At 37.8% G+C, this 72089-nt stretch overlaps 2 protein-coding genes, 2 long non-coding RNA genes and 1 pseudogene across 4 annotated transcripts; all 5 read right to left on the reverse strand.

Moving 5' to 3' along the window:
- Positions 1-5593: 5593 nt before the first annotated feature.
- LOC118479636 lies at positions 5594-7460 on the reverse strand. The gene is made up of 5 exons (XR_004859760.1): positions 7086-7460; positions 6676-6732; positions 6330-6399; positions 6040-6235; positions 5594-5748 (listed from the first exon to the last, which is right to left on the reverse strand). It is a non-coding gene; the product is annotated as an uncharacterized LOC118479636 (long non-coding RNA).
- Positions 7461-7812: 352 nt separating this feature from the next.
- On the reverse strand, positions 7813-8974 carry LOC110869880 (VIN3-like protein 1). The gene is made up of 3 exons (XM_022119087.2): positions 8877-8974; positions 8722-8806; positions 7813-8601 (listed from the first exon to the last, which is right to left on the reverse strand). Exons 1-3 carry the CDS (start codon positions 8877-8879, stop codon positions 8168-8170), a joined length of 522 nt encoding a protein of 173 aa, XP_021974779.1. The 5' UTR covers positions 8880-8974; the 3' UTR covers positions 7813-8167.
- Positions 8975-24216: 15242 nt separating this feature from the next.
- LOC118479638 lies at positions 24217-26166 on the reverse strand. The gene is made up of 5 exons (XR_004859761.1): positions 25792-26166; positions 25382-25438; positions 25036-25105; positions 24746-24941; positions 24217-24454 (listed from the first exon to the last, which is right to left on the reverse strand). It is a non-coding gene; the product is annotated as an uncharacterized LOC118479638 (long non-coding RNA).
- Positions 26167-26518: 352 nt separating this feature from the next.
- On the reverse strand, positions 26519-27680 carry LOC110869887 (VIN3-like protein 1). Its single transcript, XM_022119092.2, has 3 exons — positions 27583-27680; positions 27428-27512; positions 26519-27307 (listed from the first exon to the last, which is right to left on the reverse strand). Exons 1-3 carry the CDS (start codon positions 27583-27585, stop codon positions 26874-26876), a joined length of 522 nt encoding a protein of 173 aa, XP_021974784.1. The 5' UTR covers positions 27586-27680; the 3' UTR covers positions 26519-26873.
- Positions 27681-70765: 43085 nt separating this feature from the next.
- Positions 70766-72089, reverse strand: part of LOC110916485 — a 2226-nt pseudogene continuing 902 nt past the window's right edge.

Here is a 72089-nt window from a genome sequence, read left to right on the forward strand (position 1 = left end):
CGCCCGTTGGTTAACTCAACTGCTCCAGTGACTTGTCTACTTTCAAAGGCAACTGAAGATCAATCGTATCTCTGGCATAGGAGAATGGGCCACGTGCATCTGCGAAAAATGAACCACTTAGTGAAAAACAACTTAGTGTTGGGGTTCCTCTACGTAGTTTCAATATGCACAACAAATGTGAATCATGTGAAAAAGGAAAAATCAAACGAAAGCCTCAGAAACCGAAAACAGTTAACTCAATCCAAAAACCACTTGAGTTGCTTCACATGGATCTTTTCGGCCCGATCCATGTTGCTAGCATTGGTGGGATGTCTTATTTCTTAGTTGTCACTGACGATTTCTCACGTTACTCTTGGGTATTTTTCTTAAAAACAAAGGATCAAACCGCTGGTATTTTAAGAGACTTATTCAAACAACTTGAGAAAAATTATTCACTTCCTATTAATAAAATCCGAAGTGACAACGGCACTGAGTTTAAAAATCATTATATGGATGAGTTATGTCGGGAAATGGGAATAATTCATCAGTTCAGTGCTCCTTATGTTCCTCAACAGAACGGAGTTGCAGAACAGAAGAATCGTACCCTGATTGAGGCGGCCCGCACTATGCTTTCTGAATCAAAATTGCCAATTTTCTTATGGGCCGAGGCGGTAAACACTGTATGTTATGTGTTAAATCATGTGCTTACTGTCAAAAGAGAAGATAAAACGTGTTATGAATTGCTTGAAAACAGGAAACCGAACTTATCTGGTTTTCAACCTTTTGGGATTAAGTGTGTTATCAAACGCACCAAAGATACTCCTAAAATGGGGGAAGTTGGTGAAGTTGGGTTCTTTTTGGGATATGCCAATGGAACTCCAAACAAACGCGTTTATAACATCAAGAAGCGAACAGTGGAGATCGTGTTTGATATAACTCCTTTGAGTTTCGATCCTCCACCGTCCGAATTTGGTCTCAAAAGTGGTTATGATTATGATAAATTATTTGATTCATTTGATCTTTCTAATGTTTCAGAAGAAGATTCGGAGGTTGTATACACACATCTTGTGAACAAAGATGAAGTGGATGCGAGCTGGAGAGCAAGTATTCCTACTAATGTGTCTTCGAATGTTCCAGTCGCTGATTCTTCGACCTTAAATGATGTTGTTGTTGAGCAGATCCCCAATGCAGCTGCTCAAACTACAAGTGGAGATCTATACGTTGACTTTTCAGCATATCCAAATGTTGATGCGTCTTCTGGTAAGGGTGAAGCTTCTAGTAGTAATGCAAATGCTGAGGGGGAGATTCAATCGAATTTGGGAAACAATCTTCAAGCTCCGGCATCTACTGGAGGAGTACCCTCTGAAGTACCATGAACTGCTGTTGTTGGGGCTTCTTGATCTGCATCCACAAATTCATCATCCTCTGAAGATTCGTTCAATTCGTTTGCATCATGAAAATCCTCATTGTTGAGAGTATTGTTGTTCACCGAAGAAGATGGTTCTTGATTAACAAGAATTGGACGAACCACCGGTGAAACTGTTGCATTGTCACTCTCGAAAAACGTCCTAGCCGCAGCATTTTCTTCAACGGCTTCAACATTGATCGAATTGAAGAAGTCATCATACTCTTCTTGCAAAGCGTCATGCTTACTTTGCAAGTCACTCAAATTCTCATTCACAGTAGTATGTTTGTCTTGCAAGTCAAACAAACTAGCTTGTAAAGCATCATGTTTGCCTTGCAACTCAGACATACTTTTCTCCATTTCAGCATATCTAGCATGCAGCCTAGTACATTCATCACAATTAACAGCAGTGGGTTCATCGACACATACCTGACTTGATGAACCGTCGACATTAGCCATAAAGGCTGAATGGAGAGAAGACGAAGTATAAGCAGCTTGATCCACCAGAATAGATCTTCTTTGAGTTTCTGCTGCAGCTTCCTCCAAAAGTTCATCAAAGTCAACATCATCTGAAACATTAGATGTCTCACCCACATGATCATCACCAGAGTTGGATGATTCTTCATCAACACTCCTGCTGTATCCAGAGGAGTCTTCATCTTCAGACGATTCACCACCACTGGCAGAAGATTCTCCACCACTGGTGTGAACTAGCTTCTTCACAACCTGAGCAAAACATGCTGTTCCATCGGGAGCATCACCACCCAACTGGATTGACCAGTCACAACCTTCATCTACCTGAACCGCAAGTGCCCGGTTGGTTTGGTTGTTGACAGGTACCATGGTACGATCATTGTTTCTGTTCTGCCGGTTGCCTTGGTTTCTGAAGGGGTTTTGATTCCCGTGCTGTGCTGGCTTTGTACATTCCCGTTTAAAGTGACCCCGTTCACCACAGTTGAAGCACTTTACAGCTTGCTTATCGAACCCATACTTGGTGTCTCGCTTACTTTCCAAGCTGGTTCTTCCAGTACTTTCCATCCAATCCTTTGCTCTTCTCACAGCACTAGCAAAGGCCCACTTGATGTCCATCAAGTCCATTTCCTCTTTATCAATCTGCCTGTAATCTTCTTGTGTCAGATTAATGTTGCCAATCTGACCTTCTATCAATCCACAGTATGCGCTCACTACAGTGTTAAGCAGCTCCATGTGTTCCTTAGCTACTTCTACACTGATTTTAGAGAAACTTGACGTGTCAAGCTGTACGGTACCTGTCTTCGATTGTTGACCAGCAGATGATGTTCCTCCATAACATGCACGCTGTTGTTGAGCAGGAGGCGGAGGAGGAGGTGGTTGTATTGGATTTCCGTACATATCTGTGGTGGGAGGTGGCTTAACAGGAACTTGTATTGGGTTGCCAAAACAATCTGTGCTTGTGACAAACGCTGTTTGAAGTGGAGCATGTGGACCGGTTCTTGCAGACGAAGAATTGGAAGTTCCACAGTACATTTCTGGATTCTGTGGCAATGGAACTCTCTTCGCCTTCAATGTTTCCTCCTGATCCTTGTTTTCCAAAAGTTGAACGAATTCGTTGATATTAGTGGTTCTCAACACTCCGTTGTACTTCAGGATTTCCAAGAAACTACTCCATTGAGGAGGCAAAGCATCAGCAAACTTCTTCACAACTTCAGCTTGAGTTGTCACTACACTATAATTATCCAATTCCGTAAGCAGATGATAAAATCGGCTTGTCATATCTCCCAAGGACTCCTTATCCATACAAGTGAAACCTTCAAATTCTTTCTTGAGAAGATCATGACGCATTTGACGTGTTGCTGCATTTCCCACTCCTCTGTTTTTCAATCCGTCCCACAACTTCTTTGTTGTCTTGAAGCTGACAAACTGATGGTAGATATCCTTGCTCAACGCCTGAGTGAGAATGGCGTATGCCTTCTTTTCCAGATCATAGGTTTTCTTTTTATCTTCTGGAAGATCAGCAAACGTAGCAGAATCTGAAGCAGCAACCTCTATGGCTTGATCGAAATCTGTGGTGAAACGTATCCACAGTTCGGTATTTTGACCAAGAACATATGTTTTAAATCTCTCAACCCATCCTGGATATTCATTCAAATGCATCAACTTTGGAGGTCGATTCAAACTTCCTGTTTCACTTTCGCTTAGTAGAATACTTTGAATGCTCGGAGTTTGATTCGATACCAAAGCCCATTGATTTCCCTGAGAAGAAGTTGATACCGGCGATTCAGCCCATAAAGGAGATGACCTTGTATTCGTGTATTTTCCATCGTCTGGAGCCGATGTACCCCACCATGAGGGAGTGACATTTGATCTTGTATATTCACCATTATCTGGAGCAGGATTCCACCAACTCGGATTCATGATTGATAAGCAAAATAAATGCTAAGTGAGTAATCCGAAAGATCACACAGCAGAAGGATCCTGGTCGAAAGATCTGAAATCACAGAAATTTGTTAACAATAAACTGACCACAATCGAAAGATCGACTATTGTTCGAAGGATCAACAGTACTCGAAAGGTCACTGTTGTATCTCGAACAATGGTTTCGAAAGATTCACAAGCTCGAAGGATTCACTAATTGAAAGATCCTTATCTTTCGAGTATGTATCCTTATCTTTCGTATGGCTGACTTTCGAAAGATCACACTAGTTCGAATGATCAACAGTGTTCGAAAGATCACTGTTGACTTTCGAGCACTGGCTTCGAAAGATTCAAAATCTCGAAAGATTCACACTTGAAAGATCCTTATCTTTCGAGATAAATCCCTATCTTTCGGACACTGTCTGTCGAATAGATTCCTTTATCGAAAGATATGTTTCAGACTTCGAAGGATGGGTCGAAGGATGATGATCTTTCGAGCCTTCCTTGATCGAAAGATGGTCTTTCGATGTCGAAAGATATCTTTCGAGAGGTTCTGACACAACTGACGTTGATGTGATAGGTTGGTGAAAAGGTGATGGGTTGGTAAGTCAACTTTCGGCAAAAGGGTATGGCAGGCTGTACTTTCTCACCAACCAAGATTTTCAAAGATAATTTACCCAAAAAGGAAAACCTTATCTTCAAACCAGTCACCGGAATATTGACCGGAATATGGCCGGAAATTACCAACACACTCAAAAACAAGTTTTTAAGTTACCCAACCCACTTACGAACACTCCCGGTAAGTTTAAAACACGTTTTCCAGTTTAAAAGTGTAGAAAAACCAACAAAAACGGGTGTTAAACCAAGAACTTGAATAACCCGGTTTTAAACATGGTAAAGAGCCAAACTCTGATACCACTTGTAGGTCCCTTTTTGTCGGAGGATGACGAACCTCAAACCTTGTTATACTAACCCACTAGCGAGTGCGGAATCCAAGCTAGCAAGCAAACCGGGATGAGACAAGTAAAAGAACAAACACACACGGGTTCACCGATTAACACAACTTGTATTAATGCAAATGAAGGTTTCGGTTACAAGCACAATGTTTACAAATCTAACATGTAAACTCTCAAAGTGTGTGTGTGAGTTCCGGACAGAATGCTCTCAAGAAACTCTCTATCTCTCGGTATCTTTCTGTCTGTGTGTCTCTAACAAGTCTAATGAACTCAACACAATGCATGGGTATTTATACCCATACACAGTAGGTCTTGTCCGAAGGATCCGATAGATGGTCCGAAGGATCATCTTTCGAATGCAATGCTCTCGAAGGATCAGCAAGGACCTCGAAGGATGATCCTTCGAGGTCTAACAATCGAAGCATATCTTTCGAGTACCTCGAAGGATCAACAGTATCCTTCGAGGAGCTATCCTTCGAGACAGACAACTACTTTCTAACTGTTTGACCAAGTCAAACCGGAGGATGGTTGACTTGGTCAACTTACGGACTTAGAACATCGTTTATATACAGACCGAATACAGACAAAGTACAGACACAAGTGCACCAACAGAATATACTTCCAGTTGTCCGCGAGAAGATTGAATTCAGTTGTGGTTTCCGCACAAATTCCATGTAAATAGATGCCATAGAGCATGATAATATGGTTTATAAAATTCTCTGTGTTTTAATATTTACAAATAAATAAAGTATATCATCAAAATTTTAGAATAAATTGCTTTTGTACATAACTTTTTAACATACTAAACTAGTAAACTTACTAAAGAGAATGTTGGTATGCCTCTCAGGACAACTTTGATAAACCAGTTTACAATTTATATAAACAAACCTCACATAGAGTAAGACCAGTTTCTCCATCAATATTAAACGCTGAAATGCAATTATCAACCTATAAAAGTCTTACCAGCAGAGACCTGTTTTTGAGCAACTTCAACACTTCCAGATAATCCAAATACTACAATAAGAAAGTAAATCATGACGTAAATGGTTAACATTATGAAGACAACTTGGAAGAACTAAAAGTATTCCACAAATATCATCAAAGTACTGTTATTCTAGGCTATGACCCTATTCTTATGTCAAACATTATATTAGAATCCTACTAGTTGGTTTCTTTTTTTTCAACATTTGTTAATTTGTAACAAACACAGTGATCTCTGTTGGATTAAAGTCCATTAATACTAGCATATGGACATGATTTAGAGGAAGTCTATAAGTTGTTTTTGCTTTACACCTGCAAACCTACCTTTTCATTAATTCTATGTCAAGAAAACTCATTTGTCAACAGACAGGGTATCTACTAAAAAACAGAGACAACCCAATCAATCTGCATATCAGCATATATCACACAACCCACTGATTGGCTCATCTCAATTGACTGAAATTAGAAATTTTGCCTTCTCATATGTCCAGTTCTTGTTCTCACTTTTGGACACATTTAACTGCAATAATAAAAATAGTACCAAGAACACTAATATGTGAAATTAGAAGGGGTTCTTAATTGATGAAATGAAGTCAAATGTTCGAACCACTAACCCATTAGAGCAGTCTTACCAAGCAAAGCTAATGATGACGGTCCAATTTTCATTTTTGATAATACCTACACCTGCGGAAGACGATAAAGAACTGATTACTAGCACAAATATGTTACTGATCAAATTACCTACTGTAACATCGACTCTTCACTTTAGAGCCACAACTTAAAATGGGAAGATATACCTCGCCACTTATCAACAATGAGCTTCACCCCTCATCAATTAATACAAAATCAACTTTATCAACTATTGCAAACGATTTAGGCCTAATGAACAGATTAATCAGATTACATCTAAAATAAATAACTAAACCCTAACTATACAAACTTAAGTAGGAATATGAATACCTTGCTGTTAATGACGAGGTGTTGTTCGACATCTGAAAGTCTTCTATTTCAACAACACTGCATGATACACACATATTTCAGTTTTCATAAACCTAAACATCTTAATTTCACATAACACACTATAATTTCAACATCTCCACGCTTAAATCCTAACTCACTCAATATCGCGAGAATCCAGATAACAGTAGACGAAAACACTCAAGCACTATGTCACACACACGGATTTCAGTTTCCATAAACTATACAACATCTTAATTTCACATAAAACACAATAACTTCAACATTCTAAACCTAACTCACTCAACATCATGATAATGCAGATAACACCAAATCAAAACACTAACACATATTATTATCATCAAGTACACAAAATTGCGCTTCAATTCCAACGATCGAGAAAGAAAACACACCTGAGATTCGAATCACCACTTTTCTCACCGGAAACAGTGACAAAAACTGCCAAAATCAACATAAATACTAAACAGCAGCAGAAAAGCGCATCGAATCATAGATTCCTTACACATCGTCATTGCCATTGCAAAAACTCCTTTAATTTTCTCTTCATTATGAAAACAGATTCCGAAACAAGCTTTGATTCGAACGACAGTTTGAGATAGATCTGGAATGAGAATGACAATTTGGTGCTTGAAAGTGAGAACGACGGTTTGATGGTACGGTTTGGCGATGGCGGTGGTAGTGATACGGTGGTGGTGGTGGTGGCGGAATTCAGAACGACTGGATGTCTGGATGAGCATGGTTTGGTGTTTGATCGTATGAAACCCTAACATATTACGCGGTCTAAATAAAAACTTATAAAAAGAAACTTAAAAAATCAAATTTCTACCTATATTGCTACCAAATCATAGAAAAATGTACTTTATTGAAATTAAGTTGGAAGTAGATTGCTAAATTTGCTACCGTTTTTTTCTTTTCGGTTGTTAATTTTGGTAGCTATTGCTTATTCTAGTAGTAGTGCCACCCGTAGTTGCATATTGTTGTTATTATTTCTGTTGCATTGCATTAAGTTGCAAAAGTCCCCTTGGATGGCCTTTAATCCATAGAACACGTCATATTTAGCACTTGAGCAGCACCAGAAAGAAAACAAAAAATAAATAAAAGCCAGGTTTACAAAGCCAAGAAAGAATAACGGGATCCTGGTTCATAAATTTCCCAGGAATCTAATGAAATTGGAATTTACATTTCATTCTTTAGCATGTTTGATTGGGACATATAATTAGTAACTGTAATTGAAATTACTTGAACTCATGTTCTCTCTCACTTCTGATCTCTCTCATCAATCAAAAACCACCTTCCGCTATCAAATTTCCATCACCGATCACACCCTTCTTCATCTCTCTCTCTCTCTTGCAACACCCACCGCAACACTTATGCAAAATCACAGAAACCAGAAACTGAAGCCCATAACTCAACTCAAGCCATCGATCCATATACGAATGGATGCCCTTCCCACAACTCAAGTCCACCAGTGACATTAAGTTCTGGGTCTTTTGTTGTTCACAATATCACCAAATGAGTCAACCAATTGTTCACCTAAGCTTTCAGGGTCATCAGCGAGTATCCGGATGAAAGTGTTAACCGTTCTACGTTCATGCTCGGTTGAACTCAGACAAAACCACGTGAACAGTTTCCGTCTAAATTCTTTCGTGATGTGCCCTTCACGCTCAAGCTTCCGGAACACCACACAGTATTCATAGTTCGGATCCAAGTTACCAGGTCCTTCCCTGTGTGCCAAAAAGGGTGTAATACGTACAAATGTACTATCAGAATCATGGGCCTCCGTACTAGCTGGCCTCTTTCTTGACATCCTAGCCTGGGAGTTAACAGCTGCCACTTCCACATTGGGCCCATGTTGGGCCGAATTTTCTGCTTCATCCCTAGGGGTTTCATTTGAAGCAACTTCGTCATCTACATCAGGAACTAATGATTTAAAAAAAAGTACAATTTGGACATAAAACGTGCACCCAATTGAACCCAACCCCACCCAACCAATTTTTTAAACGAAAGAAGCCAGGTTGGAGTAGATACCTTTACCACCCAGGGCACTACAATGTTCGCAGATTTCATCTTCTTCATGGTGATACATTCCTATTAACACGCATTCTTGACTTCCCTGCAGCATCAGGAATCAGTCAGTCAGTATAATTATTAACAATATAAACCAAGAATTAAAGATAACTAACCATTCGTCTGTCTAGGATCGGCAAGTGGAGGCAGAAGATGCGTCTGAAGCGGCAGTGGTGAACTAGGGTTTACAGACAGTGCAGTCAGAAGCGGCGCTGAATATAAAATGGAGAATTAGCGTTTGATTTATAATGCTGGTTCATGTGAAATTTTGCATTTTAACCCCTCCTTTTTACACTCTATTTATCTATTAATTATCCCTCTGGCCCTTTCATTTAGTATGTTTGCTAACACTAAAAAATTTATTTAGTTTTGCTTACGATAGATAAACTTCAAACTACACATGTTTACATTAGTTTTCACATTACACAGTCGTGTATCTCTATGTCACATTTCATCGAATTAGGTTTCAAGCATTCATCCACGTACATATACGAATTACATGGGTGGGTGGGATAGCCACTCTCATCACACGATTATGCATGTGCTTCTAAATCACACATCAATATGTGACTTGTTGGGAGTAATATGGCATGTGTGCTAAGTAGAGTTAGTGGAACTTTATTCTAGCAATTATAACAAATACCTGTGAATTCTTAGATGCTTGGTAAATCTTAGGAATATAACCTTAAATATACTCAAGATTCTTGCGTTCATCTTACAAAGCCAAGTTTGGCTCTTTCACTTTTGCTTAGATATCGAGGTTCATATTTACAAGAAGGAAATGCAATCATGATGTGTTATACATTGCAAAAGAAACACATGTGTAAAATCAATTTGTTCTTGAAAATAAACTAATAACCCTTCATTTGAAGTTACTAGTGAAAAATGAGTCTCACTGTATTATACACATGAAGTTTTTAAAGGGTTTGAGAAGGAGAAATCAAGTATTTCCATTAAACCTATTCTCATTTTTCATATCACATAGTTGTCTAACTCTATGTCACTTTTAACCAACTTCATTAAAACACACATCCACATATATAAGGGAGCCCATTGTTATGACAACTACTTCTTCCACATATGATTTTTTTCCAACTCACGTTGAAATATGTATCTTGTTGAGTAATAATATAACACATGCTAAGTGGAGACTGAGGCACTTTACTATAGTCACAACCATGAAATTAAGAAGCACACAAGTGATTTCTTAGATTCTTCATAGATTTTGTGGTGCATTTTAATAGGAGAGTATTATGTTCATGATGTGCTTTGACGTTGTGAACATATAATCATGGATGTTCTCGCAAAAATATGACAACAAACGAGTACATTTTAACAACTTCTTTCCTTTAAAAAATATGTTCTTAATTTACTATAAAAACGTGTACAAAAAGATAAAATGTCCTAACTTGAAGATATGATTTATGATCACATATCTTTGACAGTTTTCGAAACGTAGTCTAGTAACAACCCTAAAATAAGCACTCCAGTGATTACTTAGATTCTTTTTAGATTTTAAGATTTATTTTAGATCCTATCGGGATTCATGCTTTGTCTTGAGAGTGACGGTGGGTAAAGATTACAAAGCCAAGTTTTGGCGCTTTTGGCCATTGTTTAGTTTTCAAGGTTCATATTTACAAGAATGAGATACAATCTGTTGTGTTATACCTGGCGGTAGAAATTCACATATGCAAAATCAGATGTTTTAAAAAACTAAAAATTAATAATATAACATGTGCTAGGTGGAGGAGACCGAAGCACTTCACTATATAGACAACCATGAAATTAAGAAGCACACAAGCAATTTCTTAGATTCTTAATAGATTTAATGATTGTTTTAGATCCGACTAAGATTCATGCTTTCATTTTTAGAGTGATAACGTGTAAAGATTGCATAGCCACGTTTGGAACTTTTTTTGCTTTTGTCTTGATTTGAAGGTACATTTTGCATGAAGGTAATATATATGTTTGTGATATGTTTCAACATTGTGATGGTAGAAAAACATATGCACAATCAAGATGTTTTCAAGAAATATCTAGTAACACTTAATTCAAAGTCCTTGTGAAAAATGAGTGCCATCTCTTTATGTTGTACACATGAAGTTTTTAACGGATTATGAATTCACAATAATCAACACAAATTGTATTGCACTTGCTGGCTATTTGCTTCTTATCTTCAATCTGCTAACTAGCCTCCTTGTTCTTGTATTTTATGTATCTTAGACTTAAAGTTCAACTTGTTCAATAACCTATCCACATTTGGACTATTTTCCATGAACTCTACAAAAGGGGAGGGGGGATATCTGAATCCTTGTCTAAGGATTTTATATATATTTCAACATATTGTATCTTGGTAATGCTTATACATGTAATGAGTTCCGCTAGCGAAATAGGAAGGTAAGATGGTTTTTTTTCGACTGTTGGATTCAATATCATATAGTCTACCAAATATTATTGTAACAGGCGTCCACGTTGTAGCAAAACTGAATAAATGTTTATGTTGATACACTTTTGTGTGGATGTAGCTCGGTTCGGTTCGATTCAACGCCGAAGTCGACGACATTCCTCTGTTGTGTGAATGGGTGAACGAGATACAAATGACGACATGGTTGCATTGTGGCACGGGTACATCTCACACTTCGAAAGGATGGCTTGAAATTTATGTAAAATACAATGCACTCAAAAGAAACTTTACCGAAAAACACAATGCTTTTGAAAATGCTTGCCCTGTAGCCATGGTCGTGTTAAAGGAAATTTAAGTAAAACACAATGCACTCAAAAGAAGGAATGAAGTTTTTCATAGTTCATAACTCCTAAAACTCCATGTAGATATAACCAAGTTAGTGAAAAAGTGTAAAAACCTTAGATACGCAAAAGGCTGGAGGGACAAAAATGGAATTTTTCAATGATTCGTAATGTTGCAAAGTGTTTATATGGTTATAGGAAAAACACGAAGTATGAGAGCTTAGGCCAAACACCAATGTAAAAACCCATGAGAACGGAAACTGGCTAAAACCATATGTATAAACGCAAACACAGTTCCTAAAACACCACACAAATATAACCATGTGAAAATGCTAATTATAAAAGTTGAAGGGTTAAAGGAGCAAATTATAAAAGTTAAGGAGAGAGAAATTAAAAGTGTTAATTGTGAAAGTGGAGGGGTGTTGGAGGGAAATCCCACAGGCATTTATGTTTATTGTACTATATTATATTAGATTGTAATGTAATGCATGGTGCTTATTATGTTATGTTGTAATATTACATATTTTATTCCTTTTGATATAATAAGATATAATATTAAATTATATGATACGATTGGATAGAGACAATATGATATATATGATATATGATATGATATCTCTACACATAACATTATATCATGTCATCACTACTTCCTAAATGAGTATTTTTAACCGAAAGAAAGCCATCGACGTCTAGAAATCCAAATCCAAAAACCAAAAACTATTTTCTTAGTTTTTGTTCCATAACCTACTAGTTGATTCCTATAATAAATAAAAGAGTAAGTTACTTTTTAAGTGTCTGTGTTTTAGTGGTTTTAACCACGCTATTCCAAAATAAAAAGGTTTAACTGCTCATTTTATAAAGTTTTGAATACAACTTTTTAACACATGTACTTTTGATTTTGTTCTCAAGTGGTTAAAACTTAATACGTGTACTTTTGATTTTATACTCAACTGGTTAAAACTAATAAAATACTGGACTCAAAACGTTATAAAATGAGCCGTAAGGGACTCGGGGCCTTCAACATTTTGATTTTGTACTTAGCTAGTTAAAACCACTAAAACATGGACTCAAAAAGTAGTTTACTCTAGTGTAAATATCATATCATATCATTACATATCACATAATATTATATTAAATCATTACACTGCTACAAAAATGAGTATGAACAGCGTACTACTCGAGTAATACTCGACAAAGCTCACGAAAGACAATATAATAAAAATAATATTTAATTATTGTTAGATAACAAATTGACGTATCTAATTTATATATAGGATGAAATTCTAGAATGAACTGTAGTGTATTTGTGAACTGAGTGAATAAATCATGGCCATTAATTTACATCATCAAATCATAAAATACACTAGTGTATTTTCATCATAAAATAAATTCTGATCAAATCCTACTATTGGTTAACACTTGTGTATTGATAATCAAGTGCTAGTATTAGTTCAAATAGTTCACTATTAAGGGATTGTTCACAAATGACCCAGATCCTATATATATATATATATATATATATATATATATATATATATTGTTAATGCACTTTAGGTGATAAGTGCATGTCTCCCAAGTTATAGGGTCTTTATTGTACATTCATTGAAAGTTTGTCCCAACTTTATCCTAGGACAATTTGTCCAAGTTTTGGCCAAGCCTTTTGTCTGAGTTTTGTAGTCCCAAGTTTATCCTTGGACATTTTGTCCATGTTTTAGGTTAGTCATTTGTCTGAGTTTTGTATAGGACACAAAGGTCAGAGTTTTGTTAGTGTTGTATGTTTTGTCTGGGCTTTCTAGTTTGTCTTGAAAGTCCGGGTTTTGCCTTGTATATATATCTTTATGTGGAATAGACAAGGTAACGATTCTGTGTGAAATTCTGTGCACCTAACCCTAATCATTGTTTTTTGTCTGGCGGCTGCTTTGTGTGAGTGACGTCATTCATATTCATCTTCTTCATCAAGAATACTCAGTGTATTCTTGATTTCTCTCTCAAATCCTTGAATACTAGTGTTTCATCTGCAGTGGTTAATCATCAGGTGGATTCCGCACACCTTTTGGTTGCTTTAGCTGAGTGAGATCTTGGATTAGGAGGCCTAACAAGTGTTATCAGAGCAGTGTGCTCATACTACTGTAGGTGTTCTTAGTTTGAAGGTTTTGGTGAGAAAAGTTCATACTTTGATAGGGTTTAGTGAGAGTTTAGTGAGTTTTTTGTGTTTTATTCATGATTCTTCATTCATATCTAGTGATTTGATGATGGATTTTGAGTAGTTGGTGATTTTTAGTGTTGTTTTTCATCTGGGTTTTACAGGGGTTTTTGGTTCTTCTTCATATAGAGTTTGAAGGTTGAAAAAAGATTCTGAGTTTGATCTTTGGAAACTTTGTCCGTAGTTTAAATTATGTGTTTGTGTCTCCAGGTTATTGTTGAACCAGTGTGAAGTCACATTGGGGAGATAGTCTGGGGATTGGTTCTTCTGAGTTTTGAACCTGTTCTGAGTTTCAAAATCTCTGTCCGTATTTTACCCAGGTCCGAATTTTTAGTCTAGCACTTGTACTTGAGTCCAAGTTTATTAATTATCTTGAGTCTTTTATTAGGTTCTCCTTGTCCGACTTTTAGTCATTTAACATTGTGTGTCCGACTTTTAGTCCTTAACATTGAGTCAGACTTTTAGTCATCAACATAGTCCGAATTTTTAATAGTCCCTCCTTAGTCTGAATTTTAGTTTAGGTTTGTCCGACTTTTATTTAGTTAGTTAAGTCATATATCCGACTTTTTATTTAGATAGTTAGGTCCGACTTTATAACTGTCTTTATAGAGGTCCGAGTTTTAATTGTCTTTATTTAGTTAATTAGTCCGAAATTTTATAGTAGTTAATTAGTTGTCCGAATTTTTATATAGGTTAGGTGTCCGACTTTTATCTTTTATTTTAGTCTGAGTCTTCATTAAGTAGAGTCCGAGTTTCATCTAGCTAGTAGAGTCCGAGTTTCATCTAGCTAATTAGTCCGAATTTTCTTTTCTTTATTAGGAGTCCGAATTTTTTTAATCTACCTAGTCCGACTTTTCTTTTATTTAGGAGTCCGAATTCTAAAAGGTGTAGTTAGTCCGAATTTTTACAGTATTTTTAAGAGTTTAGTGTCCGAATTTTATAGAGTTCATTAGAGTCTGAATTTTATACTCTTAGGGTGTCTGAGTTTAAATTTCTAACAGTGTAGTCCGAGTTTTTCTGTTGTTTGTGTTTTATTTCAGGTTTGTGTGATCCGGGTTTCGCAACTCTGTTTAAAGCTCAGACATTTCACTCCGTGTTTCTCTCCAGGTTTTGGACTTAGAAAATCTTTTCAGTAACACAGTTCTTACTTGGAAACATACTGTTGTTTTCTGAAATGGCAAACAACAATCTGACTGCAATGGTGCAAAACCTCAAGCACAATGCTGAGCTAGGAAGTAGCGACAAACCTCCTTTGTTGATAAACGAGCTTGATTTTCCTGAGTGGCAAGAGCGTTTCGAAAGGTATGTACGAGCGAAAGACATCAAAATCTGGTTGTGTATTGTCAAAGGATGTGGAGCTACTCCAGTACGTACGTTGACGATTGATACATATTTGGCACTCACTGACGACCAAAAGAGATTTTTTCACTGTGAAGAGAAAGTTATGTCAATGATAACGATGGCAATGTCGCAATCTATACTTCATACGTTCCGTAAGAGAAATAGCTCAAAGGAATTGTGGGATAGTATGGTCCAGCGATATGAAGGAAACGAAATGTACAAGAAGCGACGTCTCGAACGTTTGAAGACTCAATTCGTTGTGTTCAAGGCTTTAAGAAATGAATCATTTGATGACACAGTGAACCGATTTTATCATCTGCTGAGCGAACTTGACAGAAGTCAAGAGGGTATCTACACTGAATTTGAGAAGGTTGAGAAGTTTCTGAATTGTCTTTCAAGAGAATGGAACATGTACACCGCATTGATTAGAGAGGGTATTCTCTATGAGGAGCTTTCATTGGAAGAAGCTGTTCAAAAACTAAGGGGTTATGCTTGGAATATGGAAGATCAAGCATCGGATTTCGAGAAGATCCAAGATCCTCAGTTATATAAGGCTTCGAAACCAATGGAGAAGAGTAGTAACAGTGGAGTCGGTGTTGCTTTGTATTCGGAGAATGAAGGTTCTACAAGTGAACACGCCTTTATAAGCAACAATTTTAGTCCAAGTGGAACAACCAATTCCAATCAATGGATGTACTCTTCTAGTGGAGCTCAGAAATCTCAAGGAACAAGTTTGAACATTCCTAAGATAGATGCAAGTTGTTTGAAGTTGATTGAAGAAAATATGAGTCTGTTGGCGTCCTTCATGACTGCCTACGAGAACTTCTGTCTTGGAAAGCTCGTTGAACCGTCAAGTCTCGATGAGGACTTTGATCAGATAGATCAAGACGAAATGGAAGAACTTGATCTACAACTCAATATGGCACTGTTAGTCCGTAGAGCGAAGAAGTTTTTGTTGAAGACAGGTAGGAAGTTCATAGGAGGTCAGACAAAGACTCGAATGGGAGTCAACATGTCAAAGGTAAAATGTTACAACTGCGGTATCTATGGGCATTTCGCACCGGATTGTCGAAAGCCGAAAATGGAAAGATCTGATAGAGACAACAACTCCCGAGGAAATAATTCAAGACCTCACAACAATGCATCAACTGCTACCTCTAACTCAAGTGCTCGTTCAAGTGGGTCTGAAAATCCTACACCTTCGACAAACAATGCTATGGTGGCTCAACCTCTACAGAGTGTGACTGAGCCTTATGACTGGGGTTGTGCTTTGGAAGACATCTCAGGAGCAATTGTGTCACAAGCATTTATAGCTGAAATTGTGAACGAAGAAGTGTATGAAGAGGTTGTCGAAGAGACTAGCATTGAGGAGCTTGTGGTTGTAGCTGAAGTTTTTGGGGAAGAGTTGGATTCGGGGAATGTTGCTGAGAATGAAGACTCCTCGATTGAAGAGACCGTTGAAAAGTCTAACAAGACAGAAGATGGAGAACAGGGAGAACGTTTGGAATTCAACATCTCCACAACCGAAATGCAGCAATTTGCGGATGCAGAAGCTAAAAGGTTGGAAGAAAACTCCGTTGAAAACAAGGCTTGTGCATTCATGGCTGGCATTGAGGTAAAATCATCTTCTGTAGATAAGCGATGTGCTAGATGTGTTGAGTTTGTTACTAAGATTGATAGATATGCACTTCATAACACAAACTTAATTGCAGATTTAGAAAAATCCAGAGAACTCATTGCTGTTTTGTCTAATTCGGATAAAGAACACCGAATTAAGATAAAAGCGCTGAAAATGATATCTCTGAATTCGAGAGACTTGTGGCTCAGGGAAATCTTAGAAATCAGGAATTAAAATCTGAACTTGAAATGAATCAAAATTGTGTTTTGGAAAAAGATAATCTGATTTTAGATTTGCAATGAAAGATTGAAAAGTTCAGGGATTCATCCGAAGTGATGAATTTCTGTATTAACAGCCAACGTCTCAAAGAATCTGAGGAAGAAATGTTCGGCATTTGTTATACTAAGGTGCCCCCTCCAGTAAACCATAACTATACATCGATGCCAAGCATTGATCCTGAATTGGCAAATTTTGTGCCAACGACCTCTCTGACGGTTGAACCGCAAAGTAAGTCAGAATCTCAGCCAGATGAAGTTACTGACTCAGATCAGTCGAAGATGAGTGGAGTTTCAAAGAAAAATGAGGTGAATCTTGAAAACATTGAAAATTTGACAAGCAATAAGATTTTGGAAATTTTCAATCAAGTTCAAAATGTGAAGTCAAAACCAAAGTTACGTGGGAAAACTAAAAAAGCTTTGAAAAATGTCCCTAAAACTGAGTTTGTTAAAGGGGAGGATTTTGTCAAAGAAGAAGTAAAAATCGAAACAGGTTCCAACTCTCAGTTTGTGAACCAAATTTTGAAAAATTCCACCAACGCCTCATCATCTCGACTGATCATGAGGAACGTCCAAAGAATGGTGCAAAAATTCACAAATTCTATAAGTGTCGTGGGAAAGGACACTTAGCGGCAGACTGTCCAGATGACAAGGGTAAATCTCTTGTTGATCCTGATCAAAAGAAACCTTTTGTTGAAAAACCACAAAATGAAAAAGTTAATGTTGAAAAGAAAAATGGTAAAAATCAGAAGGTTGAGAAAAACAAAGTGATTAAACAAGAAGTAAAACCAGTTGTCAAACCAAATGTTAAATCACAACAAAATTAGGATCAAGAGGAAAAACCCGTTGTTACTAACCATGGGGACAGATCGGAAAATGTATCTCAAAGACATGATACTCGTGAGAAAACCCCTCACAGACGACAAAATCATGTTACCTTTCAAGTAGTTGAGAATGACCAACGCTCTGGAGGTTCGAACAACAACTATGTTAGACCTCATGCACAGAACAGATTCGTGAATGACCGAAATGCGTCACCCCCCCGATTTCCAAGTCAAAGACCGCATTCGGATAATCATCCACGATCATTCTCAAGACACGAAGATGCTCCTAGATTTGGTAGGAATTTTGAGCCACCCAGGAATCAAAATTACAGTTACCAAAACTATGGAAGCCGAGGGTATGGAAACTCTGGTTATACCAACAGATCGTCAACTCCGTATAATCCACGATTTGCGGGGACTCATTCCAACAATTTCCGAAATGGAAATGGTGGAAACAGAGGCGATGATGGTTATTTCAAAGAGTTTTCTTATGTTAACGAATCAGGACGACCCAAGACCATCATGGCTTGGGTCCCACACTCTAACTAAATTTTTGTTGGGGAGTGTAGGAGCAGCTGAAGAGGGCTATCTATATTTGGTATATCGATAGTGGCTGTTCCAGACACATGACAGGAAATAAAGAGTTATTGAACAATATTAAACAAATTCGTGGTGGTTATGTGAATTTTGCCGGTGAAAGGGTGGTTACATCACCGGTGAAGGCTCTGTGTCAAATGGAAAAATCACGCTGCATAAAGTGAACTACGTTGAAGAACTGAAGCATAACTTGATGTCGGTTTCTCAAATCTGTGATAACAAATACACGATGCTTTTCACTGATAAAGCTTGCTTCGTTTTGCATCCGGGATTTGTTGTTCCTAAAGATTGGATCGTTATGAGGGCTCCAAGGGTGAATAACACATATGTCATGGACATGCGCCCGTTGGTTAACTCAACTGCTCCAGTGACTTGTCTACTTTCAAAGGCAACTGAAGATCAATCGTATCTCTGGCATAGGAGAATGGGCCACGTGCATCTGCGAAAAATGAACCACTTAGTGAAAAACAACTTAGTGTTGGGGTTCCTCTACGTAGTTTCAATATGCACAACAAATGTGAATCATGTGAAAAAGGAAAAATCAAACGAAAGCCTCAGAAACCGAAAACAGTTAACTCAATCCAAAAACCACTTGAGTTGCTTCACATGGATCTTTTCGGCCCGATCCATGTTGCTAGCATTGGTGGGATGTCTTATTTCTTAGTTGTCACTGACGATTTCTCACGTTACTCTTGGGTATTTTTCTTAAAAACAAAGGATCAAACCGCTGGTATTTTAAGAGACTTATTCAAACAACTTGAGAAAAATTATTCACTTCCTATTAAGAAAATCCGAAGTGACAACGGCACTGAGTTTAAAAATCATTATATGGATGAGTTATGTCGGGAAATGGGAATAATTCATCAGTTCAGTGCTCCTTATGTTCCTCAACAGAACGGAGTTGCAGAACAGAAGAATCGTACCCTGATTGAGGCGGCCCGCACTATGCTTTCTGAATCAAAATTGCCAATTTTCTTATGGGCCGAGGCGGTAAACACTGTATGTTATGTGTTAAATCATGTGCTTACTGTCAAAAGAGAAGATAAAACGTGTTATGAATTGCTTGAAAACAGGAAACCGAACTTATCTGGTTTTCAACCTTTTGGGATTAAGTGTGTTATCAAACGCACCAAAGATACTCCTAAAATGGGGGAAGTTGGTGAAGTTGGGTTCTTTTTGGGATATGCCAATGGAACTCCAAACAAACGCGTTTATAACATCAAGAAGCGAACAGTGGAGATCGTGTTTGATATAACTCCTTTGAGTTTCGATCCTCCACCGTCCGAATTTGGTCTCAAAAGTGGTTATGATTATGATAAATTATTTGATTCATTTGATCTTTCTGATGTTTCAGAAGAAGATTCGGAGGTTGTATACACACATCTTGTGAACAAAGATGAAGTGGATGCGAGCTGGAGAGCAAGTATTCCTACTAATGTGTCTTCGAATGTTCCAGTCGCTGATTCTTCGACCTTAAATGATGTTGTTGTTGAGCAGATCCCCAATGCAGCTGCTCAAACTACAAGTGGAGATCTATACGTTGACTTTTCAGCATATCCAAATGTTGATGCGTCTTCTGGTAAGGGTGAAGCTTCTAGTAGTAATGCAAATGCTGAGGGGGAGATTCAATCGAATATGGGAATCAATCTTCAAGCTCCGACATCTACTGGAGGAGTACCCTCTGAAGTACCATGAACTGCTGTTGTTGGGGCTTCTTGATCTGCATCCACAAATTCATCATCCTCTGAAGATTCGTTCAATTCGTTTGCATCATGAAAATCCTCATTGTTGAGAGTATTGTTGTTCACCGAAGAAGATGGTTCTTGATTAACAAGAATTGGACGAACCACCGGTGAAACTGTTGCATTGTCACTCTCGAAAAACATCCTAGCCGCAGCATTTTCTTCAACGGCTTCAACATTGATCGAATTGAAGAAGTCATCATACTCTTCTTGCAAAGCGTCATGCTTACTTTGCAAGTCACTCAAATTCTCATTCACAGTAGTATGTTTGTCTTGCAAGTCAAACAAACTAGCTTGTAAAGCATCATGTTTGCCTTGCAACTCAGACATACTTTTCTCCATTTCAGCATATCTAGCATGCAGCCTAGTACATTCATCACAATTAACAGCAGTGGGTTCATCGACACATACCTGACTTGATGAACCGTCGACATTAGCCATAAAGGCTGAATGGAGAGAAGACGAAGTATAAGCAGCTTGATCCACCAGAATAGATCTTCTTTGAGTTTCTGCTGCAGCTTCCTCCAAAAGTTCATCAAAGTCAACATCATCCGAAACATTAGATGTCTCACCCACATGATCATCACCAGAGTTGGATGATTCTTCATCAACACTCCTGCTGTATCCAGAGGAGTCTTCATCTTCAGACGATTCACCACCACTGGCAGAAGATTCTCCACCACTGGTGTGAACTAGCTTCTTCACAACCTGAGCAAAACATGCTGTTCCATCGGGAGCATCACCACCCAACTGGATTGACCAGTCACAACCTTCATCTACCTGAACCGCAAGTGCCCGGTTGGTTTGGTTGTTGACAGGTACCATGGTACGATCATTGTTTCTGTTCTGCCGGTTGCCTTGGTTTCTGAAGGGGTTTTGATTCCCGTGCTGTGCTGGCTTTGTACATTCCCGTTTAAAGTGACCCCGTTCACCACAGTTGAAGCACTTTACAGCTTGCTTATCGAACCCATACTTGGTGTCTCGCTTACTTTCCAAGCTGGTTCTTCCAGTACTTTCCATCCAATCCTTTGCTCTTCTCACAGCACTAGCAAAGGCCCACTTGATGTCCATCAAGTCCATTTCCTCTTTATCAATCTGCCTGTAATCTTCTTGTGTCAGATTAATGTTGCCAATCTGACCTTCTATCAATCCACAGTATGCGCTCACTACAGTGTTAAGCAGCTCCATGTGTTCCTTAGCTACTTCTACACTGATTTTAGAGAAACTTGACGTGTCAAGCTGTACGGTACCTGTCTTCGATTGTTGACCAGCAGATGATGTTCCTCCATAACATGCACGCTGTTGTTGAGCAGGAGGCGGAGGAGGAGGTGGTTGTATTGGATTTCCGTACATATCTGTGGTGGGAGGTGGCTTAACAGGAACTTGTATTGGGTTGCCAAAACAATCTGTGCTTGTGACAAACGCTGTTTGAAGTGGAGCATGTGGACCGGTTCTTGCAGACGAAGAATTGGAAGTTCCACAGTACATTTCTGGATTCTGTGGCAATGGAACTCTCTTCGCCTTCAATGTTTCCTCCTGATCCTTGTTTTCCAAAAGTTGAACGAATTCGTTGATATTAGTGGTTCTCAACACTCCGTTGTACTTCAGGATTTCCAAGAAACTACTCCATTGAGGAGGCAAAGCATCAGCAAACTTCTTCACAACTTCAGCTTGAGTTGTCACTACACTATAATTATCCAATTCCGTAAGCAGATGATAAAATCGGCTTGTCATATCTCCCAAGGACTCCTTATCCATACAAGTGAAACCTTCAAATTCTTTCTTGAGAAGATCATGACGCATTTGACGTGTTGCTGCATTTCCCACTCCTCTGTTTTTCAATCCGTCCCACAACTTCTTTGTTGTCTTGAAGCTGACAAACTGATGGTAGATATCCTTGCTCAATGCCTGAGTGAGAATGGCGTATGCCTTCTTTTCCAGATCATAGGTTTTCTTTTTATCTTCTGGAAGATCAGCAAACGTAGCAGAATCTGAAGCAGCAACCTCTATGGCTTGATCGAAATCTGTGGTGAAACGTATCCACAGTTCGGTATTTTGACCAAGAACATATGTTTTAAATCTCTCAACCCATCCTGGATATTCATTCAAATGCATCAACTTTGGAGGTCGATTCAAACTTCCTGTTTCACTTTCGCTTAGTAGAATACTTTGAATGCTCGGAGTTTGATTCGATACCAAAGCCCATTGATTTCCCTGAGAAGAAGTTGATACCGGCGATTCAGCCCATAAAGGAGATGACCTTGTATTTGTGTATTTTCCATCGTCTGGAGCCGATGTACCCCACCATGAGGGAGTGACATTTGATCTTGTATATTCACCATTATCTGGAGCAGGATTCCACCAACTCGGATTCATGATTGATAAGCAAAATAAATGCTAAGTGAGTAATCCGAAAGATCACACAGCAGAAGGATCCTGGTCGAAAGATCTGAAATCACAGAAATTTGTTAACAATAAACTGACCACAATCGAAAGATCGACTATTGTTCGAAGGATCAACAGTACTCGAAAGGTCACTGTTGTATCTCGAACAATGGTTTCGAAAGATTCACAAGCTCGAAGGATTCACTAATTGAAAGATCCTTATCTTTCGAGTATGTATCCTTATCTTTCGTATGGCTGACTTTCGAAAGATCACACTAGTTCGAATGATCAACAGTGTTCGAAAGATCACTGTTGACTTTCGAGCACTGGCTTCGAAAGATTCAAAATCTCGAAAGATTCACACTTGAAAGATCCTTATCTTTCGAGATAAATCCCTATCTTTCGGACACTGTCTGTCGAATAGATTCCTTTATCGAAAGATATGTTTCAGACTTCGAAGGATGGGTCGAAGGATGATGATCTTTCGAGCCTTCCTTGATCGAAAGATGGTCTTTCGATGTCGAAAGATATCTTTCGAGAGGTTCTGACACAACTGACGTTGATGTGATAGGTTGGTGAAAAGGTGATGGGTTGGTAAGTCAACTTTCGGCAAAAGGGTATGGCAGGCTGTACTTTCTCACCAACCAAGATTTTCAAAGATAATTTACCCAAAAAGGAAAACCTTATCTTCAAACCAGTCACCGGAATATTGACCGGAATATGGCCGGAAATTACCAACACACTCAAAAACAAGTTTTTAAGTTACCCAACCCACTTACGAACACTCCCGGTAAGTTTAAAACACGTTTTCCAGTTTAAAAGTGTAGAAAAACCAACAAAAACGGGTGTTAAACCAAGAACTTGAATAACCCGGTTTTAAACAAGGTAAAGAGCCAAACTCTGATACCACTTGTAGGTCCCTTTTTGTCGGAGGATGACGAACCTCAAACCTTGTTATACTAACCCACTAGCGAGTGCGGAATCCAAGCTAGCAAGCAAACCGGGATGAGACAAGTAAAAGAACAAACACACACGGGTTCACCGATTAACACAACTTGTATTAATGCAAATGAAGGTTTCGGTTACAAGCACAATGTTTACAAATCTAACATGTAAACTCTCAAAGTGTGTGTGTGAGTTCCGGACAGAATGCTCTCAAGAAACTCTCTATCTCTCGGTATCTTTCTGTCTGTGTGTCTCTAACAAGTCTAATGAACTCAACACAATGCATGGGTATTTATACCCATACACAGTAGGTCTTGTCCGAAGGATCCGATAGATGGTCCGAAGGATCATCTTTCGAATGCAATGCTCTCGAAGGATCAGCAAGGACCTCGAAGGATGATCCTTCGAGGTCTAACAATCGAAGCATATCTTTCGAGTACCTCGAAGGATCAACAGTATCCTTCGAGGAGCTATCCTTCGAGACAGACAACTACTTTCTAACTGTTTGACCAAGTCAAACCGGAGGATGGTTGACTTGGTCAACTTACGGACTTAGAACATCGTTTATATACAGACCGAATACAGACAAAGTACAGACACAAGTGCACCAACAGAATATACTTCCAGTTGTCCGCGAGAAGATTGAATTCAGTTGTGGTTTCCGCACAAATTCCATGTAAATAGATGCCATAGAGCATGATAATATGGTTTATAAAATTCTCTGTGTTTTAATATTTACAAATAAATAAAGTATATCATCAAAATTTTAGAATAAATTGCTTTTGTACATAACTTTTTAACATACTAAACTAGTAAACTTACTAAAGAGAATGTTGGTATGCCTCTCGGGACAACTTTGATAAACCAGTTTACAATTTATATAAACAAACCTCACATAGAGTAAGACCAGTTTCTCCATCAATATTAAACGCTGAAATGCAATTATCAACCTATAAAAGTCTTACCAGCAGAGACCTGTTTTTGAGCAACTTCAACACTTCCAGATAATCCAAATACTACAATAAGAAAGTAAATCATGACGTAAATGGTTAACATTATGAAGACAACTTGGAAGAACTAAAAGTATTCCACAAATATCATCAAAGTACTGTTATTCTAGGCTATGACCCTATTCTTATGTCAAACATTATATTAGAATCCTACTAGTTGGTTTCTTTTTTTTCAACATTTGTTAATTTGTAACAAACACAGTGATCTCTGTTGGATTAAAGTCCATTAATACTAGCATATGGACATGATTTAGAGGAAGTCTATAAGTTGTTTTTGCTTTACACCTGCAAACCTACCTTTTCATTAATTCTATGTCAAGAAAACTCATTTGTCAACAGACAGGGTATCTACTAAAAAACAGAGACAACCCAATCAATCTGCATATCAGCATATATCACACAACCCACTGATTGGCTCATCTCAATTGACTGAAATTAGAAATTTTGCCTTCTCATATGTCCAGTTCTTGTTCTCACTTTTGGACACATTTAACTGCAATAATAAAAATAGTACCAAGAACACTAATATGTGAAATTAGAAGGGGTTCTTAATTGATGAAATGAAGTCAAATGTTCGAACCACTAACCCATTAGAGCAGTCTTACCAAGCAAAGCTAATGATGACGGTCCAATTTTCATTTTTGATAATACCTACACCTGCGGAAGACGATAAAGAACTGATTACTAGCACAAATATGTTACTGATCAAATTACCTACTGTAACATCGACTCTTCACTTTAGAGCCACAACTTAAAATGGGAAGATATACCTCGCCACTTATCAACAATGAGCTTCACCCCTCATCAATTAATACAAAATCAACTTTATCAACTATTGCAAACGATTTAGGCCTAATGAACAGATTAATCAGATTACATCTAAAATAAATAACTAAACCCTAACTATACAAACTTAAGTAGGAATATGAATACCTTGCTGTTAATGACGAGGTGTTGTTCGACATCTGAAAGTCTTCTATTTCAACAACACTGCATGATACACACATATTTCAGTTTTCATAAACCTAAACATCTTAATTTCACATAACACACTATAATTTCAACATCTCCACGCTTAAATCCTAACTCACTCAATATCGCGAGAATCCAGATAACAGTAGACGAAAACACTCAAGCACTATGTCACACACACGGATTTCAGTTTCCATAAACTATACAACATCTTAATTTCACATAAAACACAATAACTTCAACATTCTAAACCTAACTCACTCAACATCATGATAATGCAGATAACACCAAATCAAAACACTAACACATATTATTATCATCAAGTACACAAAATTGCGCTTCAATTCCAACGATCGAGAAAGAAAACACACCTGAGATTCGAATCACCACTTTTCTCACCGGAAACAGTGACAAAAACTGCCAAAATCAACATAAATACTAAACAGCAGCAGAAAAGCGCATCGAATCATAGATTCCTTACACATCGTCATTGCCATTGCAAAAACTCCTTTAATTTTCTCTTCATTATGAAAACAGATTCCGAAACAAGCTTTGATTCGAACGACAGTTTGAGATAGATCTGGAATGAGAATGACAATTTGGTGCTTGAAAGTGAGAACGACGGTTTGATGGTACGGTTTGGCGATGGCGGTGGTAGTGATACGGTGGTGGTGGTGGTGGCGGAATTCAGAACGACTGGATGTCTGGATGAGCATGGTTTGGTGTTTGATCGTATGAAACCCTAACATATTACGCGGTCTAAATAAAAACTTATAAAAAGAAACTTAAAAAATCAAATTTCTACCTATATTGCTACCAAATCATAGAAAAATGTACTTTATTGAAATTAAGTTGGAAGTAGATTGCTAAATTTGCTACCGTTTTTTTCTTTTCGGTTGTTAATTTTGGTAGCTATTGCTTATTCTAGTAGTAGTGCCACCCGTAGTTGCATATTGTTGTTATTATTTCTGTTGCATTGCATTAAGTTGCAAAAGTCCCCTTGGATGGCCTTTAATCCATAGAACACATCATATTTAGCACTTGAGCAGCACCAGAAAGAAAACAAAAAATAAATAAAAGCCAGGTTTACAAAGCCAAGAAAGAATAACGGGATCCTGGTTCATAAATTTCCCAGGAATCTAATGAAATTGGAATTTACATTTCATTCTTTAGCATGTTTGATTGGGACATATAATTAGTAACTGTAATTGAAATTACTTGAACTCATGTTCTCTCTCACTTCTGATCTCTCTCATCAATCAAAAACCACCTTCCGCTATCAAATTTCCATCACCGATCACACCCTTCTTCATCTCTCTCTCTCTCTTGCAACACCCACCGCAACACTTATGCAAAATCACAGAAACCAGAAACTGAAGCCCATAACTCAACTCAAGCCATCGATCCATATACGAATGGATGCCCTTCCCACAACTCAAGTCCACCAGTGACATTAAGTTCTGGGTCTTTTGTTGTTCACAATATCACCAAATGAGTCAACCAATTGTTCACCTAAGCTTTCAGGGTCATCAGCGAGTATCCGGATGAAAGTGTTAACCGTTCTACGTTCATGCTCGGTTGAACTCAGACAAAACCACGTGAACAGTTTCCGTCTAAATTCTTTCGTGATGTGCCCTTCACGCTCAAGCTTCCGGAACACCACACAGTATTCATAGTTCGGATCCAAGTTACCAGGTCCTTCCCTGTGTGCCAAAAAGGGTGTAATACGTACAAATGTACTATCAGAATCATGGGCCTCCGTACTAGCTGGCCTCTTTCTTGACATCCTAGCCTGGGAGTTAACAGCTGCCACTTCCACATTGGGCCCATGTTGGGCCGAATTTTCTGCTTCATCCCTAGGGGTTTCATTTGAAGCAACTTCGTCATCTACATCAGGAACTAATGATTTAAAAAAAAGTACAATTTGGACATAAAACGTGCACCCAATTGAACCCAACCCCACCCAACCCATTTTTTAAACGAAAGAAGCCAGGTTGGAGTAGATACCTTTACCACCCAGGGCACTACAATGTTCGCAGATTTCATCTTCTTCATGGTGATACATTCCTATTAACACGCATTCTTGACTTCCCTGCAGCATCAGGAATCAGTCAGTCAGTATAATTATTAACAATATAAACCAAGAATTAAAGATAACTAACCATTCGTCTGTCTAGGATCGGCAAGTGGAGGCAGAAGATGCGTCTGAAGCGGCAGTGGTGAACTAGGGTTTACAGACAGTGCAGTCAGAAGCGGCGCTGAATATAAAATGGAGAATTAGCGTTTGATTTATAATGCTGGTTCATGTGAAATTTTGCATTTTAACCCCTCCTTTTTACACTCTATTTATCTATTAATTATCCCTCTGGCCCTTTCATTTAGTATGTTTGCTAACACTAAAAAATTTATTTAGTTTTGCTTACGATAGATAAACTTCAAACTACACATGTTTACATTAGTTTTCACATTACACAGTCGTGTATCTCTATGTCACATTTCATCGAATTAGGTTTCAAGCATTCATCCACGTACATATACGAATTACATGGGTGGGTGGGATAGCCACTCTCATCACACGATTATGCATGTGCTTCTAAATCACACATCAATATGTGACTTGTTGGGAGTAATATGGCATGTGTGCTAAGTAGAGTTAGTGGAACTTTATTCTAGCAATTATAACAAATACCTGTGAATTCTTAGATGCTTGGTAAATCTTAGGAATATAACCTTAAATATACTCAAGATTCTTGCGTTCATCTTACAAAGCCAAGTTTGGCTCTTTCACTTTTGCTTAGATATCGAGGTTCATATTTACAAGAAGGAAATGCAATCATGATGTGTTATACATTGCAAAAGAAACACATGTGTAAAATCAATTTGTTCTTGAAAATAAACTAATAACCCTTCATTTGAAGTTACTAGTGAAAAATGAGTCTCACTGTATTATACACATGAAGTTTTTAAAGGGTTTGAGAAGGAGAAATCAAGTATTTCCATTAAACCTATTCTCATTTTTCATATCACATAGTTGTCTAACTCTATGTCACTTTTAACCAACTTCATTAAAACACACATCCACATATATAAGGGAGCCCATTGTTATGACAACTACTTCTTCCACATATGATTTTTTTCCAACTCACGTTGAAATATGTATCTTGTTGAGTAATAATATAACACATGCTAAGTGGAGACTGAGGCACTTTACTATAGTCACAACCATGAAATTAAGAAGCACACAAGTGATTTCTTAGATTCTTCATAGATTTTGTGGTGCATTTTAATAGGAGAGTATTATGTTCATGATGTGCTTTGACGTTGTGAACATATAATCATGGATGTTCTCGCAAAAATATGACAACAAACGAGTACATTTTAACAACTTCTTTCCTTTAAAAAATATGTTCTTAATTTACTATAAAAACGTGTACAAAAAGATAAAATGTCCTAACTTGAAGATATGATTTATGATCACATATCTTTGACAGTTTTCGAAACGTAGTCTAGTAACAACCCTAAAATAAGCACTCCAGTGATTACTTAGATTCTTTTTAGATTTTAAGATTTATTTTAGATCCTATCGGGATTCATGCTTTGTCTTGAGAGTGACGGTGGGTAAAGATTACAAAGCCAAGTTTTGGCGCTTTTGGCCATTGTTTAGTTTTCAAGGTTCATATTTACAAGAATGAGATACAATCTGTTGTGTTATACCTGGCAGTAGAAATTCACATATGCAAAATCCGATGTTTTAAAAAACTAAAAATTAATAATATAACATGTGCTAGGTGGAGGAGACCGAAGCACTTCACTATATAGACAACCATGAAATTAAGAAGCACACAAGCAATTTCTTAGATTCTTAATAGATTTAATGATTGTTTTAGATCCGACTAAGATTCATGCTTTCATTTTTAGAGTGATAACGTGTAAAGATTGCATAGCCACGTTTGGAACTTTTTTTGCTTTTGTCTTGATTTGAAGGTACATTTTGCATGAAGGTAATATATATGTTTGTGATATGTTTCAACATTGTGATGGTAGAAAAACATATGCACACTCAAGATGTTTTCAAGAAATATCTAGTAACACTTAATTCAAAGTCCTTGTGAAAAATGAGTGCCATCTCTTTATGTTGTACACATGAAGTTTTTAACGGATTATGAATTCACAATAATCAACACAAATTGTATTGCACTTGCTGGCTATTTGCTTCTTATCTTCAATCTGCTAACTAGCCTGTAGGTCCCTATCCGGTGGATGACGAACCTCAAACCTTGTTATACTAACTCACTAGCGAGTGCGGAATCCAAGCTAGCAAGCAAACCGGGATTAAACAAGTATGAACACAAGCACACACGGGTTCACCGATTAACACAACTTGTATTAATGCAAATGAAGGTTTCGGTTACAAGCACAATGTTTACAAACCTAACTTGTAAACTCTCAAAGTGTGTGTGTGTTTTCTGGACAGAATGCTCTCAACAATATCTCTCGGATGTGTGTGTTCTGTCTGTGTGCATCTCTGTCTAAAACTCAACACTGCATGGGTATATATATACCCAGCCTAGCATGTCTGATCGAAGGATCTGATAGATTGTCCGAAGGATCATCTATCGAAGACCAAGTATTCGAAAGATCATCAAGGACCTCGAAAGATTACCTTTCGAGGTCTATGATTCGAACCATATCTTTCGATGAGGTCGAAGGATCCACATTATCCTTCGACCTCTTATCCTTCGACACAGTACATCTTTCAACTGTTGACTAAGTCAAACCAGGAGGACGGTTGACTTTGTCAACTTACAGGACTGACAAGGACATCGTTTACATACAGACCGAATACAGACAAAGTACAGACACAAGTGCACCAACAAACTCCCCCTTGGCTGTAGCTTTGTCTTTATCTTCTATGGTTGTAGACTCGTCTTGAACTTCGACGGTCTTTGGTCTTCGAGTTCTCAAAACTCTGATGTCCTTTCAAGTCTTCAATGTCGGAGGATCTTCAAAGTCTTCACATCTTGAAAGCAGAGAGTGTATCAACAAACTACCCGTATCATGTAGGAAGTGTGTTGACAAACTCCCCCTTAATATAAGCTCCCCCTTGAGTTATGCTCGTGAATGACTTGATCTTTACGAAGTGAGATCCTTGTGGTGTTGATGATGGCCAGCGGCAACTCGATCATCTTCATCAGTTGAGTGCCTTCACGTCATGTCTTGATTCCAGAGCTTGTCATCGACCATGTTCTCCTAGCCTTTAGAATCTGCACATGCAAGAAATCTAAACGCGTAATGAGAACAACTGCTTGGAATATAGTTAGCATAAACAAATGACACACGGATGACCATGTCACAATCAAACACCGTCCGACAGTCTGAAAGTTTTTCAAATTTATCAATTTCAGATTTTAACTTTCAAAACATGCAAATTTTGACCGTTTATGAAGATTTAGTCAGTTCGGTTTTCAGTCAGGTTTCAGGTAACGAAGACTTGAGCTCCAACATCGTACGATCAAAAGTAAAGTAGAAAGAAAATCTTTTTGGCTTTTATAAAGTTTATATTAAAACAAGCCTAAAATCTTTTTGGTATTTTTGAAATTAAAAGACAACAATTTAAAATCCTTTGAGTGTTATCAAACGACATCACCGCTAATGTCGTGCTGATATGCACCAAACGACGAAACTGTTTAAAAGAAATAATAACAGTTAATAACAGTTAAGCAGTACATAAATATTTACAGACATTCTTTTTGCGAGTTTCGAGGGTAAGAGAATCATATCAGTGTACGGTCATGCCAAAACACTCTTGTTGTTCAGTTAGTTAACATTAAGATAATCATAACAATTATCGGTATTGTTGTCCACTTAAGCTCAACTATCAGATGTAATCATGGCGAAGGGAAGGGGATACGTTAAGGTATGATTTATACTTACCGACCGGTGTTCATCCACATCACGACACATTCCCGTATCAAGGTATGCACGAGAGTTCATCTTACCGGTGAGTATACCGATTATCATCTGGTTTGACCGTATAAATTGTGAGATACTCACTTATTTTGATTTGAAAACAAGTCCTATGTATATAATCACTTATTGATGAGGAACTTGATTTTCGTATGCATGAGGGCACAGGTGCAAGTCCGTGAACAGGTCAGTACTTCCGTACAGCAGAGAGACGAACTTGACACCCGGATAAATGTGATATTTTATCACTTATTTGATATGGACATGTGATTGTTTATCACTTATTGAGGTCGAATGCAGTATGTATTATGTACACGTATGTATAGAATCATGGAAGAATCTAGACTTGCGTCCCGTTATTTTTCGGAAAAAGATACAACCATGATACCCAGATGATAAGCAGCATAAAGACCGGAATATCTCAGCCTCAGAACCTCGGCAATCTATCAAACGAAATTTCGGTACTAAGACCATATGCCAATGAATGGTTCCCACCTGGTCTTCAGTCGATTAAGATTTATATCACCCTGCACACTTTAAAATGATTGTGAGCCTACCGATACATCTTATATAGAGCTGCTTATCGTTTTTCCATTTAAGGTTTAAAGAGGTTTGGATAGACCACTGATGTACTATCATTTTCTCTTTTGCTCGCCAGGAAACTCATTTTTGTTTTTCTATTGTTTTTGTGTTTTTGAAATTTTTCGATGTTTTTAGATTTTCAGATTTTTGGATTTACTCCCCCTAAAATCAATAAACTAAGACAAATTTAAAACACAAAGGTATTTACAAAAATGATTTTCCGATGTTGGTTTTACTCTTGCTTGACCTTAATGCCGTTTACCAATAATAAGAAATCAAATCTAGATTTGTCAAAAGCTTTGGTAAATAAGTCGGACGTTGGTCATCGGTGTGGACCAGCCCTTAACAACATCGATTAGCCTTTTCTCAAAGCAATCACGTATGAAGTGATATTTGATTTCGATGTGTTTGGTCTTTGAATGCTGCACAGGATTTTTAGTGATATCTAAAGCAGCAGAATTATCAACGTAAATAGGAGTAGTTAGGAATTCAAAACCGTAGTCCCGCATTTGTTGTTGAATCCAAAGAACTTGGGAGCAACAACTTGAGGCAGCAATGTATTCAGCTTCGCATGTTGATGTAGCTACACACGTCTGCTTCTTGCACTGCCATGTGACTAGGCGATTTCCTAAGAACTGACATCCAGCCGTTGTGGATTTACCGTCGATTTTGCATCCGCCAAAATCAGAATCACTGAAAGCTACCAATTCAAAGTTATTATCCCTAGGGTACCACAGACCGGTGTCAGGGTACGCCTTCAAATAACGAAAAATCCTTTTAACGCAGTAAGATGTGAGGCCTTCGGGTTAACTTGATATCTGGCAAGCAGGGGGTACATTATGTCTGGCCTTGATGCTGTGAGGTACATAAGAGATCCGATCATAGCGCGATAGTTTGAGGGACTAACAGCTTCTCCCTTCAAATCTGGAGTAATTCCGTGATTAGTTGGCAATGGGGTACCAATGGGCGTTGCATCAGACATCTGGAACCGGCTCAAGATGTCACCAACATATTTAGTCTGATGGATGAATATCCCAGACTCCGTTTGTTGTACTTGTAGGCCCAAGAAGAAAGTCATTTCCCCCATAGCACTCATCTCGAATTTATCCTGCATAATGCGCTCGAATTCCCTACACAAGACATCATTAGTAGAACCAAAAATAATGTCATCAACGTATACCTGTACCAGAAGAAGATCTCCATCTTGTTCCTTGATGAAAAGAGTACAGTCGATAAGACCTCTACGAAAACCGTTCTCCAGCAGATAAGTGAGATAAGGTTGCATACCAAGCTCGCGGTGCTTGATGAAGACCATAAAGAGAGCTAAAGAGCTTTGTTGAGCAACCAAACCCGATCGGGATGGATAGGATCTTCAAAACCTGGAGGCTGTTCGACGTACACCTCTTCTTCAACCACACCATGTAAAAATGCACTTTTCACGTCCATCTGATAAACCTTGAATCCTTTGAAGGACGCATAGGCTAGAAAGATTCGAATTGCTTCGAGACGTGCCACTGGTGCATAGACTTCGTTGTAGTCGATCCCTTCAATCTGACGAAAACCTTGAACGACTAAACGAGCTTTGTTTCGGATAACAACTCCGCGGTCATCCTTTTTGCATTTGAAAACCCAACGGGTACCAATGTTCTTGTATCCAGCAGGTTTCTCTACGAGTTTCCAGACACCCAGCTTCTGGAATTGTTGCAGTTCTTCCTGCATTGCTTCAACCCAAGCGTTATCTTTCAAGGCTTCTTTCCACGTTCTTGGTTCTTCCTGTGAGACATAACACGCGAAAGACCAATCGTTTTTGTTGCCCGGATTCTCGAATAGCTGCATACAAGCCTGCATTGTTGTTGTTTCGCAACATGTTTCTTGTTTGAACGCCACTTTGCACATTTCCAATGATGTTTTGTTGAGGATGGGTATTATGAATCCTTGTTTCTGGATTATCTGGAACTGGAACATTTATACCCAGATTGTTGAGGTTAAGATCAACAACCAATTCAAGGCCCGAAATTGACGAAGAGGATGATGCAGTAGCCTCAGCTGTTCTATGAGCATCCACTGGAGGAGTACCCTCTGAAGTACCATGAACTGCTGCTGTAGGAGCTTCCTGATCTGCATCTAGAAATTCATCATCCTCTGAAGATTCGTTCAATTCGTTTGCATCATGAAAATCCTCATTGTTGAGAGTATTGTTGTTCACCGAAGAAGATGGTTCTTGATTAACAAGAATTGGACGAACCACCGGTGAAACTGTTGCATTGTCACTCTCGAAAAACATCCTAGCCGCAGCATTTTCTTCAACGGCTTCAACATTGATCGAATTGAAAAAGTCATCATACTCAAACATCCAAGGTTGACCCGGATTTTTGACTGGCAAGGTGTGCCTTTGTACTCTGACCTCAGACCATTCCTCGACCCTTTTAGTCTCTAGATTCCAGACTCGTAAGTTAGGGGTGGCATACCCAAGAAAGTATCCATCAATTGCTCTTGCCCCAAACTTTCCATTAGGATCGATGATTGTGCATGGAGCTCCAAACGGTTCTAGATAAGACAAATCTGGTTTCCGTTTTTGAAGAAGCTCAAAGCAGGTCTTGTTGTGTCTTTTGACTGTAAGGACTCTGTTCAATGTGTAACATGCAGAGGCCACAGCTTCAGTCCAGAATGGAATGGGTAGCTGCGACTCTACCAACATTGTCCTAGCAGTCTCGATCAATGTGCGGTTCTTACGTTCAGTGACACCATTCTGTTGAGGAGTATAAGCTGCACTAAACTCATGAAGAATACCCTTTGAAGTGCAGAACTCCGCCATGGAATGATTCTTAAATTCAGTACCATTGTCGCTACGTATCCGCCTAACCTTCAACTTATACAAATTCTCAATCTGAATGATCAAGTTTTTGATGATGCCAAAGGTTTCACTCTTGTGTGCCATGAACGCAACCCAAGAAAATCTTGAATAATCATCAGTAACCACGAGGCAGTATTGATCACCCCGAATACTCTTGTGCTTGACAGGACCGAACAAATCCATGTGCAAACGTTCAAGAGGAACTGCCACTGTGTTGATCTTCTTTGTAGGGTGCTTCTTCTTTGTTTGCTTTCCTTTCTGGCACGAAACACAGACGTCTTGAAGATGGAAATTTTTGAGGGGAACACCATTCACCAATTCATTTGAAACCAAATGATTCATTTTGCGTAAGTGAATGTGACCCATTCGTCTGTGCCAAGAGATAGTGTCTTTTTCTGTGGCTTTGGAAACGAAACAAGTTGCTTGTGCAGACGTAGTAATAGCTTGGCTCATGTCAAGGACATACAAATCATTTATCCTTGGAGCCGACAAGAGAATCCATTCTTTTGGAATTTTGAAGCCGGGTTTCAGCACATAACATCCATTAGCATCAAAGTGTACTGAAAATTTCTTGTCACAAATTTGAGAAACACTAAGAAGATTGTGATCAAGTTGTTGCACAAAATTGATCTTGTCAAAGCTGACAATCCCGTTAGATATCATTCCTTCATCCGTTATATATCCACCCTTATCTCCAGCAAAAGCAACATAACCTCCTCTAATAGATTTAACGTCGTAGAGAAGCTTTATGTCGCATGTCATGTGCCTGGATGCCCCACTATCAACAATCCAGTGACTACTGATAGTTCCTCCTGAAGCACCCTGCACATGAACTCAAATGAATTAGTTGGAGATGGGGACCCAAGCCATTGTGGTCTTGGGTCTTCCATTTTCATCAATGACAATAACTTCTTGTCTTTGATGGTTGGTGAATTGTGATGGTCCCCCTGATTCAGTAACCGATTTAGGTTTCCATGTCTGTTTTGTTTTACCAGTATCTTTCTTTAAAATTTTAACTTCTTGATTGTTTGAAATTGTAGAAGTTTCTGGTTTTACAGCAACAGATTGTTTTTGAACCACATCAGTTTTAATTGCTTTTTCAATTTTCTTGACCTGTTGCCTTTTCTGTTTCTTTTCCCTTTCTTTTACAAGTCGGGGATCTTGTTTTGTGGAAACAGTTGGCTTATGGTCAGTTTTGCCACGGGGATCATCAACCTTTCCTTTTTGTTTATGAAGATATGGACAATTACGAATAATATGTCCAATGGTTCCACATTCAAAACATGATCTTCGTTCTACAAACCCCGAAGAATCATGTGATCGTCTAGCCGATGATGTTGAACTTTGTGAGCCCGAGGTACTAGGTTTTGAGCTACTTGGTTCATTTCTTTTCTTGACAATAGCTTTCTTGACAAAATCTAAGTTAGATTGATTTTCAAACTTTTCAATTTTGTCTGTTCCCGTCGATTTCACAAAGTTAACATTTTTCTTCTTCTTTTGATTCGGCTTCTTGTCAACTTGAGCCGGTGTTTTACCTTTGGGTTTGGTGTGATTTTGCTGCTTTGGCACTGTTGGTAATTTCTTGTTACCAAATTGTTTTCGAATTTCAGCCTTTGGAATAGGAGGACACTGTGTAACTGTAACTTTAGGTCCTGCCTTTCCCAAGAACTTACTAGTCGAATTCTCAAAGACTTTGCAGATTAAGGATTGATTAACATTCTTAATGGGAAAATCTTTGTCTGAGTAAATTTTATCATCACCAACTAGAGTGTACAGCAAATTCACACTCTCCGGCTCTTCTGCAGATGAGGACTCAGTTGCAATAGTCTTAGCGGGTTGTACAGGGGGATCACATAGAATGTGATTCTCAAGAGGTATGTCCTCATTTTTGACTACCGCATCAGACTTTGCTGGGACAGTATCATCAGATTCATCATCAGACGAATCAGCATCCTCAATCACAACTGGAGGATCTTGATTCTGTTCAGCACTCACAAATGTATCTGCTGACACATCTGAATCTGAGGATACTTCCTTTTGGTATCCGAGTCCTGCAGCAAACTCCTTAACATCTAGAGGCACAGAAGGTTCAAAGAATACCCTGTCCTCTTCATCAGGCATGGCGTCATAATTATGTCTCACTGGTGGTGGACACTTCTTGTAGCCTATGCATGTGACATCTCTCTTTTCCTTCTGAACATCAATGATGTGATCTAACACATAGCTAGAGCTCAAATAACTGTCTAGCTTGAGTTGGATCGCATCACTTTCGGTTTTCACACAAGCCATCTCTTTTTGCATTGTCTCAAGGCGAGATATATACAAATTAATATCAGTTTGTTTTCTTGAAACCATTTTAGTCAGTTCAGTTTTATCCTTCTTTAATGTTTCAATTACTGACTTAAATTCTTTTTCATGGTTTTCATAAAACATGTTGGCTTCTGTGCATTTAGAGAGGTCCACAGTCAATTTCTGATTGTGGAGAAAGGTCACATCATATTTTTCTTGCAAAGCGTCATGCTTACTTTGCAAGTCACTCAAATTCTCATTCACAGTAGTATGTTTGTCTTGCAAGTCAAACAAACTAGCTTGTAAAGCATCATGTTTGCCTTGCAACTCAGACATACTTTTCTCCAGATCAGTACATCTAGCATGCAACCTAGTACATTCATCACAATTAACAGCAATGGGTTCATCGACACATACCTAACTTGATGAACCGTCGACATTAGCCATAAAGGCTGAATGGAGAGAAGACGAAGTATAAGCAGCTTGATCCACCAGAATAGATCTTCTATGAGTTTCTGCTGCAGCTTCCTCCAAAAGCTCATCAAAGTCAGCATCATCCGAAACATTAGATGTCTCACCCACATGATCATCACCAGAATTTGATGATTCTTCATCAACACTTCTACTGTACCCAGAAGAGTCTTCATCTTCAGACGATTCACCACCACTGGCAGAAGATTCTCCACCACTGGTGTGAACTAGCTCCTTCACAATCTGAGCAAAACATGCTGTTCCATCGGGAGCATCACCACCCAACTGGATTGACCAGTCACAACCTTCATCCACCTGAACCGCAAGTGCCCGGTTGGTTTGGTTGTTGACGGGTACCATGGTACGATCATTGTTCCTGTTCTGCCGGTTGCCTTGGTTTCTGAAGGGGTTTTGATTCCCGTGCTGGGCTGGCTTTGTGCATTCCCGTTTAAAGTGACCCCGTTCACCACAGTTGAAGCACTTTACAGCTTGCTTATCGAACCCATACTTGGTGTCTCGCTTACTTTCCAAGCTGGTTCTTCCAGTACTCTCCATCCAATCCTTTGCTCTTCTCACAGCACTCGCAAAGGCCCACTTGATGTCCATCAAGTCCATCTCCTCTTTATCAATCTGCCTGTAATCTTCTTGTGTCAGATTAATGTTGCCAATCTGACCTTCTATCAACCCACAGTACGCGCTCACTACAGTGTTAAGCAGCTCCATGTGTTCCTTAGCTACTTCTACACTGATTTTAGAGAAGCTTGACGTGTCGAGCTGTACTGTACTTGACTTTGATTGTTGACCAGCAGATGATGTTCCTCCATAACATGCACGTTATTGTTGTTGAGCAGGAGGAGGTGGAGGTGGTTGGATTGGATTTCCATACATGTCTGTGGTGGGAGGTGGCTTAACAGGAACTTGGATTGGGTTGCCAAAACAATCTGTGCTTGTGACAAACGCTGTTTGAAGTGGAGCATGTGAACCGGTTCTTGCAGCCGAAGAATTGGAAGTTCCACAGTACATTTCTGGATTCTGTGGCAATGGAACTCTCTTCGCCTTCAATGTTTCCTCCTGATCCTTGTTTTCCAAAAGTTGAACGAATTCGTTGATATTAGTGGTTCTCAACACTCCGTTGTACTTCAGGATTTCCAAGAAACTACTCCATTGAGGAGGCAAAGCATCAGCAAACTTCTTCACAACTTCAGCTTGAGTTGTCACTACACTATAATTATCCAATTCTGTAAGCAGATGATAAAATCGGCTTGTCATATCTCCCAAGGACTCCTTATCCATACAAGTGAAACCTTCAAATTCTTTCTTGAGAAGATCATGACGCATTTGACGTGTTGCTGCATTTCCCACTCCTCTGTTTTTCAATCCGTCCCACAACTTCTTTGTTGTCTTGAAGCTGACGAACTGATGGTAGATATCCTTGCTCAACGCCTGAGTAAGAATGGCATATGCCTTCTTTTCCAGATCATACGTTTTCTTTTTATCTTCTGGAAGATCAGCAAACGTAGCAGAATCTGAAGCAGCAACCTCTATGGCTTGATCGAAATCTGTGGTGAAACGTATCCACAGTTCGGTATTTTGACCAAGAACATACGTTTTAAACCTCTCAACCCATCCTGGATATTCATTCAAATGCATCAACTTTGGAGGTCGATTCAAACTTCCTGTTTCACTTTCGCTTAGTAGAATACTTTGAATGCTTGGAGTTTGATTCGATACCAAAGCCCATTGATTTCCCTGAGAAGGTGTCGATACCGGCGACTCGGCCCATAAAGGAGATGACCTTGTATTCGTGTATTTTCCATCGTCTGGAGCCGATGTACCCCACCATGAGGGAGTGACATTTGATCTTGTATATTCACCATTATCTGGAGCAGGATTCCACCAACTCGGATTCATGATAGATAAGCAAAATAAATGCTAAGTGAGTAAACCGAAAGATATCACGGCCGAAAGATCCTGTTCCGAAAGATCTGAAATCACAGAAACTTGTTAACAATAAACTGTCCACAATCGAAAGATCAATCACTTGTTCGAAGGATCAACAGTACTCGAAAGATTACTGTTGAATCTCGAACAATGATGTCGAAAGATTCAAGAACTCGAAGGATTCTCCTTTGAAAGATCCTTATCTTTCGAGTTAAATATCCTTATCTTTCGTATAGCTGACTTTCGAAAGATCACACTTGTTCGAATGATCAACAGTGTTCGAAGGATCACTGTTGACTTTCGAGCACTGGCTTCGAAAGATTCAAAATCTCGAAAGATTCACACTTGAAAGATCCTTATCTTTCGAGATAAATCCCTATCTTTCGGACACTTATCTTTCGAAAAGATTCCTTTATCGAAAGATATGTTTCAGACTTCGAAGGATGGGTCGAAGGATGATGATCTTTCGAGCCTTCCTTGATCGAAAGATGGTCTTTCGAAGTCGAAAGATATCTTTCGAGAGATTCTGACACAACTGACGTTGATGTGATAGGTTGGTGAAAAAGGTGATGGGTTGGTGAAGTACTTTCGGCAGAAAGGTATGTTCTGCACACAGATCTTCACCAACTTTTTGACTTTCAAAAAGTTTACCCAAATAAGCAAACCTTATCCTCAACCAGTCACCGGAGATATGATCGGAAAAGTGGCCGGAAAATACAAAGTTTCACAAAACAAATTTTATGTTTACCCAAACCGACCCTGAACACTCCCGAAAGGTTTAGAAGTCGTTTTTATGCAGAAAACTACCAAAAACGGGTGCTAAACCAAGTGTCCAAACACACCAAAGAACTTGAAAAACCCGGTTTTAAACAAGGTAAAGAGCCAAGCTCTGATACCACTTGTAGGTCCCTATCCGGTGGATGACGAACCTCAAACCTTGTTATACTAACTCACTAGCGAGTGCGGAATCCAAGCTAGCAAGCAAACCGGGATTAAACAAGTATGAACACAAGCACACACGGGTTCACCGATTAACACAACTTGTATTAATGCAAATGAAGGTTTCGGTTACAAGCACAATGTTTACAAACCTAACTTGTAAACTCTCAAAGTGTGTGTGTGTGTTTTCTGGACAGAATGCTCTCAACAATATCTCTCGGATGTGTGTGTTCTGTCTGTGTGCATCTCTGTCTAAAACTCAACACTGCATGGGTATATATATACCCAGCCTAGCATGTCTGATCGAAGGATCTGATAGATTGTCCGAAGGATCATCTATCGAAGACCAAGTATTCGAAAGATCATCAAGGACCTCGAAAGATTACCTTTCGAGGTCTATGATTCGAACCATATCTTTCGATGAGGTCGAAGGATCCACATTATCCTTCGACCTCTTATCCTTCGACACAGTACATCTTTCAACTGTTGACTAAGTCAGACCAGGAGGACGGTTGACTTTGTCAACTTACAGGACTGACAAGGACATCGTTTACATACAGACCGAATACAGACAAAGTACAGACACAAGTGCACCAACAAACTCCCCCTTGGCTGTAGCTTTGTCTTTATCTTCTATGGTTGTAGACTCGTCTTGAACTTCGACGGTCTTTGGTCTTCGAGTTCTCAAAACTCTGATGTCCTTTCAAGTCTTCAATGTCGGAGGATCTTCAAAGTCTTCACATCTTGAAAGCAGAGAGTGTATCAACAAACTACCCGTATCATGTAGGAAGTGTGTTGACAAACTCCCCCTTAATATAAGCTCCCCCTTGAGTTATGCTCGTGAATGACTTGATCTTTACGAAGTGAGATCCTTGTGGTGTTGATGATGGCCAGCGGCAACTCGATCATCTTCATCAGTTGAGTGCCTTCACGTCATGTCTTGATTCCAGAGCTTGTCATCGACCATGTTCTCCTAGCCTTTAGAATCTGCACATGCAAGAAATCTAAACGCGTAATGAGAACAACTGCTTGGAATATAGTTAGCATAAACAAATGACACACGGATGACCATGTCACAATCAAACACCGTCCGACAGTCTGAAAGTTTTTCAAATTTATCAATTTCAGATTTTAACTTTCAAAACATGCAAATTTTGACCGTTTATGAAGATTTAGTCAGTTCGGTTTTCAGTCAGGTTTCAGGTAACGAAGACTTGAGCTCCAACATCGTACGATCGAAAGTAAAGTAGAAAGAAAATCTTTTTGGCTTTTATAAAGTTTATATTAAAACAAGCCTAAAATCTTTTTGGTATTTTTGAAATTAAAAGACAACAATTTAAAATCCTTTGAGTGTTATCAAACGACATCACCGCTAATGTCGTGTTGATATGCACCAAACGACGAAACTGTTTAAAAGAAATAATAACAGTTAATAACAGTTAAGCAGTACATAAATATTTACAGACATTCTTTTTGCGAGTTTCGAGGGTAAGAGAATCATATCAGTGTACGGTCATGCCAAAACACTCTTGTTGTTCAGTTAGTTAACATTAAGATAAGCATCCTATAACAATTATCGGTATTGTTGTCCACTTAAGCTCAACTTATCAGATGTAATCATGGCGAGGGGATACGTTAAGGTATGATTTATACTTACCGACCGGTGTTCATCCACATCACGACACATTCCCGTATCAAGGTATGCACGAGAGTTCATCTTACCGGTGAGTATACCGATTATCATCTGTTTGACCGTATAAATTGTGAGATACTCACTTATTTTGATTTGAAAACAAGTCCTATGTGATATAATCACTTATTGATGAGGAACTTGATTTTCGTATGCATGAGGGCACAGGTGCAAGTCCGTGAACAGGTCAGTACTTCCGTACAGCAGAGAGACGAACTTGACACCCGGATAAATGTGATATTTTATCACTTATTTGATATGGACATGTGATTGTTTATCACTTATTGAGGTCGAATGTAGTATGTATTATGTACACGTATGTATAGAATCATGGAAGATCTAGACTTGCGTCCCCGTTATTTTTCGGAAAAAGATACAACCATGATACCCAGATGATAAGCAGCATAAAGACCGAATATCTCAGAACCTCGGCAATCTATCAAACGAAATTTCTTCATAGATTTTGTGGTGCATTTTAATAGGAGAGTATTATGTTCATGATGTGCTTTGACGTTGTGAACATATAATCATGGATGTTCTCGCAAAAATATGACAACAAACGAGTACATTTTAACAACTTCTTTCCTTTAAAAAATATGTTCTTAATTTACTATAAAAACGTGTACAAAAAGATAAAATGTCCTAACTTGAAGATATGATTTATGATCACATATCTTTGACAGTTTTCGAAACGTAGTCTAGTAACAACCCTAAAATAAGCACTCCAGTGATTACTTAGATTCTTTTTAGATTTTAAGATTTATTTTAGATCCTATCGGGATTCATGCTTTGTCTTGAGAGTGACGGTGGGTAAAGATTACAAAGCCAAGTTTTGGCGCTTTTGGCCATTGTTTAGTTTTCAAGGTTCATATTTACAAGAATGAGATACAATCTGTTGTGTTATACCTGGCGGTAGAAATTCACATATGCAAAATCAGATGTTTTAAAAAACTAAAAATTAATAATATAACATGTGCTAGGTGGAGGAGACCGAAGCACTTCACTATATAGACAACCATGAAATTAAGAAGCACACAAGCAATTTCTTAGATTCTTAATAGATTTAATGATTGTTTTAGATCCGACTAAGATTCATGCTTTCATTTTTAGAGTGATAACGTGTAAAGATTGCATAGCCACGTTTGGAACTTTTTTTGCTTTTGTCTTGATTTGAAGGTACATTTTGCATGAAGGTAATATATATGTTTGTGATATGTTTCAACATTGTGATGGTAGAAAAACATATGCACACTCAAGATGTTTTCAAGAAATATCTAGTAACACTTAATTCAAAGTCCTTGTGAAAAATGAGTGCCATCTCTTTATGTTGTACACATGAAGTTTTTAACGGATTATGAATTCACAATAATCAACACAAATTGTATTGCACTTGCTGGCTATTTGCTTCTTATCTTCAATCTGCTAACTAGCCTCCTTGTTCTTGTATTTTATGTATCTTAGACTTAAAGTTCAACTTGTTCAATAACCTATCCACATTTGGACTATTTTCCATGAACTCTACAAAAGGGGAGGGGGGGTATCTGAATCCTTGTCTAAGGATTTTATATATATTTCAACATATTGTATCTTGGTAATGCTTATACATGTAATGAGTTCCGCTAGCGAAATAGGAAGGTAAGATGGTTTTTTTTCGACTGTTGGATTCAATATCATATAGTCTACCAAATATTATTGTAACAGGCGTCCACGTTGTAGCAAAACTGAATAAATGTTTATGTTGATACACTTTTGTGTGGATGTAGCTCGGTTCGGTTCGATTCAACGCCGAAGTCGACGACATTCCTCTGTTGTGTGAATGGGTGAACGAGATACAAATGACGACATGGTTGCATTGTGGCACGGGTACATCTCACACTTCGAAAGGATGGCTAGAAATTTATGTAAAATACAATGCACTCAAAAGAAACTTTACCGAAAAACACAATGCTTTTGAAAATGCTTGCCCTGTAGCCATGGTCGTGTTAAAGGAAATTTAAGTAAAACACAATGCACTCAAAAGAAGGAATGAAGTTTTTCATAGTTCATAACTCCTAAAACTCCATGTAGATATAACCAAGTTAGTGAAAAAGTGTAAAAACCTTAGATACGCAAAAGGCTGGAGGGACAAAAATGGAATTTTTCAATGATTCGTAATGTTGCAAAGTGTTTATATGGTTATAGGAAAAACACGAAGGTTAAAACTTCAGTGTAGTGTATGAGAGCTTAGGCCAAACACCAATGTAAAAACCCATGAGAACGGAAACTGGCTAAAACCATATGTATAAACGCAAACACAGTTCCTAAAACACCACACAAATATAACCATGTGAAAATGCTAATTATAAAAGTTGAAGGGTTAAAGGAGCAAATTATAAAAGTTAAGGAGAGAGAAATTAAAAGTGTTAATTGTGAAAGTGGAGGGGTGTTGGAGGGAAATCCCACAGGCATTTATGTTTATTGTACTATATTATATTAGATTGTAATGTAATGCATGGTGCTTATTATGTTATGTTGTAATATTACATATTTTATTCCTTTTGATATAATAAGATATAATATTAAATTATATGATACAATTGTATAGAGACAATATGATATATATGATATATGATATGATATCTCTACACATAACATTATATCATGTCATCACTACTTCCTAAATGAGTATTTTAACCGAAAGAAAGCCATCGACGTCTAGAAATCCAAATCCAAAAACCAAAAACTATTTTCTTAGTTTTTGTTCCATAACCTACTAGTTGATTCCTATAATAAATAAAAGAGTAAGTTACTTTTTAAGTGTCTGTGTTTTAGTGGTTTTAACCACGCTATTCCAAAATAAAAAGGTTTAACTGCTCATTTTATAAAGTTTTGAATACAACTTTTTAACACATGTACTTTTGATTTTGTTCTCAAGTGGTTAAAACTTAATACGTGTACTTTTGATTTTATACTCAACTGGTTAAAACTAATAAAATACTGGACTCAAAACGTTATAAAATGAGCCGTAAGGGACTCGGGGCCTTCAACATTTTGATTTTGTACTTAGCTAGTTAAAACCACTAAAACATGGACTCAAAAAGTAGTTTACTCTAGTGTAAATATCATATCATATCATTACATATCACATAATATTATATTAAATCATTACACTGCTACAAAAATGAGTATGAACAGCGTACTACTCAAGTAATACTCGACAAAGCTCACGAAAGACAATATAATAAAAATAATATTTAATTATTGTTAGATAACAAATTGACGTATCTAATTTATATATAGGATGAAATTCTAGAATGAACAGTAGTGTATTTGTGAACTGAGTGAATAAATCATGGCCATTAATTTACATCATCAAATCATAAAATACACTAGTGTATTTTCATCATAAAATAAATTCTGATCAAATCCTACTATTGGTTAACACTTGTGTATTGATAATCAAGTGCTAGTATTAGTTCAAATAGTTCACTATTAAGGGATTGTTCACAAATGACCCAGATCCTATATATATATATATATATATATATATATATATATATATATATATATATATATATATATATATATATATATATATATATATATATATATATATATATATATATTGTTAATGCACTTTAGGTGATAAGTGCATGTCTCCCAAGTTATAGGGTCTTTATTGTACATTCATTGAAAGTTTGTCCCAACTTTATCCTAGGACAATTTGTCCAAGTTTTGGCCAAGCCTTTTGTCTGAGTTTTGTAGTCCCAAGTTTATCCTTGGACATTTTGTCCATGTTTTAGGTTAGTCATTTGTCTGAGTTTTGTATAGGACACAAAGGTCAGAGTTTTGTTAGTGTTGTATGTTTTGTCTGGGCTTTCTAGTTTGTCTTGAAAGTCCGGGTTTTGCCTTGTATATATATCTTTATGTGGAATAGACAAGGTAACGATTCTGTGTGAAATTCTGTGCACCTAACCCTAATCATTGTTTTTTGTCTGGCGGCTGCTTTGTGTGAGTGACGTCATTCATATTCATCTTCTTCATCAAGAATTGTTGGTGCACCTGTGTCTGTACTTTGTCTGTATTCGGTCACGATGTAAACGATGTCCTTGTAAGTCATGTAAGTTGACCAAGTCAACCGTCCTCCTGGTTTGACTCAGTCAACAGTAAGTAAACTTGATGAAAGTTGTCTGGCTCGAAGGATGAGTGATCGAAGGATAATGTAGATCCTTCGATCACCTCGAAAGATATGCTTCGATTGATAGACCTCGAAAGACTATCCTTCGAGGTCCTTGCTGATCCTTCGAAAGCATTGTATCCGAAAGATGATCCTTCGGACCATCTATCGGATCCTTCGAGCAGACCTGCTGTGTATGGGTATATATACCCATGCAGTGTGTTGTGTTAGTTAGTTCTGAGAGTTCACATAGGTGCACACACCGAAAGTTAGAGAGACTTCTTGAGAGCTTTCTGTCCGGAACTCACACACACACTTTGAGAGTTTACAAGTTAGGTTTGTAAACATTGTGCTTGTAACCGAAACCTTCATACGTATTAATACAGTGGTGTTAATCGGTGAATTCTTGTGTGTTTGTTTCTCTACTTGCTTCATACCGGTTTGCCTACTAGCTTGGATTCCGCACTTGCTAGTGGGTTAGTATAACAAGGTTTAGGTTCGTTATCCTCCGCGAAAAGGGACCTACAAGTGGTATCAGAGCTTGGCTCTTTACCTTGTTTAAAACCGGGTTGTTCAAGTTCTTTGGTGTGTTTGGACACTTGGTTTAGCACCCGTTTTTGGTAGTTTTCTGCATAAAAACGCGTTCTAAACCTTCGGGAGTGTTCAAGGTTGGGTTGGGTAACTTGAAAACTTGTTTTTAAGAGACTTTGATTTTTCCGGCCATTTTCCGATCATATTTCCGGCGACTGGTTGCGGATAAGGTGTTGTCCATTTTGGGAAAACTTTTCAAAGTTTGGTGAAAAGTTGGGTCTGCACATACCTTCTGCCGAAAGTTGTGCACCAACCCATCACCTTTCTCACCTACCCGTCAACTTTGTGTCAGTGTGTCAGAAAGTTCCGAAAGATATCCTTCGACTTCGAAAGATCATCTTTCGATCAGCGACAGCTCGAAAGATTAGCATCCTTCGAGTAGTCTTTCGAAGTCTAAGAATTATCCTTCGAGTCAAGGAATCTTTTCGAAAGATCATCCTTCGAGTCACTGTTTATTTCGAAAGATAAGGATCCTTCGTGTTAGGTGAATCTTTCAAGGTTATCTTTCGAGGTTAGTGTTCGAGCCATCAACAGTGATCCTTCGAACACTGTTGATCTTTCGAACAAGTGTCATCTTTCGAGATCTGTGTACGAAAGATAAGGATCTTTCATTGTTGAATCTTTCGATAAGGGGAATCTTTCGAAATCATCTTTCGAAAGATAAGGATCCTTCGAAGTAATTGTTTGAAACTCAACAGTGATCTTACGAACACTGTTGATCCTTCAAACAGGTCGTGATCTTTCGAACAGGTTGCATCCTTCGGTTCTTATCTGTTTTGCACTTAACAGTTGTGTTTGTGTAGATTTTCTATTTGCATTTTACAAAAATGAGATGTACAAGTCCTTCGGATTGGAGTTTGAACTCACAACATACTCAAGAACCAACCTCTATTGCTGATTGGGCAAAGAGTATGATTCCACAGCCATCAATCAGTGCAAGTCAATGGGCTTTGGTGTCAAAGCAAAATCAAGACATGCAGAATTTTGTGGCGGAAAGAGGAGAAGGATATGCAGCTACTACTAAGATACGCCAGGATCTGTTGAAGAAGAAATTCGAATCATTTCGTTTCTTAGAGAATGAAACACTAAATGATATAACGAATCGTTATTATCATTTAATGTGTGAAATGCGTGCTTTTGGTGTTCCTACATCTCAACAGGAAATGGTGGCACGGTTTGCTGATGCTCTACCACCAAAGTGGGGTTCATTCATTGAGCAGCTGAAGCATACGGGTACTCTGAATACAGTCAACATCTATGAATTCATTGAGAAGCTGGAACACAAGAATGACCAAGAAATCCGGAAAGCTCAGCGAGCTCTTGTTCCTCAAAACACAGAAATGTATTTGCCTGGTTTTGGTCCTTCAGCTAGTTCTAGTTCTGTTCAGCAACCGAAGCTTCAAACTGCTTTTGTGTCCAATACGAGTTCCTTTCCATTTCCTCAGTCAACAGCTGTTTCACAACCTCAATTCGATCCGAGGTCGTGCATTCCTGTCCCAACACAGCCACAACCACAACCTCAAGTTTCCACAACAAAACCTCAATTTGATTCAAGTGTCGATTGTGGTCCGGACATACAGTTAGGAAACGATGATCAAACAAAAACTGCGTTCTATGCTGAAATTGTCAAAAATGTCAATGATGATGAACCTTCGGGAAATGATGACAGTTCAGGATATAGTGGCAGCTCGGATGAAGAATCAGGTTTAAATGAAGAATCATATTTAAACGAAAGAACTGATTCTGAAGCTGATAATTTGTCGGATGATGCCAAGGAGACAAAAGGTCAAAAATCTGACTTGATCAAGAAAGCTGATGCTACATTGAGCGAAATGGAGAAGATTCTCACTGAAGATGGATCTTTCTCTTCTCAGACTGACTTTGTGGATAATGTCACAGATTCTACAAGTCAGGTTCAAGCTAAAACTCCTAGCATATGTAGTGATTGTGCCGATATGAAACTTAAATGTGATGAATTGAAACGTGAATCTGAAACGGTTCATAGTCACAATCAAAGTTTGGTTATTGAACTGTCCAAGTGCAGAGAGGCAAACATGGTGTTAACTCAAAACGAAAAAGATTTTAAATCTGTAATTGAAACCCTAAAGAAAAGTGTTTCCGAATTGAACAAAGTTGTTTATCATAAACAAGTTAGTATTAACGATTATATTAATCTTGTTGAGGAAACCAAAAAGGAGTTAGCCATTGCCAAATGCGAGCATGATGCTATCAAGCAAAAGTTGGAGAGTTATTCTAACTCCCGATTTGTGCTCGATCACATCATAGACGTTCAAAAACTGAAAGGTAATGTGAAAGGTGTAGGGTATAAAGCGTGTCCACCCCCCTTGATGAACAACTATACCAAGATGCCCGATGAAGAGGAAATGCCGCGGTATGAACCCAGTGTGCCTCTTAACGTTGAGGAATTTGCTACTGGGCTAGGGTTCAAACCGGACAATTCATCGGAGGGTTCATCTGATAACAAAGAAAAGTCATCATGTGCTTCAAATCAAAGTCCTCCAACTATTGAGGAATGTGATTCTTCAGATGATGAATCAGATGTGAATGACCAGGATGAATCACTTGATGAGGCGAAAGGAGTAGAAATTCCAATTGAGAATCATATTCTTTGTGATCCTCCTACTCCTGTCGTGCAACCCGCTGTCAAGCAAGTGATAGATCCTGTCAAAGATGTCAAGAATGACAAAGAAAGTGTGTTTGCTGTTAAAAGCAATGACTTGTTGTATACTTTAATCGGTGATAGTAAAATTTATTCAGACAAAGATTTTCCAATCAAAAACGTCAATCAATCCTTGATTGACAAAGTGTTTGAAGATACTACAAACCAGTTTTTGGGAAAGAAAATTTCGAGAGTTACTGTAACTCAATGTAATTCAATTCCAAAAGCTGAAATCAGAAAACAATTTGGAAAACAGAAATCACCGACAAAGCAACAACCAATTGCTTTTAAGGGTAAACAACAACAACGAGCTCCAAAGCCAAAGGCTAAGGTTGAAACAAAAGGAGCTCGTTATCAAAAGAAGAGCAAAGATGTTAAATTTGTAGCATCAAAGGGTACGGATAAAATTGAGACTTTTGAAAACAAATCAAACACCGATTTTGTACAAAAAGTCAAGTTTTTGAAGCGTAACAGCGATAACAATTACACCCAACACACAAACGGGTGTGATGAACGAGCAAGTACCTCAGGTTCTACAGGTTCAACATCTGCCAGTCGAACAAATTCTCCTAAGTTTGGTGAAAGGAGAACTTGTTTCAAATGTGGGAAGTCTGGGCACATCATTAAAGATTGCACAAACTTGCCCAAACCAAATTTTGTTGAAAGAACCCCCTCTGAGCAAGGTCACTCACAACGTCGTCTTGTTTCTCCAAAACGTGATAAACGCACAATTAAAGAACAAGAAACAAAACAACGACGTAAAAATGTAAAGGTGATCGAAAAGGCTTTAAAACCGGAAACGGCGGTTAAACGGAAACCGAGTTTGTCACAACCATTAAAACCAGAAATTGTACATAATACACAATCTGGTAAACAAAAACAAAAATCTGGTAAACAAAAACAAAAATCTGGTAAACAAAAACAAACTTGGAAACCTAAATCAGGTGAAAGTTCAGGAGGAGGTGTTGTGCTTGAAAATTATCAGGAAATTGAAATTACATTTCTTGATTCTCAGGGGCAACCCAAGTCTATGAAGGCTTGGGTCCCCCTCTCCAACTAATCTCTGAGTGAGTGTGCAGGAAGTTCCAGGAGGAACTATCGATAGTCATAGGATTGTTGATAGTGGAATGTCCTTGCACAAGATAGGCGACAGAAGAAATTGTTGCCTTTTGATGGAGAGGGAAGAAGAAAAGAACACAAAAAAAAAAATCTGATGAAAGAATGTGTTTGAATGATGGTGCAAAAATTCGACCAAATGGAGAACGTGACAAAATTTTGGTCATTATGGTTTTTGATCGGGTCCTTAGGAAAGATTCCAATGAAATGTATGCACCTGAAGAATGTCTGAAGTTTATAATCAACAAAATGGATGTGTAGTGTACATTTCTTCGCGGTGTGACTGAAGAAAATGTGTTTGTTGAACTAACTACACCGGATGTGCAAATGTCTTGGCATGGATTGAACATCCGCACACCATTTCTGATAGAGAAAGTCAAAGACCTTCGCTGGTGCAATGTGGAAGACCAGCCGGACCCGGAGGTTTATGATCTTGTTGCTGTCAAGAGATTATTCAGTAGCTACAAAATCGACTTTGAAGTCCACACCGGGTGGATATCCAGTTTGGGAGAATGCTCAGATTCCTTGCAATGCACGAAATAGTTGCAGGATACGGTTTTTAAAATTGCTAATCTCTCCTATACTTGTTGATTTTTAAGCTGCTTTATGAATTATTATCATCTCATACAGCACTCTTTGGCGTGACACATTGATCTCGTATATCACCTCACACGTGATTGTTTCATATGAAACTCATCAATGTTGTCATGATCCGCACCGCTTACCGACATGCCAACTCACTTTTCCAAAATTTGTTAAATCTTTTCTGATAAAACTTAATTTTGGTAAACGGCATTAAGGTCAAGCAAGAGTAAACCAACATCGGAAAATCATTTTTGTAAATATCTTTGTGTGTTTTTTAAATTTCTCTTAGTTTATTGATTTTAGGGGGAGTAAATCCAAAAATCTGAAAATCCAAAAACATCGAAAAATTTCAAAAACACAAAAACAATAGAAAAACAAAAATGAGTTTCCTGGCGAGCAAAAGAGAAAATGATAGTACATCAGTGGTCTATCCAAACCTCTTTAAACCTTAAATGCAAATCGATAAGCAGCTCTATATAAGATGTATCGGTAGGCTCACAATCATTTTAAAGTGTGCAGGGTGATATAAATCTTAATCGACTGAAGACCAGGTGGGAACCATTCATTGGCATATGGTCTTAGTACCGAAATTTCGTTTGATAGATTGCCGAGGTTCTGAGATATTCGGTCTTTATGCTGCTTATCATCTGGGTATCATGGTTGTATCTTTTACCGAAAAATAACGGGGACGCAAGTCTAGATCTTCCATGATACTATACATACGTGTACATATTACATACTGCATTCGACCTCAATAAGTGATAAACAATCACATGTCCAAATCAAATAAGTGATAAAATATCACATTTTTCCGGGTGTCAAGTTCGTCTCTCTGCTGTACGGAAGTACTGACCTGTTCACGGACTTGCACCTGTGCCCTCATGCATATGAAAATCAAGTTCCTCATCAATAAGTGATTATATCACATAGGACTTGTTTTCAAATCAAAATAAGTGAGTATCTCACAATTTATACGGTCAAACAGATGATAATCGGTATACTCACCGGTAAGATGAACACTCGTGCATACCTTGATACGGGAATGTGTCGTGATGTGGATGAACACCGGTCGGTAAGTATAAATCATACCTTAACGTATCCCCTCGCCATGATTACATCTGATAAGTTGAGTTTAAGTGGACAACAATATCGATAATTGTTATAGGATGCTTATCTTAATGATAACTAACTGAACAACAAGAGTGTTTTGGCATGACCGTACACTGATATGATTCTCTTACCCTCGAAAACTCACAAAAAGAATGTTTGTATATATTTATTTATTTACTGCTTAACTTTTATTGTTTTTTTTTAAACAGTTTCGTCGTTTGGTGCATATCAGCACGACATTAGCGGTGATGTCGTTTGATAACACTCAAAGGATTTTAAATTGTTGTCTTTTAATTTCAAAAACACGCCTAAAATCCGTGTTTTAATATAAACTTTATAAAAGCCAAAAAGATTTTCTTTCTACTTTATTTTCGATCGTACGATGTTGGAGCTCGAGTCTTCGTTACCTGAAACCTGACTGAAAACCGAAATGACTAAATCTTCATAAACGGTCAAAATTTGCAAAGTTTTGAAAGTTAAACTAAAATTGACAAATTTATTAAACTTTCAAACTGTCGGACGGTGTTTGATTGTGACATGGTCATACGTGTGTCATTTGTTTATACTATTCCAAGCAGTTGTTCTCATTATGCGTTTAGATTTCTTGCATGTGCAGATTCTAAAGGCTAGGAGAACATGGTCGATGACAAGCCTTGGAGTGAAGACACGACGAGAAGGCGCTCAAAAGATGAAGATGATCGAGTTGCCGCTAGCCATCATCAACACCACAAGGATCTCACTTCATAAAGATAAAGTCTTTTCACGAGCATAACTCAAGGGGGAGCTTATGTTAAGGGGGAGTTTGCCAACACACTTCCTACATGATACGGGTAGTTTGTTGATACACTCTCTGCTTTCAAGACGTGAAGACTTTGAAGATCCTCCGACATTGAAGACTTGAAAGGACATCAGAGTTTTGGTAACTCGAAGACCAAAGACCGTCGAAGTTCGAGACGAGTCTACAACTATAGAAGATAAAGACAAAGCTACAGCCAAGGGGGAGTTTGTTGGTGCACTTGTGTCTGTACTTTGTCTGTATTCGGTCACGATGTAAACGATGTCCTTGTAAGTCATGTAAGTTGACCAAGTCAACCGTCCTCCTGGTTTGACTCAGTCAACAGTAAGTAAACTTGATGAAAGTTGTCTGGCTCGAAGGATGAGTGATCGAAGGATAATGTAGATCCTTCGATCACCTCGAAAGATATGCTTCGATTGATAGACCTCGAAAGACTATCCTTCGAGGTCCTTGCTGATCCTTCGAAAGCATTGTATCCGAAAGATGATCCTTCGGACCATCTATCGGATCCTTCGAGCAGACCTGCTGTGTATGGGTATATATACCCATGCAGTGTGTTGTGTTAGTTAGTTCTGAGAGTTCACATAGGTGCACACACCGAAAGTTAGAGAGACTTCTTGAGAGCTTTCTGTCCGGAACTCACACACACACTTTGAGAGTTTACAAGTTAGGTTTGTAAACATTGTGCTTGTAACCGAAACCTTCATACGTATTAATACAGTGGTGTTAATCGGTGAATTCTTGTGTGTTTGTTTCTCTACTTGCTTCATACCGGTTTGCCTACTAGCTTGGATTCCGCACTTGCTAGTGGGTTAGTATAACAAGGTTTAGGTTCGTTATCCTCCGCGAAAAGGGACCTACAAGTGGTATCAGAGCTTGGCTCTTTACCTTGTTTAAAACCGGGTTGTTCAAGTTCTTTGGTGTGTTTGGACACTTGGTTTAGCACCCGGTTTTGGTAGTTTTCTGCATAAAAACGCGTTCTAAACCTTCGGGAGTGTTCAAGGTTGGGTTGGGTAACTTGAAAACTTGTTTTTAAGAGACTTTGATTTTTCCGGCCATTTTCCGATCATATTTCCGGCGACTGGTTGTGGATAAGGTGTTGTCCATTTTGGGAAAACTTTTCAAAGTTTGGTGAAAAGTTGGGTCTGCACATACCTTCTGCCGAAAGTTGTGCACCAACCCATCACCTTTCTCACCTACCCGTCAACTTTGTGTCAGTGTGTCAGAAAGTTCCGAAAGATATCCTTCGACTTCGAAAGATCATCTTTCGATCAGCGACAGCTCGAAAGATTAGCATCCTTCGAGTAGTCTTTCGAAGTCTAAGAATTATCCTTCGAGTCAAGGAATCTTTTCGAAAGATCATCCTTCGAGTCACTGTTTATTTCGAAAGATAAGGATCCTTCGTGTTAGGTGAATCTTTCAAGGTTATCTTTCGAGGTTAGTGTTCGAGCCATCAACAGTGATCCTTCGAACACTGTTGATCTTTCGAACAAGTGTCATCTTTCGAGATCTGTGTACGAAAGATAAGGATCTTTCATTGTTGAATCTTTCGATAAGGGGAATCTTTCGAAATCATCTTTCGAAAGATAAGGATCCTTCGAAGTAATTGTTTGAAACTCAACAGTGATCTTACGAACACTGTTGATCCTTCAAACAGGTCGTGATCTTTCGAACAGGTTGCATCCTTCGGTTCTTATCTGTTTTGCACTTAACAGTTGTGTTTGTGTAGCCACTCTCATCACACGATTATGCATGTGCTTCTAAATCACACATCAATATGTGACTTGTTGGGAGTAATATGGCATGTGTGCTAAGTAGAGTTAGTGGAACTTTATTCTAGCAATTATAACAAATACATGTGAATTCTTAGATGCTTGGTAAATCTTAGGAATATAACCTTAAATATACTCAAGATTCTTGCGTTCATCTTACAAAGCCAAGTTTGGCTCTTTCACTTTTGCTTAGATATCGAGGTTCATATTTACAAGAAGGAAATGCAATCATGATGTGTTATACATTGCAAAAGAAACACATGTGTAAAATCAATTTGTTCTTGAAAATAAACTAATAACCCTTCATTTGAAGTTACTAGTGAAAAATGAGTCTCACTGTATTATACACATGAAGTTTTTAAAGGGTTTGAGAAGGAGAAATCAAGTATTTCCATTAAACCTATTCTCATTTTTCATATCACATAGTTGTCTAACTCTATGTCACTTTTAACCAACTTCATTAAAACACACATCCACATATATAAGGGAGCCCATTGTTATGACAACTACTTCTTCCACATATGATTTTTTTCCAACTCACGTTGAAATATGTATCTTGTTGAGTAATAATATAACACATGCTAAGTGGAGACTGAGGCACTTTACTATAGTCACAACCATGAAATTAAGAAGCACACAAGTGATTTCTTAGATTCTTCATAGATTTTGTGGTGCATTTTAATAGGAGAGTATTATGTTCATGATGTGCTTTGACGTTGTGAACATATAATCATGGATGTTCTCGCAAAAATATGACAACAAACGAGTACATTTTAACAACTTCTTTCCTTTAAAAAATATGTTCTTAATTTACTATAAAAACGTATACAAAAAGATAAAATGTCCTAACTTGAAGATATGATTTATGATCACATATCTTTGACAGTTTTCGAAACGTAGTCTAGTAACAACCCTAAAATAAGCACTCCAGTGATTACTTAGATTCTTTTTAGATTTTAAGATTTATTTTAGATCCTATCGGGATTCACGCTTTGTCTTGAGAGTGACGGTGGGTAAAGATTACAAAGCCAAGTTTTGGCGCTTTTGGCCATTGTTTAGTTTTCAAGGTTCATATTTACAAGAATGAGATACAACCTGTTGTGTTATACCTGGCGGTAGAAATTCACATATGCAAAATCAGATGTTTTAAAAAACTAAAAATTAATAATATAACATGTGCTAGGTGGAGGAGACCGAAGCACTTCACTATATAGACAACCATGAAATTAAGAAGCACACAAGCAATTTCTTAGATTCTTAATAGATTTAATGATTGTTTTAGATCCGACTAAGATTCATGCTTTCATTTTTAGAGTGATAACGTGTAAAGATTGCATAGCCACGTTTGGAACTTTTTTTGCTTTTGTCTTGATTTGAAGGTACATTTTGCATGAAGGTAATATATATGTTTGTGATATGTTTCAACATTGTGATGGTAGAAAAACATATGCACAATCAAGATGTTTTCAAGAAATATCTAGTAACACTTAATTCAAAGTCCTTGTGAAAAATGAGTGCCATCTCTTTATGTTGTACACATGAAGTTTTTAACGGATTATGAATTCACAATAATCAACACAAATTGTATTGCACTTGCTGGCTATTTGCTTCTTATCTTCAATCTGCTAACTAGCCTCCTTGTTCTTGTATTTTATGTATCTTAGACTTAAAGTTCAACTTGTTCAATAACCTATCCACATTTGGACTATTTTCCATGAACTCTACAAAAGGGGAGGGGGGATATCTGAATCCTTGTCTAAGGATTTTATATATATTTCAACATATTGTATCTTGGTAATGCTTATACATGTAATGAGTTCCGCTAGCGAAATAGGAAGGTAAGATGGTTTTTTTTCGACTGTTGGATTCAATATCATATAGTCTACCAAATATTATTGTAACAGGTGTCCACGTTGTAGCAAAACTGAATAAATGTTTATGTTGATACACTTTTGTGTGGATGTAGCTCGGTTCGGTTCGATTCAACGCCGAAGTCGACGACATTCCTCTGTTGTGTGAATGGGTGAACGAGATACAAATGACGACATGGTTGCATTGTGGCACGGGTACATCTCACACTTCGAAAGGATGGCTTGAAATTTATGTAAAATACAATGCACTCAAAAGAAACTTTACCGAAAAACACAATGCTTTTGAAAATGCTTGCCCTGTAGCCATGGTCGTGTTAAAGGAAATTTAAGTAAAACACAATGCACTCAAAAGAAGGAATGAAGTTTTTCATAGTTCATAACTCCTAAAACTCCATGTAGATATAACCAAGTTAGTGAAAAAGTGTAAAAACCTTAGATACGCAAAAGGCTGGAGGGACAAAAATGGAATTTTTCAATGATTCGTAATGTTGCAAAGTGTTTATATGGTTATAGGAAAAACACGAAGGTTAAAACTTCAGTGTAGTGTATGAGAGCTTAGGCCAAACACCAATGTAAAAACCCATGAGAACGGAAACTGGCTAAAACCATATGTATAAACGCAAACACAGTTCCTAAAACACCACACAAATATAACCATGTGAAAATGCTAATTATAAAAGTTGAAGGGTTAAAGGAGCAAATTATAAAAGTTAAGGAGAGAGAAATTAAAAGTGTTAATTGTGAAAGTGGAGGGGTGTTGGAGGGAAATCCCACAGGCATTTATGTTTATTGTACTATATTATATTAGATTGTAATGTAATGCATGGTGCTTATTATGTTATGTTGTAATATTACATATTTTATTCCTTTTGATATAATAAGATATAATATTAAATTATATGATACGATTGGATAGAGACAATATGATATATATGATATATGATATGATATCTCTACACATAACATTATATCATGTCATCACTACTTCCTAAATGAGTATTTTTAACCGAAAGAAAGCCATCGACGTCTAGAAATCCAAATCCAAAAACCAAAAACTATTTTCTTAGTTTTTGTTCCATAACCTACTAGTTGATTCCTATAATAAATAAAAGAGTAAGTTACTTTTTAAGTGTCTGTGTTTTAGTGGTTTTAACCACGCTATTCCAAAATAAAAAGGTTTAACTGCTCATTTTATAAAGTTTTGAATACAACTTTTTAACACATGTACTTTTGATTTTGTTCTCAAGTGGTTAAAACTTAATACGTGTACTTTTGATTTTATACTCAACTGGTTAAAACTAATAAAATACTGGACTCAAAACGTTATAAAATGAGCCGTAAGGGACTCGGGGCCTTCAACATTTTGATTTTGTACTTAGCTAGTTAAAACCACTAAAACATGGACTCAAAAAGTAGTTTACTCTAGTGTAAATATCATATCATATCATTACATATCACATAATATTATATTAAATCATTACACTGCTACAAAAATGAGTATGAACAGCGTACTACTCGAGTAATACTCGACAAAGCTCACGAAAGACAATATAATAAAAATAATATTTAATTATTGTTAGATAACAAATTGACGTATCTAATTTATATATAGGATGAAATTCTAGAATGAACTGTAGTGTATTTGTGAACTGAGTGAATAAATCATGGCCATTAATTTACATCATCAAATCATAAAATACACTAGTGTATTTTCATCATAAAATAAATTCTGATCAAATCCTACTATTGGTTAACACTTGTGTATTGATAATCAAGTGCTAGTATTAGTTCAAATAGTTCACTATTAAGGGATTGTTCACAAATGACCCAGATCCTATATATATATATATATATATATATATATATATATATATTGTTAATGCACTTTAGGTGATAAGTGCATGTCTCCCAAGTTATAGGGTCTTTATTGTACATTCATTGAAAGTTTGTCCCAACTTTATCCTAGGACAATTTGTCCAAGTTTTGGCCAAGCCTTTTGTCTGAGTTTTGTAGTCCCAAGTTTATCCTTGGACATTTTGTCCATGTTTTAGGTTAGTCATTTGTCTGAGTTTTGTATAGGACACAAAGGTCAGAGTTTTGTTAGTGTTGTATGTTTTGTCTGGGCTTTCTAGTTTGTCTTGAAAGTCCGGGTTTTGCCTTGTATATATATCTTTACGTGGAATAGACAAGGTAACGATTCTGTGTGAAATTCTGTGCACCTAACCCTAATCATTGTTTTTTGTCTGGCGGCTGCTTTGTGTGAGTGACGTCATTCATATTCATCTTCTTCATCAAGAATACTCAGTGTATTCTTGATTTCTCTCTCAAATCCTTGAATACTAGTGTTTCATCTGCAGTGGTTAATCATCAGGTGGATTCCGCACACCTTTTGGTTGCTTTAGCTGAGTGAGATCTTGGATTAGGAGGCCTAACAAGTGTTATCAGAGCAGTGTGCTCATACTACTGTAGGTGTTCTTAGTTTGAAGGTTTTGGTGAGAAAAGTTCATACTTTGATAGGGTTTAGTGAGAGTTTAGTGAGTTTTTTGTGTTTTATTCATGATTCTTCATTCATATCTAGTGATTTGATGATGGATTTTGAGTAGTTGGTGATTTTTAGTGTTGTTTTTCATCTGGGTTTTACAGGGGTTTTTGGTTCTTCTTCATATAGAGTTTGAAGGTTGAAAAAAGATTCTGAGTTTGATCTTTGGAAACTTTGTCCGTAGTTTAAATTATGTGTTTGTGTCTCCAGGTTATTGTTGAACCAGTGTGAAGTCACATTGGGGAGATAGTCTGGGGATTGGTTCTTCTGAGTTTTGAACCTGTTCTGAGTTTCAAAATCTCTGTCCGTATTTTACCCAGGTCCGAATTTTTAGTCTAGCACTTGTACTTGAGTCCAAGTTTATTAATTATCTTGAGTCTTTTATTAGGTTCTCCTTGTCCGACTTTTAGTCATTTAACATTGTGTGTCCGACTTTTAGTCCTTAACATTGAGTCAGACTTTTAGTCATCAACATAGTCCGAATTTTTAATAGTCCCTCCTTAGTCTGAATTTTAGTTTAGGTTTGTCCGACTTTTATTTAGTTAGTTAAGTCATATATCCGACTTTTTATTTAGATAGTTAGGTCCGACTTTATAACTGTCTTTATAGAGGTCCGAGTTTTAATTGTCTTTATTTAGTTAATTAGTCCGAAATTTTATAGTAGTTAATTAGTTGTCCGAATTTTTATATAGGTTAGGTGTCCGACTTTTATCTTTTATTTTAGTCTGAGTCTTCATTAAGTAGAGTCCGAGTTTCATCTAGCTAGTAGAGTCCGAGTTTCATCTAGCTAATTAGTCCGAATTTTCTTTTCTTTATTAGGAGTCCGAATTTTTTTAATCTACCTAGTCCGACTTTTCTTTTATTTAGGAGTCCGAATTCTAAAAGGTGTAGTTAGTCCGAATTTTTACAGTATTTTTAAGAGTTTAGTGTCCGAATTTTATAGAGTTCATTAGAGTCTGAATTTTATACTCTTAGGGTGTCTGAGTTTAAATTTCTAACAGTGTAGTCCGAGTTTTTCTGTTGTTTGTGTTTTATTTCAGGTTTGTGTGATCCGGGTTTCGCAACTCTGTTTAAAGCTCAGACATTTCACTCCGTGTTTCTCTCCAGGTTTTGGACTTAGAAAATCTTTTCAGTAACACAGTTCTTACTTGGAAACATACTGTTGTTTTCTGAAATGGCAAACAACAATCTGACTGCAATGGTGCAAAACCTCAAGCACAATGCTGAGCTAGGAAGTAGCGACAAACCTCCTTTGTTGATAAACGAGCTTGATTTTCCTGAGTGGCAAGAGCGTTTCGAAAGGTATGTACGAGCGAAAGACATCAAAATCTGGTTGTGTATTGTCAAAGGATGTGGAGCTACTCCAATACGTACGTTGACGATTGATACATATTTGGCACTCACTGACGACCAAAAGAGATTTTTTCACTGTGAAGAGAAAGTTATGTCAATGATAACGATGGCAATGTCGCAATCTATACTTCATACGTTCCGTAAGAGAAATAGCTCAAAGGAATTGTGGGATAGTATGGTCCAGCGATATGAAGGAAACGAAATGTACAAGAAGTGACGTCTCGAACGTTTGAAGACTCAATTCGTTGTGTTCAAGGCTTTAAGAAATGAATCATTTGATGACACAGTGAACCGATTTTATCATCTGCTGAGCGAACTTGACAGAAGTCAAGAGGGTATCTACACTGAATTTGAGAAGGTTGAGAAGTTTCTGAATTGTCTTTCAAGAGAATGGAACATGTACACCGCATTGATTAGAGAGGGTATTCTCTATGAGGAGCTTTCATTGGAAGAAGCTGTTCAAAAACTAAGGGGTTATGCTTGGAATATGGAAGATCAAGCATCGGATTTCGAGAAGATCCAAGATCCTCAGTTATATAAGGCTTCGAAACCAATGGAGAAGAGTAGTAACAGTGGAGTCGGTGTTGCTTTGTATTCGGAGAATGAAGGTTCTACAAGTGAACACGCCTTTATAAGCAACAATTTTAGTCCAAGTGGAACAACCAATTCCAATCAATGGATGTACTCTTCTAGTGGAGCTCAGAAATCTCAAGGAACAAGTTTGAACATTCCTAAGATAGATGCAAGTTGTTTGAAGTTGATTGAAGAAAATATGAGTCTGTTGGCGTCCTTCATGACTGCCTACGAGAACTTCTGTCTTGGAAAGCTCGTTGAACCGTCAAGTCTCGATGAGGACTTTGATCAGATAGATCAAGACGAAATGGAAGAACTTGATCTACAACTCAATATGGCACTGTTAGTCCGTAGAGCGAAGAAGTTTTTGTTGAAGACAGGTAGGAAGTTCATAGGAGGTCAGACAAAGACTCGAATGGGAGTCAACATGTCAAAGGTAAAATGTTACAACTGCGGTATCTATGGGCATTTCGCACCGGATTGTCGAAAGCCGAAAATGGAAAGATCTGATAGAGACAACAAGGCTTGTGCATTCATGGCTGGCATTGAGGTAAAATCATCTTCTGTAGATAAGCGATGTGCTAGATGTGTTGAGTTTGTTACTAAGATTGATAGATATGCACTTCATAACACAAACTTAATTGCAGATTTAGAAAAATCCAGAGAACTCATTGCTGTTTTGTCTAATTCGGATAAAGAACACCGAATTAAGATAAAAGCGCTGAAAATGATATCTCTGAATTCGAGAGACTTGTGGCTCAGGGAAATCTTAGAAATCAGGAATTAAAATCTGAACTTGAAATGAATCAAAATTGTGTTTTGGAAAAAGATAATCTGATTTTAGATTTGCAATGAAAGATTGAAAAGTTCAGGGATTCATCCGAAGTGATGAATTTCTGTATTAACAGCCAACGTCTCAAAGAATCTGAGGAAGAAATGTTCGGCATTTGTTATACTAAGGTGCCCCCTCCAGTAAACCATAACTATACATCGATGCCAAGCATTGATCCTGAATTGGCAAATTTTGTGCCAACGACCTCTCTGACGGTTGAACCGCAAAGTAAGTCAGAATCTCAGCCAGATGAAGTTACTGACTCAGATCAGTCGAAGATGAGTGGAGTTTCAAAGAAAAATGAGGTGAATCTTGAAAACATTGAAAATTTGATAAGCAATAAGATTTTGGAAATTTTCAATCAAGTTCAAAATGTGAAGTCAAAACCAAAGTTACGTGGGAAAACTAAAAAAGCTTTGAAAAATGTCCCTAAAACTGAGTTTGTTAAAGGGGAGGATTTTGTCAAAGAAGAAGTAAAAATCGAAACAGGTTCCAACTCTCAGTTTGTGAACCAAATTTTGAAAAATTCCACCAACGCCTCATCATCTTCGACTGATCATGAGGAACGTCCAAAGAATGGTGCAAAAATTCACAAATTCTATAAGTGTCGTGGGAAAGGACACTTAGCGGCAGACTGTCCAGATGACAAGGGTAAATCTCTTGTTGATCCTGATCAAAAGAAACCTTTTGTTGAAAAACCACAAAATGAAAAAGTTAATGTTGAAAAGAAAAATGGTAAAAATCAGAAGGTTGAGAAAAACAAAGTGATTAAACAAGAAGTAAAACCAGTTGTCAAACCAAATGTTAAATCGCAACAAAATTAGGATCAAGAGGAAAAACCCGTTGTTACTAACCATGGGGACAGATCGGAAAATGTATCTCAAAGACATGATACTCGTGAGAAAACCCCTCACAGACGACAAAATCATGTTACCTTTCAAGTAGTTGAGAATGACCAACGCTCTGGAGGTTCGAACAACAACTATGTTAGACCTCATGCACAGAACAGATTCGTGAATGACCGAAATGCGTCACCCCCCCGATTTCCAAGTCAAAGACCGCATTCGGATAATCATCCACGATCATTCTCAAGACACGAAGATGCTCCTAGATTTGGTAGGAATTTTGAGCCACCCAGGAATCAAAATTACAGTTACCAAAACTATGGAAGCCGAGGGTATGGAAACTCTGGTTATACCAACAGATCGTCAACTCCGTATAATCCACGATTTGCGGGGACTCATTCCAACAATTTCCGAAATGGAAATGGTGGAAACAGAGGCGATGATGGTTATTTCAAAGAGTTTTCTTATGTTAACGAATCAGGACGACCCAAGACCATCATGGCTTGGGTCCCACACTCTAACTAAATTTTTGTTGGGGAGTGTAGGAGCAGCTGAAGAGGGCTATCTATATTTGGTATATCGATAGTGGCTGTTCCAGACACATGACAGGAAATAAAGAGTTATTGAACAATTTTAAACAAATTCGTGGTGGTTATGTGAATTTTGCCGGTGAAAAGGGTGGTTACATCACCGGTGAAGGCTCTGTGTCAAATGGAAAAATCACGCTGCATAAAGTGAACTACGTTGAAGAACTGAAGCATAACTTGATGTCGGTTTCTCAAATCTGTGATAACAAATACACCATGCTTTTCACTGATAAAGCTTGCTTCGTTTTGCATCCGGGATTTGTTGTTCCTAAAGATTGGATCGTTATGAGGGCTCCAAGGGTGAATAACACATATGTCATGGACATGCGCCCGTTGGTTAACTCAACTGCTCCAGTGACTTGTCTACTTTCAAAGGCAACTGAAGATCAATCGTATCTCTGGCATAGGAGAATGGGCCACATGCATCTGCGAAAAATGAACCACTTAGTGAAAAACAACTTAGTGTTGGGGTTCCTCTACGTAGTTTCAATATGCACAACAAATGTGAATCATGTGAAAAAGGAAAAATCAAACGAAAGCCTCAGAAACCGAAAACAGTTAACTCAATCCAAAAACCACTTGAGTTGCTTCACATGGATCTTTTCGGCCCGATCCATGTTGCTAGCATTGGTGGGATGTCTTATTTCTTAGTTGTCACTGACGATTTCTCACGTTACTCTTGGGTATTTTTCTTAAAAACAAAGGATCAAACCGCTGGTATTTTAAGAGACTTATTCAAACAACTTGAGAAAAATTATTCACTTCCTATTAAGAAAATCCGAAGTGACAACGGCACTGAGTTTAAAAATCATTATATGGATGAGTTATGTCGGGAAATGGGAATAATTCATCAGTTCAGTGCTCCTTATGTTCCTCAACAGAACGGAGTTGCAGAACAGAAGAATCGTACCCTGATTGAGGCGGCCCGCACTATGCTTTCTGAATCAAAATTGCCAATTTTCTTATGGGCCGAGGCGGTAAACACTGTATGTTATGTGTTAAATCATGTGCTTACTGTCAAAAGAGAAGATAAAACGTGTTATGAATTGCTTGAAAACAGGAAACCGAACTTATCTGGTTTTCAACCTTTTGGGATTAAGTGTGTTATCAAACGCACCAAAGATACTCCTAAAATGGGGGAAGTTGGTGAAGTTGGGTTCTTTTTGGGATATGCCAATGGAACTCCAAACAAACGCGTTTATAACATCAAGAAGCGAACAGTGGAGATCGTGTTTGATATAACTCCTTTGAGTTTCGATCCTCCACCGTCCGAATTCGGTCTCAAAAGTGGTTATGATTATGATAAATTATTTGATTCATTTGATCTTTCTGATGTTTCAGAAGAAGATTCGGAGGTTGTATACACACATCTTGTGAACAAAGATGAAGTGGATGCGAGCTGGAGAGCAAGTATTCCTACTAATGTGTCTTCGAATGTTCCAGTCGCTGATTCTTCGACCTTAAATGATGTTGTTGTTGAGCAGATCCCCAATGCAGCTGCTCAAACTACAAGTGGAGATCTATACGTTGACTTTTCAGCATATCCAAATGTTGATGCGTCTTCTGGTAAGGGTGAAGCTTCTAGTAGTAATGCAAATGCTGAGGGGGAGATTCAATCGAATTTGGGAAACAATCTTCAAGCTCCGGCAATCCCAGTTCCAAGAACAAATATTCATCATCCTGTTGATAATATTATTGGGAATCCAAATGCTGGAGTGCAAACGCGAAGGAGTATTTCAGAGATGCAATGTTTGTTCTCTGCTATCCAGAAAGAAGAAATCTACAATCTTAGCCTACATGAATGTTTTATCTCTCAGATAGAGCCGAAGAACTATCAAATGGCTCTGAAGGATAATTCTTGGTGTGAGGCGATGCAAGAAGAGTTAGCTCAGTTCGACAAGTTAAAAGTGTGGTATTTGGTCGATCTTCCAAAGGGCCAACATGCAATCAACACGAAATGGGTTTTCAAGTGCAAGAAAGACGATAAGGGTGTCGTTGTCAGAAACAAAGCACGGTTGGTTGTTCAAGGCTTCAATCAGGAGGAAGGGATTGATTATACCGAAGTTTATGCACCGGTGGCAAGACTAGAAGCTATTCGTTTGTTTCTAGCCTTTGCTGCACACATGCGTATCAAAGTCTATCAGTTGGATGTGAAAAGCGCCTTCCTTTATGGGAAATTGCATGAAACTGTGTATGTGTCCCAACCACCGGGTTTCGAAGCTCCAGGGTTAGACAACAAGGTCTATTTGTTGGACAAGGCTCTCTACGGTCTCCATCAGGCCCCTCGAGCATGGTACGAGACGTTGTCAAAGCATCTATTGGAGCATGGGTTCTCGCGTGGTGCGATTGACTCCACACTGTTCATTTTGAAGAAAGGGGGAGATTTTCTGATCGTGCAAATTTACGTTGATGACATAATTTTTGGTTCTTCAAATGAAGAATTGTGTCGTGAGTTTGAAGCGGTGATGAAGTCCAAATTTGAAATGAGCGCGATGGGCGAGTTATCCTTCTTTTTAGGTCTTCAAGTGAGTCAAGGAAAAATCGGGACGTACGTGCATCAGACAAAGTATGTCCACGAGATTCTCAAAAGATTTGGATTGGAAGATAGCTTACCCTATGACACGCCTCTCCCGACAAATCTCAAGCTTTCACCCGATGATGTGAAAGATCCTGAAGTGGATCCGACTCTTTATCGAGCAGTGATAGGTTCATTGATGTATCTTACTGCTTCACGACCAGATATTATGTTCTCTGTTTGTTTGTGTGCTAGGTACCAATCAACTCCGAAGGAGTCGCACTTGAAAGCTGTCAAGCGTATTTTCAGATATCTGAAAGGGACGCCTAAGCTTGGATTGTGGTATCCAGCTGAAGGTGGTCTGGATTTGATGGCGTATGCTGACGCAGATTTCGGAGGGTGCCGGTTGAACAGAAAGTCAACCTCTGGCGGCGCACAACTTCTTGGAAATCGTCTTGTCTCTTGGCAATGCAAAAAGCAAGTTGCCGTTTCTCTATCCACGTGCGAGGCCGAGTACATTGCTGCATCAAGCTGTTGTGCTCAGGTTTTGTGGATTCAGCAGCAAATGAGGGACTACGATTTGAATTTTACTCGAACTCCTATCCTTGTCGATAACAACTCTGCCATTTCCATAACAAACAATCCAGTTAATCACTCACGCACTAAGCACATAGATGTTGGGCATCATTTTATTCGCGACTGTGCTGAGAAGGGTTTAATAGAAGTGGTTAGGGTAGACACCTTGGATAATCTTGCCGACCTGTTTACAAAAACATTCGATCGGGCTGAATGATTGGCATGATCAACCCAGAGTAAAATGCTTTCAAAACACGCATAGAAACTTTATTTTATTTTTTCTGTATAGTTCTTACCGCTTTCGAAAAGTTGAAAAACTCCAAAAATATTTTACTTAGTTGTAGGATAAATTTTTCAGAAAAATACAAAAACATATAAAAAATAAAATGAAGTCGTGTTGAGATATAAGGGAAATGATAGTACATCGGTTAGTCGTATCTAATGCTGGACTATGGTTATATAATCAATTAACCGTTAACTGTGACAGCTTCATTATACGTTGCTTCGGTAGGTTTTACGCGTAAATAAGAACCTGTCTTTGGTATATAAACATAATGAACTGCGTAACTCGTGTGGCGCATCTCTCGGATATATGGTCTTGGTACCGTAATTTCGTTTGATAGATTGCCGAGGTTCTGAGATATGTGGTCTTTATGCTGTTTATCATCTGGGTATCATGGTTGCTTCTTTTACCGAAAATAACGGGGACGCAAGTCTAGATCTTCCATGATACCATACATACGTGTAAATATCCTTAATATATGATGCATTCGACCCAAATAAGTGATAAACAATCACATGTCCCACAAATCAATGCGGGAGTCAAGTTCGTCTCTTTGTCTGTACGATGGTACTAACCTGTTCACGGACTTGCTCCTGTGCCCTTTGCATCTGAAATTCAAGTTCCTCCTCAATAAGTGATTCTATCACAAAGGACTTGGTTTCAATTCCAAATAAGTGAGTATCTCACATTAGCTTATACGTCAAAACAGATGATAAATGGTATACTCACCAGTAAGATGATCTCTCGTGCATACCTTGATACGGGAGTATATTCTGAGGTGGGTAAACATAGTTACTGTCAGCTATTAATACACTTAATTCCATATCTCGAAAACAGTGTTCGAAAGCGTGCTAAAACTTAAGTGGACCACAATACCGTTGAACGTCTTGAACTGTCAACATCATTCTAAAAGATTAAAGCTAAAATGCTATGGTTCTTGTGTTGGGTACTGACAGTAAAACCGATATGATTCCTTTGCTCCGACTTCACAAAAAGATAATTAGTGTAAATATGTTCTTAGGTTTAACCTATTTAATTTAGTTCAAATTGAAAAACCACAAAAAGATTTTGCTTTCTTGTTTCTATGTGCGAGTTATCTTATTAAGAATACTCTAGGGTTGTGAAAATTGTTTAAATAAGTTATTAAATGTTGGTTGTTTAATATTTCAATTGTTTATTCTGGGGTATTGGAATTTATTTTTGGGATCCAGGTTTGGGCCGATGTCTCCGGGGTCATGTTTCTTAATCCGGGGTTAAGTGTTTCAGGTCTGGATTGTTCATCTCAAGATGGAAGATTTGGAGAAGCTGTATGCATCTGGATCGTTCATCTCAAGATGGAAGATTTGGAGAAGCTGTATGCGTCTGGATCGTGCATCTCAAGCCTGGGGAAGCAGAGATTTCTGAAAGGAAAGTGACTGTTGAGATTGCTAAAGTGCTGGATCCGATTTGGCTTGCCAACTTAAGGGAAGCACATCTGAAGAAGCTTTGGCGCCTGCCTCTAAAATACAATGAAGAAGATCGTGTTCTAGCTGACCAGTTCATCAAGGTGGTTCAATTCTGTGTGAAGAACAAGGTCTGGGCAGGAAGCAGTTCTCAAAGAAAGGTTGAAGATCTCAAGATCAATGAAGACCATGCACTGATCAAGGGGGAGTTTGTTAATGCACTTTAGGTGATAAGTGCATGACTCCCATGTTACCAATGAAAGGATGAAGATCTCAAGTCCAATGAAGACCATGCACTGATCAAGGGGGAGTTTGTTAATGCACTTTAGGTGATAAGTGCATGTCTCCCAAGTTATAGGGTCTTTATTGTACATTCATTGAAAGTTTGTCCCAACTTTATCCTAGGACAATTTGTCCAAGTTTTGGCCAAGCCTTTTGTCTGAGTTTTGTAGTCCCAAGTTTATCCTTGGACATTTTGTCCAAGTTTTAGGCTAGTCATTTGTCTGAGTTTTGTATAGGACACAAAGGTCAGAGTTTTGTTAGTGTTGTATGTTTTGTCCGGGCTTTCTAGTTTGTCTTGAAAGTCCGGGTTTTGCCTTGTATATATATCTTTATGTGGAATAGACAAGGTAACGATTCTGTGTGAAATTCTGTGCACCTAACCCTAATCATTGTTTTTTGTCTGGCGGCTGCTTTGTGTGAGTGACGTCATTCATATTCATCTTCTTCATCAAGAATACTCAGTGTATTCTTGATTTCTCTCTCAAATCCTTGAATACTAGTGTTTCATCTGCAGTGGTTAATCATCAGGTGGATTCCGCACACCTTTTGTTTGCTTTAGCTGAGTGAGATCTTGGATTAGGAGGCCTAACATATATATATATATATATATATATATATATATATATATATATATATATATATATATATATATATATATATATATATATATAGCCATTTACCAGCGCGATGCAGCGGGAGTGGCGATTTACAATAGGATACTCGTTTAGGGTTAGTTTAGGGTTAGTTTATCTGTTGTCTCACAACATGAAGATCTCGGTCAATTTTTTCCATATCGTCAAGTATGGTTTAATTCAGATCGTAAAAGTGAAAGCAACCAAGTCATGATCCCACTCCCGATTCAGATTAACCATTTTGAATGTGTAGTGGCGGTGGCCGTATCAATATCACACAAGGTAGCATATAACACTGAAAACCTGTTAAGGTGTTGTGTATTATTGATCAACTATTTATAAGACTACAATATCTTCTAATTATTTTATTTCTTAATTTGAAAAAGTTAATTAAAGTACTTACTTATACGTATTTTCAATCATATCTTATCTCAAAATATCATTTTATATTTCCTAAATCTTTTTTACTACCACCTATTTAATATTTCCTTTATTCAATAGATAGCAGATGCAATCAGTTGTTTTCATTTTGCCGGTGATTGGGCAAAAATGACATAACTCTATTTACAAAATTTGGAACATGCCGAACCTCCCTCCGACCCCAAGTTTATCTCTTTCCAACATAACAACATAAATTCCAACTCCTTTACTCCTGATGGAACAAGAGTGTCACAAGGAGTTTCACATTCCCAAACTCGAAGATAAACGAGCTTCTTAAACTCAAAGACGAAACCATGATCATGAACGCCATTCGTGTTGACGTTTTGACATGGTTTCTTTCCATGTGTGTAGTGGAAGCTGCCACCAAAAACTGAAGAAGAAAGTACCAGAAGTAGTCTCTCCAACTTGCATTGATACATTGCACATGAAGGGTTTTTCTTTCATTCACTTTCACCCATAAATAAAAATATAAAAATTTGCATAAAAATATAAGATACGTGAGGCTTCAATACAAAAGAGCACGAAAACGTTTAAGTTTTACGGTTACAAACCTGGGATTCCGGGGATAATGAAATTCGGTTCTTTGAGAACCGCATGAAGGGTTTTTCTTTCATTAACTTTCACCCATTTTGAACGATTGTTTCCTATAGTGCATCACGACAAAAAAAATAAAGATGGGTTAAAATGGGTCAGTTCACTGTGTTAAATAAGATTAAAAAACAACTATATGTGTAAGTTAGATAAACTTATTTAACAGTGTTTTACAAGGTTTAAAAAATTAAAAACACTTTGAGTGACTTTCAAACCGTCAACATTTAGGTTTATGTCATGATAACAGAAAGAAGTAAAAGATATACATATATACACACACACATACCAACTGAAGAGATCTCTTTAGGTGAAGATTTAGCGGCATCTGTATCATCATCACCGAAAGATTCAATAGCATCACAAGTGTACGCATAAATCAACAAAGATATTAAAAAAAAGTTATAAGAAAAAATATGCATAAATCAAACTAGAAAATAGACCCCAACTTCTTACCTCATAGTACAACTCAATAGCATCACAAGTGTACGCATTTTCTTTATCCTATGGCAACGGTTCAGCACTATCCAAAAACATGTTTGATAGCTAAGGATTGTCAAGTAGTCCACAATAAAAACTAATTAAGTGTTCATTCACATCTATTTTTTTCCTAATTTTAGTGATCATATATATGAGTGAGAAAGAATAACAAGTCGAGATGAGCTGAAAACATATCGGTCTCGCAGAAATCCTCAATGAAGTCACTCGACATAACCTCTGCATAAAGAAGAAGAACGGGCAGTGAAGCATATGATCGTTATCTAATATCGGCTTTTTCAATCCGGTTAATTCTTGAAATCTAGCCTTCCCGATTTTTATTCCTCTGTCTGAAATTGCTGACATTACATCCTGCATAATCAGAATAGAAAATCGTATTTTAAGAAAAAGGAAACCCAAAACAAGAGGGTTCTCATTACAGCTAAAAATTTCAAACAATAAGCTTTTTACACAGGTTGCTATTTTTAATCTCAGATACGCCAAATGGGCTGAAGGGGTTACAACTTGAAAGTCGCCCGGATTGTATGTTTAATGCATACAAGATCCTGGAGTCATTTTATTCGAAGGTGTAACATATTGTTGTATATTTATTAACTTTTGAGTAAAATGTCATCGTTGTCCCTGAGGTTTGGTCATTTTTGCAACTTTTGTCCAAAGGTTTGCATTTCCGCATCTGGATCTAAAAGGTTTGAAATCTTGTCATTTTCATCCGGCTCGTTAACTCCATCCATTTTTCTCCAATAAGTCAGGGGTATTTTCGTCTTTTTTGTTAACTTAAAGCGCAATTCGGTCTTTTGAATACTTGTACATTATGCTAAATGCTTGTATGTAAAATGAAAAAGACCGAATTGCCCTTTAAGTTAACAAAAAAGACGGAAATACCCCTGACTTAAAGTCGAAAAATGGATGGAGTTAACGAGCCAGGTGAAAATGGCAAGATTTCAAACCTTTTGGATCCAGATGCGAAAACACAAACCTTTGGACAAAAGTCGCAAAACTGACCAAACCTCTGGGACGAAAATGGTATTTTACTCTTTAACCTTTTTCATAAAGATTGGACAAAAATGTTTTCATTTCGACTTTCCAATCCACCCAATCCTACAAACATAAGCAAGATGCATGACCTTAGCGGTTTTCAAAGCTTTAGAAACTTGAGCCTCGCGTTGTTGAAGTTCCGATATTTGACAATCAATTTGTTTTTTCAGTTTCTTTAGTTCTTCATTATCTGGATCCTGATCGAGTCCTTTTTCACAAAAGGCCTTCACTTCAACCA

The sequence above is a fragment of the Helianthus annuus genome, chromosome 1 (genome assembly GCF_002127325.2).
Source record: "Helianthus annuus cultivar XRQ/B chromosome 1, HanXRQr2.0-SUNRISE, whole genome shotgun sequence".
Classification (NCBI taxonomy): Eukaryota; Viridiplantae; Streptophyta; class Magnoliopsida; order Asterales; family Asteraceae; genus Helianthus; species Helianthus annuus.

Excerpts from the sequence above, each read along its gene's own strand:
- LOC110869887 (XM_022119092.2), bottom strand. Across the intron at positions 27,308-27,427 it reads TAGTGCCCTGGGTGGTAAAG|ATGACGAAGTTGCTTCAAAT; the intron begins GTATCTACTCCA and ends TTCCTGATGTAG.
- LOC110869880 (XM_022119087.2), bottom strand. Across the intron at positions 8,602-8,721 it reads TAGTGCCCTGGGTGGTAAAG|ATGACGAAGTTGCTTCAAAT; the intron begins GTATCTACTCCA and ends TTCCTGATGTAG.